This window comes from Salvelinus alpinus, chromosome 16 (genome assembly GCF_045679555.1).
Source record: "Salvelinus alpinus chromosome 16, SLU_Salpinus.1, whole genome shotgun sequence".
Classification (NCBI taxonomy): Eukaryota; Metazoa; Chordata; class Actinopteri; order Salmoniformes; family Salmonidae; genus Salvelinus; species Salvelinus alpinus.
Genome location: NC_092101.1, coordinates 51,267,219 through 51,328,166, shown reverse-complemented (window position 1 = coordinate 51,328,166; position 60,948 = coordinate 51,267,219). Strand labels below are relative to the sequence as shown.

Here is a 60,948-nt window from a genome sequence, read left to right as displayed (position 1 = left end):
CAACTAACTAGACGAACAATGGTTGTTGAAAAATGGTTGTATATACAGTACCAGTCAAAGATTTGGACACACCTACTCACTCAAGGGTTTTTCTTTATTTTTACTATTTTCTACATTGTAGAATAATAGTGAATTCATCAAAACTATGAAATAACACATATGGAATCATGTAGTAACCAAAAAAGTGTTAAAAAAATCTAAATATATTTGAGATTTTAGATTCTTCAAAGTTGCCACCTTTTGTCTTGATGACAGCTTTGCACACTTGGCATTCTCTCAACCAGCTTCACCTGGAATGCTTTTCCAACAGTCTTGAAGGAGTTCCCACATATGCTGAACAGTTGTTGGCTGCTTTTCCTTCACTCTGTGTTCCAACTAATCCCAAACCATCTCAATTGGGTTGAGGTCGGGTGATTGTGGAGGCCAGGTAATCTGATGCAGCACCATCACTCTCCTTCTTGGTCAAATAGCCCTTACACAGCCTGGAGGTGTGTTTTGGGTTATTGTCCTGTTGAAAAACAAATGATAGTCCCACTAAGAGCAAACCAGATGGGATGGTTACTCTGCGTCTTACAAAGACACGGTTGGAACCAAAAATCTCAAATTTGGACTCATCCGACCAAAGGACAGATTTCCACCGGTCTAATGTTCATTGCTCGTGTTTTTTTGGCCCAAGTAAGTCTCTTCTTCCCTGACCTCCTGGTTGCCCCCAACTGAAGTGTTTATATGCTATCAGGGGGGCACTGATCTCCAGGGTGCCCCCAACTGAAGTGTTTATATGCTATCAGGGGGGCCCTGACCTCCTGGGTGCCCCCAACTGAAGTGTTTATATGCTATCAGGGGGGCCCTGACCTCCTGGGTGCCCCCAACTGAAGTGTTTATATGTTATCAGGGGGGCACTGATCTCCAGGGTGCCCCCAACTGAAGTGTTTATATGCTATCAGGGGGGCCCTGACCTCCTGGGTGCCCCCAACTGAAGTGTTTATATGCTATCAGGGGGGCCCTGACCTCCTGGGTGCCCCCAACTGAAGTGTTTATATGCTATCAGGGGGGCCCTGATCTCCAGGGTGCCCCCAACTGAAGTGTTTATATGTTATCAGGGGGGCCCTGACCTCCTGGGTGCCCCCAACTGAAGTGTTTATATGTTATCAGGGGGGCCCTGATCTCCTGGGTGCCCCCAACTGAAGTGTTTATATGTTATCAGGGGGGGCCCTGACCTACTGGGTGCCCCCAACTGAAGTGTTGATATGCTATCAGGGGGGCCCTGACCTCCTGGGTGCCCCCAACTGAAACTATGCTATCATGGGGGCCCTGACCTCCAGGGTGCCCCCAACTACGACCAACTCTATCAGACTTGATGATGAGACATAGGTGATTGACTGGAATTAATGATTTGGAAATGTTAGATATGATAAAGGCAGGGCCGGTCCTGACCGTTTTGCCTCCCTAGGCAAGACAAAAAATTGCAGTGTTGCCTGAAATTGAATTTAAGGAATGCCCATCTATGTGGTAGGCCTGCCGTTTTGTAAGACACCAAAACAAAAAAAAGATGTCCAAAAGACATTGGCGTCGGTCCCCGTTTACTGGTGTGTAGCCTAGCATGTCGGGCCCGCAATGGAATTTTATGAATGTCCATCCATGTCGTAGGTCCACTGTTTGTAAAACATTGGCTTTATTCCTGTGAACAATCAATTTGGCTATTTAACTTTATCTTCTGTGCTATTTTCTGCCCCCAGTGCCCTGTTGATTAAAATATAAACCAAAATACCAATAGTTATCTTAAAGTCTATCAGGAGCAAATAGTGGTCAGTGGTCACCTGTGATGTGATCTAACTACTCTCTCTGAGTGATTTTCTAAACCTCGGCTGGATCAGGGTCTTGAGGTCAGTTGTCAACATGGACGCCTGACTGTCTGAAAGTAGAGATGTAAAAGCTTGGCAGCAGGGGTCTGGACTTTTTTTAATGCCATTTTTTGAAGCACTGTCACTATGATTTATTTTAAAATTAATTTGTCTCAGCAGCATACATATTTAATGCAAAGAGGGTAGAAATGGCTTATTTGATCGATATTACTTACCAAGCCAAGCAGACAGACCCGGCGCCAGGATAATGTGACTAAAGGGAGCAGTTGAAATCATTGAGGGGGCACAATTTTGAGGGGTTCTACATTGCAATTATATTATATTCTGCTTATATAATGCTATACCACAATAAATCAGCACAATGGAAGGCACCCTAAACACTAAAGCAAGGCCGTTTCGGTAATGAATTGTCACGAACGTTGTTGTAAGAATCGGACCAAAATGCAGCGTCGTTTGGGTTCCTCATCTTTATTACGTGAACCGGCAAAAAAAACAATAAAGAACAAAACTAACGTGAAGCTATGCAGTGCTCAAGGCAACTGTACACAAACAAGATCCCACAACAAACAGGTGGGAAAAGGCTGCCTAAATATGATCCCCAATCAGAGACAACGATAGACAGCTGCCTCTGATTGGGAACCATACCAAGCCAACCTAGAAATAAAGAAACTAGAATGCCCACCCTAGTCACACCCCGACCTAACCAAAATAGAGAATAAAGGATCTCTAAGGTCAGGGCGTGACAGTACCCCCCCCCCCCCCCCCAAAGGTGCGGACTCCGGCCGCAAAACCTGACTCTATGGGGGAGGGTCCGGGTGGGCATCTAGCCTCGGTGGCGGCTCCGGTGCGGGACGTAGACCCCGCGCCGCCCTCTTCAGTGGCGACTCTGGTGCGGGGATCGTTGCCGGAAGCTCCGGACCGTGGATCGTTGCCGGAGGAACCGGACCATGGATCGTTGCCGGGGACTCCGGACCGTGGATCGTCGCCGGAGGAACCAGGCCGTGGATCGTCGCCGGAAGCTCCGGCCCGTAGATCGTCGCCGGAGGCTCCGGACCGTGGATCGTCGCCGGAGGCTCCGGACTGGAAACCCTCGCTGGAGGCTCCGGACTGGGAACCCTCGCAGAAGGGTTCAACAGGACAATGACCCAACACACCTCCAGGCTGTGTAAGGGCTATTTGACCAAGAAGGAGAGTGATGGAGTGCTGCATCAGATGACCTGGCCTCCACAATCACCCTACCACAACACAATTGAGATGGTTTGGGATGAGTTGGACCGTAGAGTGAAGGAAAAGCAGCCAACAAGTGCTTAGCATATGTGGGAACTCCTTCAAGACTGTTGGAAAAGCATTCCAGCCGTAACTGGTTGAGAGAATGGCAAGTGTGCAAAGCTTTGAAGAATCTAAAATCTAAAATATATTTTGAATTTTTTAACTGTTTTTTGGTTACTACATGATTCCATATGTGTGAACTTGTTTTATTCCAATGTTTGTGAACATTATCAATGTAAACAAACACTGTATAGCCTCATAACACGGTCAAAAAAATAATTTTTATATCATGGATGGTCAGTCCTTGCATCCATAGCTCTGTCTACTAATCTGAGAGTGGTTACATTTCTCCAGGCCCATCCCTCAGCTTTTTACCAAAACAGAGGAGGGGTGTCCCTTTTTGTTATTGTTTCATCTGTGGATTTGCCCTTTAAAAAGCTGCATATTATCAAGATATCAAAGTGTAACCAACAAAAAGGTAAACAATAGGCCTATAGCAAATGCAGCATGCGGCATTTATTTTTCCCATGTAAATGAGAATCAATGAGCCCAATCAGTCCTCCATGACAACAAAATCATAAACAACAGAGTAGGGCTGGCTAATAAGTCCTTAGTTTTGGGGTCATGCTCAGGTAAAACAATTTGGCTAATCTATACTTCTGTCACGCCCTGGCCTTAGTTATCTTTGTTTTCTGTATTATTTTAGTGAGGTCAGGGTGTGACATGGGGGATGTTTGTGTGTATTTGTCTCGTCTTGGGTGGTTGTATTGTATAGGGGGTTTTGTAGAGTGTATGGGGTTATGTTCAGTGTAGGTGTTTAGGAAAGTCTATGGTTGCCTGGTTTGGTTCTCAATCAGAGACAGCTGTTTATTGTTGTCTCTGATTGGGAGCCATATTTAAGGCAGCCATAGGCATTAGGCTATTGTGGGTAATTGTCTATGTGATGTTGCATGTTTGCACGCAGTGTTATAGCAGTCACGTTATTTTGTATTGTTTGTTACGTGTTCTTCATTATTAAAAGGAAGAATGTATTCTAATCACGCTGCGCCTTGGTCCTCTCTTTCACCTATAGACGATCGTGACAACTTCCATATCTCCAAGTCCTGTTCTTGAAGATCAAGGGGTATAACATTTATTGGAATGACTGGAATTCTGATAGACTTTAGTTTTTAATGTAAAGATATAGAGTTGAAGTCGGAAGTTTACATACACATAGGTTGGAGTCATTCAAATTTGTTTTTCAACCACTCCACAAATTTCTTGTTTATAAACTATAGTTTTGGTAAGTCGGTTAGGACATCTACTTTGTGCATGACACAAGTAATTTTTCCAACAATTGTTTACAGATGGATTATTTCACTTATATTTCACTGTATCACAATTCCAATGGGTCAGAAGTTTACATACACTAAGTTGACTGTGCCTTTAAACAGCTTGGAAAATTCCAGAAAATGATGTCATTGCTTTAGAAGCTTCTGATAGGCTAATTGACATAATTTGAGTAAATTGGAGGTGTCTGGTTCATCCTTGGGAGCAATTTCCATACGCCTGAAGGTACCATGTTCATCTTTACAAACAGATGTACAGATGAATGTGGATGTTTTTCAAGGCCTACCTTCAAACTCAGTGCCTCTTTGCTTGACATCATGGGAAAATCAAAAGAAATCAGCCAAGACCTCCGAAAAAGATTGTAGACCACAAGTCTGGTTCATCATTGGGAGCAATTTCCAAACGCCTGAAGGTGCCACGTTTATCTGTATAAACAATAGTAGGCAAGTACAAACACCATGGAACCACGCAGCTGTCATTCCGCTCAGGAAGGAGACGCATTCTGTCTCCTAGAGATGAACGTACTTTGGTGCGAAAAGTGCAAATCAATCCCAGAACAACATCAAAGGACTTACTTTTATTTTTATTTCACCTTTATTTAACCAGGTAGGCAAGTTGAGAACAAGTTCTCATCTACAATTGTGACCTGGCCAAGATAAAGCAAAGCAGTTCGACACGTACAACAACACAGAGTTACACATGGAGTAAAACAAACATACAGTCAATAATACAGTAGAAAAAGAAGTCTATATACAATGTGAGCAAGTGAGGTGAGATAAGGGAGGTGAAGGCAAAAAAAAGGCCATGGTGGCAAAGTAAATACAATATAGCAAGTAAAACACTGAAATGGATTGATTTGCAGTGGAAGAATGTGCAAAGTAGAGATAGAAATAATGGGGTGCAAAGGAGCAAAATAAATAAATAAATACAGTAGGGGAAGTGGTAGTTGTTAGGGCTAAATTATAGATGGGCTATGTACAGGTGCAGTAATCTGTGAGCTGCTCTGACAGCTGGTGCTTAAAGCTGGTGAGGGAGATAAGTGTCTCCAGTTTCAGAGATTTCTGTAGTTCGTTCCAGTCATTGGCAGCAGAGAACTGGAAGGAGAGGCGGCCAAAGGAAGAATTGATTTTGGGGGTGACCAGAGAGATATACCTGCTGCAGCGCGTGCTACAGGTGGGTGCTGCTATGGTGACCAGCGAGCTGAGATAAGGGGGGGCTTTACCTAGCAGGGTCTTGTAGATGACCTGGAGCCAGTGGGTTTGGCGACGAGTATGAAGCGAGGGCCAGCCAACGAGAGCGTACAGGTCGCAGTGGTGGGTAGTGAAGATTGTGAAGATGATGGAGGAAACAGGTACAAAAGTATCTATAACCACAGTAAAACGAGTCCTATATCGACATAACCTGAAAGGCTGCTCAGCAAGAAAGAAGCCACTGCTCCAAAACCACCATAAAAAAGCCAGACTATGGTTTGCAACTGCATATGGGGACAAAGACTTTTTGAGAAATGTCCTCTGGTCTGATGAAACAAAAATAGAACTGTTTGGCCATAATGACCATCATTATGTTTGGAGGAAAAAGGGGGAGGCTTGCAAGCCGAAGAACACCATCCCAACCATGAAGCACGGGGGTGGCAGCATCATGTTTTGGGAGTGCTTTGCTGCAGGAGGTACTGGTGCACTTCACAAAATCGATGGCATCATCAGGAAAGAAAATTATGTGGATATATTGAAGCAACATCTCAAGACATCAAATCAAATCAAATCAAATCAAATTTTATTAGTCACATACACATGGTTAGCAGATGTTAATGCGAGTGTAGCGAAATGCTTGTGCTTCTAGTTCCGACAATGCAGTAATAACCAACAAGTAATCTAACCTAACAATTCCACAACTACTACCTTATACACACACACAAGTGTAAAGGGATAAAGAATATGTACATAAAGATATATGAATGAGTGGTGGTACAGAACGGCATGGCAAGATGCAGTAGATGGTATAGAGTACGGTATATACATATGAGATGAGTACTGTAGGGTATGTAAACATAAAGTGGCATAGTTTAAAGTGGCTAGTGGTACATGTATTACATAAAGATGGCAAGATGCAGTAGATGATATAGAGTACAGTATATACATATGAGATGGGTAATGTAGGGTATGTAAACATTATATTAAGTGGCATTGTTTAAAGTGGCTAGTGGTACATTTTTACATAATTTCCATCAATTCCCATTTTTAAAGTGGCTGGAGTTGAGTCAGTATGTTGGCAGCGGCCGCTAAATGTTAGTGGTGGCTGTTTAACAGTCTGATGGCCTTGAGATAGAAGCTGTTTTTCAGTCTCTCGGTCCCTGCTTTGATGCACCTGTACTGACCTCGCCTTCTGGATGATAGCGGGGTGAACAGGCAGTGGCTTGGGTGGTTGTTGTCCTTGATGATCTTTATGGCCTTCCTGTGACATCGGGTGGTGTAGGTGTCCTGGAGGGCAGGTAGTTTGCCCCCGGTGGTGCGTTCTGCAGACCTCACTACCCTCTGGAGAGCCTTACGGTTGTGGGCGGAGCAGTTGCCGTACCAGGCGGTGATACAGCCCGACAGGATGCTCTCGATTGTGCATCTGTAGAAGTTTGTGAGTGCTTTTGGTGACAAGCCGAATTTCTTCAGCCTCCTGAGGTTGAAGAGGCGCTGCTGCGCCTTCTTCACAACGCTGTCTGTGTGGGTGGACCAATTCAGTTTGTCCGTGATGTGTACACCGAGGAACTTAAAACTTTCCACCTTCTCCACTACTGACCCGTCGATGTGGATAGGGGGGTGCTCCCTCTGCTGTTTCCTGAAGTCCACAATCATCTCCTTTGTTTTGTTGACGTTGAGTGTGAGGTTATTTTCCTGACACCACACTCCGAGGGCCCTCACCTCCTCCCTGTAGGCCGTCTCGTCGTTGTTGGTAATCAAGCCTACCACTGTAGTGTCATCCGCAAACTTGATGATTGAGTTGGAGGCGTGCATGGCCACGCAGTCGTGGGTGAACAGGGAGTACAGGAGAGGGCTCAGAACGCACCCTTGTGGGGCCCCAGTGTTGAGGATCAGCGGGGTGGAGATGTTGTTACCTACCCTCACCACCTGGGGGCGGCCCGTCAGGAAGTCCAGGACCCAGTTGCACAGGGCGGGGTCGAGACCCAGGGTCTCGAGCTTGATGACGAGTTTGGAGGGTACTATGGTGTTAAATGCTGAGCTGTAATCGATGAACAGCATTCTCACATGGGTATTCCTCTTGTCCAGATGGGTTAGGGCAGTGTGCAGTGTGGTTGCGATTGCGTCGTCTGTGGACCTATTGGGTCGGTAAGCAAATTGGAGTGGGTCTAGGGTGTCCGGTAGGGTGGAGGTGATATGGTCCTTGACTAGTCTCTCAAAGCACTTCATGATGACGGAAGTGAGTGCTACGGGGCGGTAGTCGTTTAGCTCAGTTACCTTAGCTTTCTTGGGAACAGGAACAATGGTGGCCCTCTTGAAGCATGTGGGAACAGCAGACTGGGATAAGGATTGATTGAATATGTCCGTAAACACACCAGCCAGCTGGTCTGCGCATGCTCTGAGGACGCGGCTGGGAATGCCGTCTGGGCCTGCAGCCTTGCGAGGGTTAACACGTTTAAATGTTTTACTCACCTCGGCTGCAGTGAAGGAGAGCCCGCAGGTTTTGGTAGGGGGCCGTGTCAGTGGCACTGTATTGTCCTCAAAGCGGGCAAAAAAGTTGTTTAGCCTGTCTGGGAGCAAGACATCCTGGTCCGCGACGGGGCTGGTTTTCTTTTTGTAATCCGTGATTGACTGTAGACCCTGCCACATACCTCTTGTGTCTGAGCTGTTGAATTGCGACTCGATTTTGTCTCTGTACTGGGACTTAGCCTGTTTGATTGCCTTGCGGAGAGAATAGCTACACTGTTTGTATTCGGTCATGCTTCCGGTCACCTTGCCCTGGTTAAAAGCAGTGGTTCGCGCTTTCAGTTTCACGCGAATGCTGCCGTCAATCCACGGTTTCTGGTTTGGGAATGTTTTAATCGTTGCTGTGGGTACGACATCGTCAATGCACTTCCTAATGAACTCGCTCACCGAATCAGCATATTCGTCAATATTGTTGTTGGACGCAATGCGGAACATATTCCAATCCGCGTGATCGAAGCAGTCTTGAAGCGTGGATTCAGATTGGTCGGACCAGCGTTGAACAGACCTGAGCGCGGGAGCTTGTTGTTTTAGTTTCTGTTTGTAGGCTGGAATCAACAAAATGGAGTCGTGGTCAGCTTTTCCGAAAGGGGGGCGGGGGAGGGCCTTATATGCGTCGCGGAAATTAGTATAACAATGATCTAGGGTTTTTCCAGCCCTGGTAGCACAATCGATATGCTGATAGAATTTAGGGAGTTTTGTTTTTAGATTAGCCTTGTTAAAATCCCCAGCTACGATGAATGCAGCCTCAGGGTGTGTGGTTTCCAGTTTACAAAGAGTCAGATAAAGTTCGTTCAGGGCCATCGATGTGTCTGCTTGGGGGGGAATATATACGGCTGTGATTATGATTGAAGAGAATTCCCTTGGTAGATAATGCGGTCGACATTTGATTGTGAGGAGTTCTAGATCAGGTTAACAGAATGACTTGAGTTCCTGTGTGTTGTTATGATGATCACACCACGTCTCGTTAATCATAAGGCATACCCCCCCGCCCCTCTTCTTACCAGAAAGATGTTTGTTTCTGTCGGCGCGATGCATGAAGAAACCAGCTGGCTGCACCGACTCCGTTAGCGTCTCTTGAGTTAGCCATGTTTCCGTGAAGCAGAGCACGTTGCAATCCCTGATGTCTCTCTGGAATGCTACCCGTGCTCGGATTTCATCAACCTTATTGTCAAGAGACTGGACATTGGCAAGTAGTATGCTAGGGAGTGGAGCGCGATGTGCCCGTCTCCGAAGCCTGACCACGAGACCGCCTCGTTTGCCCCTTTTACGGCGTCGCACAGGGTCGCCGGCTGGGATCAGATCCATTGTATTGGGTGGAAGGCAAAACACTGGATCCGTTTCGGGAAAGTCATATTCCTGGTAGGAACGATGATGAGTTGACGTTAATCGTATATTCAGTAGTTCCTCCCGACTGTATGTAATGAAACCTAAGATTACCTGGGGTACCGATGTAAGAAATAACACATAAAAAAACAAAATACTGCATATTTTCCAAGGAACGCGAAGCGAGACGGCCATCTCTTTTCGGCGCCGGAAGTTCCAATCAGTCAGGAAGTTAAAGCTTGGTCGCAAATGGGTCTCCCAAATGGACAATGACCCCAAGCATACTTCCAAAGTTGTGGCAAAATGGCTTAAGGACAACAAAGTCAAGGTATTGTGGCCATCACAAAGCCCTGACCTCAATCCTATAAAAAAAATTGTGGGCAGAACTGAAAAAGCGTGTGCGAGCAAGGAGGCCAACAAACCTGACTCAGTTACACCAGCTCTGTCAGGAGGAATGGGCCAAAATTCACCCAACTTATTGTGGGAAGCTAGTGGAAGGCTACCTGAAACGTTTGCCTTCAAATTTTTTAACTTGGGTCAATGTTACCAAATACTAATTGAGTGTATGTAAACTTCTGACCCACTGGGAATGTGATGAAATAAATAAAAGCTGAAATAAATAATTCTCTCTACTATTATTCTGACATTTCACATTCTTCAAATAAAGTGGTGATCCTAACTGACCTAAGATAGTAAAAAGTCCCTATGATTAAATGTCAGGAATTGTGAAAATCTGAGTTTAAATGTATTTGGCTAAGGTGTATGTAAACTTCCGACTTCAACTGTAATTTAATCGTATTATTATATGTAGTAGAACGCGATGGGTTAGAAGAAGCCTACATAACCAACCCATAAAGTAACATGTTACATCCATATATGACCAGCTATGTAAACGTTAACATTGATTTATCCTGTAATAGATGTCATTCAATTGGTAACATACATTTATGTCTTCTTCTAATGCCTCTTAAGGGGAAAGTAATCTAAAAGTAACGGAATGTAATTAGATTACGTTACTGATTACTTGAACAGGTAACAGATTACATTCAGAAAGTAGCCTACCCAACCCTGCATATAAAATGGACATATCTTATTTTAATACAGACTAGCTCAAATCATTACCTGTCATTGAAAATGGCAAACTACCAAATGGATCATCATTTTCTGGGAAAAAAGTGGTTCTGCAAAAACATACGTTTGCACCCCTATTTTGAAAGTGGGATGCAGCTGCTCCGTTTGCTCCATTGCTAAGGCGCCTATAATTGTCAATACTTATTTATCAGAAAGTATCTGTCCAAAGGTTTGTTAGTCATTCATTCATTTATTCATTCATCCTTCATTTATAATGGCGTATGGCGTATTGATAAGGAAATGTGAATGAGTGGACTATCAAAAATAGATATCCGTGTAAAGCACAGATATGTAAAAGAGAAAAAGTAAATGCATACGTGTACATTTGATTATACTAAAGGCGTCATCGACTTCTTCATGGATCCTATAGCCACATCATCGCCCGAGAACTGGGGTTAACTATCTGGGACAGCGCAACAACGATGTAACAACTGGTTTATAACGACATTGTTGGCTGCAATTTTGCAAAACAGACGAAATGTCAGCTGAGAATACTTGTAACAGTCACTCATCGAATTTTCGGCTACAGTTACAGCATCAGAAATACCGACAAAACCTGTACTGGAGATACTCGGGTTTATGAAACGTCATCTTTCGTCAGAGTTTAATGCGTGTTGATTTCTCAAGCTGTAGCATTTTTTTGGGTATAAAACTGAAACATATCAGATATACACACGATCAAATCATAATCAAATGTAGTCATAGTGAAAGTGTTACATGAAAATATACTTTTTTCACTGTATGAAAAATCTGTGATTTGTAATCAGAGGCTCTTGGCGTGACGTTAGAGAATACGATTGGAGGGTGGTGCTAGTATATAGCTATCCTTCGGCCTACAGTTCCACCTTCTCGCCAGTGGAGTTTCATCACAGCTTCTGCACCACCCAGGGCAGACGAGAACATAAACACAAGTAAGTAGCTAAGAAATTGTTTCACAATGTAACATGTACGGGGAACAATAAAGATGGTGTGCTTATTATACCGTCGACATTTAGCCAGTGGGGGCTAATAGTTATCGAGGATGCAGTGAAATATTATCACTGTCAAAATGTGCTCTGGCCTGAGTCGACTCCATGTCATTTCTCCCCTTGTTCGGCTGCCTTATGCCTACGTGGACTTTGTAGATTATTATGGAGCTAACGTTCCGTATTAAAATGGGAGAATATGTAGCTATCATGTTTTGATCAACTACGTGTGTAAAATGTAAGACCTAACCACCGTTCTCGATTTCATGTTTAATTACATTTTTATAATGAGTTTCCATGGGGAGTTTCAATTTAAACTGGTTGTTAGCCGCCAGAGCTAGCTAGCGCTAGCACTGCAGCTACGTGTCATTATCGCGCACGGTCAAAGTTTATACGAGTTTATTAGCTAGCTAGCAAGCTAATGCGTCTACATAAAGTTTTCAATAGAAGTGGCGTCTCGCAACCCTAAAACGCAATAGGGCGTTTACATTGTTTTACTGGAATGCACGATTAATGTTTCATTTAAAATCCTTCGCAAGGAACGTTAGCTAACGTTAGCTATTTATTGTAATCGTCCATTTCAATAATTCCTCGGACATTCTTGCATGTCGACGTAGTACTAGCCGGGGGAAACCAGGGAATATTGGCTATCTATTTAACATTCTGTCTTGGTCAGTTAGCTAGCTACCTATATTCATCTGATGCTGTCGTGGCCTTGGGATAGTCTGTCAATTTTCACGTCACATCGTTTGATTTTTAGCTAGGTAATTATTATTTTATTTTTTTCCAACGCCAGCTAACTAGCTATTTTGCTAGCTAGCTTGTAAATTAGGCAGAAGTAGGCCAGTGTTCTAGCTAACGTTAGCTAGCAATCTCTTTGAGCTTTTCAGCTGCAACCCCACGTTGATCTATCACAGTTAATTAACTAGGTTGAAAGTTCAGTAAATGAATAAGGCTAATTTAGCATCAGATTTAAAGGCCACATTAATTGAGTCTGTGGTCTCACTGGAAGAGGCGTCAACGTACACCTCATTAGGCTCTATGACACAGCTGGCCAAGTCTAGTAGAATATTATACTTCCCACTGGTCTAATATCAAACAAGAATATGTTTTGTTTCTTAACTTTTTCTAAACTACCTTTTACCTTCACGCAAGTAGGCCCAGATTTGTATGCTAGCTACTTCTATAGGGGGATCCCTCCAGCCATTAATTAGTTGTCAAAGCTTGGGATAATGTTTTATCCCCCCCCCCCCCCCCCCCCACACACACACAAATCCTCACATTTGAATATACCACTTAATCTATTAATTGAATGTCCAGTATTTTATCACCCGACTGTCTGTTGTGAAACCAATATGTATTTTTTGGATTGTGCTTTTCAGGCAAAAGCTGGCAGGCTGACACGAACAGGCAGCTTTACAGGACGGATTATCTGGTAACTGACCATTTAGCTGGTAAGAAGTGACACTACTCTAAGCTCCTAATTATAGCCATGCTGCAGTCCCTTCTAACCTGCACTTTTCAAATGGAAGGCAGTGGAAAAGATGGCCTTACTGGCTCAGTAATTAAAGATCGACGGCTGACATTTTACTTTTTTGAATACTAGATGGGGGTGGCAGGCTATATATTTAGTATATTATTGGGTCAATCACAAACCAGATGCTTGTCAGATTTATCTGGATTTCATTGCAATACTTTGAATCAGTGTATACAGAACCAGTCAAAAGTTTGGACACCTACTCATTCAAGTTTTTTTTATTTATTTTTTTACTATTTTCTACATTGTAGGATGATATCAAAACTATGAAATCACACATATGGAATCATGTAGTGACCAAAATAGTGTTAAACAAAACAAAATATATTTGAGATTCTTCTAAGTAGCCACCCTTTGCCATGATGACAGCTTTGCACACTTTTGGTATTCTCTCAATCAGCTTCATGAGGTAGTCACCTGGAATGCATTTCAATTAACAGGTGTACCTTGTAAAGTTACTTTGTGGAATTTCTTTCCTTAATAATGCATTTGTGCGAATCAGTTGTGTTGTGACAAGGTAGGGGTGGTATACAGAATATAGCCCTATTTGTTAAAAGACCAAGTCCATATTGTGGCAAGAACAGCTCAAATAAGCAAAGAGAAACGACAGTCCATCGTTACTTTAAGACATGGAGGTCGGTCAATCTGGAAAATCTCAAGAACTTTGAAAGTTTCTTGAAGTGCAGTTGCAAAAACCATCAAGCGCTATGATGAAACTGACTCTCATGAGGACCGCCACAGGAAAGGAAGACCCAGAATTACCTCTGCTGCAGAGGATAAGGTAATTAGTTACCAGCCTCAGAAATTGCAGCCCAAATAAATGCTTCACAGAGTTCAAGTAACAGACACATCTCAACATCAACTGTTCAGAGAAGACTGTGTGAATCAGGCCATCATGGTCGAATTGCTGCAAAGAAACTACTAAAGGACACCAATAATAAGAAGAGACTTGCTTGGGCCAAGAAACACGAGCAATGGACATTAGACTGGTGGACATCTGACCTTTTGGTCTGAGTTCAAATTTGAGCTTTTTGGTTCCAACCGCTGTGTCTTTGTGAGATGCAGAATCGGTGAATGGATGATCTCCGTATGTGTGGTTCCTACCGTGAAGCATGGAGGAGGAAGTGTGGGTGCTTTGCTGGTGACACTCAGTGATTTTATTTAGAATTCAAGGTATGCTTAACCAGCATGTCTACCATAGCATTCTGCAGCGATACACCATCCCATCTGGTTTGCGCTTAGTGGGACTATCATTTTTTTTTTTCTCAACAGGACAATAACACAAAACACACCTCCAGGCTGTGTAAGGGTTATTTGACCAAGGCGAGTGATGGAGTGCTGCATCAGATTACCTGGCCTCCAGTCACCTGACCTCAACCCAATTGAAATGGTTTGGGATGAGTTGGACCGCAGAGTGAAGGAAAAGCAGCCAACAAGTGCTCAGCATATGTTGGGAACTTCAAGACTGTTGGAAAAGCATTCCTCATGAAGCTGTTTGAGAGAATGCCAAGTGTTCAAAGCTGTCATCAAGACAAAAGGGTGGCTACTTTGAAGAATCTAAAATATATTTTGATTTAACACTTTCTTTTGGGGGGGGTTGTAAATGATTCCATTTGTTATTTCATAGCATTGTCTTCACTATTATTCTACAATGTAAAAAAATAAAGAAACCCTTCAATGAGTACGTGTCCAAACTTTTGACTGGTACTGTATATAACATTCTCAAATAATCTTTCTAGAGAAGGCTTGAAGCACTTCAGTAGTCTACTTTGTGAAATCTTTTCAACGTTTTCCATTTTGTGTGCAAGGCTGTTTCCTTGCTCCGTGTTAAACCAATGAGACGCCAGTAGTATGGCTTTCCCGGGCTGGCCTGTATGTAGCTCACTGTGCTAACTAATGCACCACTGATTTGGCCTGCTCAGCCTTAAAGATGCCTAGCCTAGACGGAAGAGGCCCCTTAAAGGGTGCTGCTCTGGAAATCATGTGAAAACAGCTGTACTAACGCCATGCCAAGGATCCCAGGCACCATCTCCACTGACTGTGCTGTGTGCCAGTACACACAGTACAAAATAGAATTACTAGATTGGACCTTCCCTTTCAAGTAGATGTTCTGTGATTGGTTTGATTTATATTTTGATGGTATAAAGTCCCCCCTCCCTCCACTGCTTCTCATTCATTTGAAGCAAAACAATTTTGCCGTTTGTAGAGGAATAGCCTAGTAAATGTTCACCGGGGTTACCCCCCCCCCCCCCTCGCCAAATCCTAACCTTAACCATTAGTGGGAAAAGTACAACACTGACCCAAGATCAGTGTCTAGGGACAACTTCACCCTACACCTAGCGCATGTGCTCAGTGTCTAGTCTGATCTACTTGGTTAGGCCTGGGGGTGGGGGGAAGCTGATCCTAGATCTGTACCTAGGGGAAGCTTCAGTGGGTGGATGAACTGAACGGGGTCAGTGGGGAAATCCTCTTAACCTTGGAAAGCTCATTCACCCAGCTTAGAAAAGGCCTAGGTCAACAACTAAACTTAGTTGTTCAAAATCAATGTATTTGTCAAGTGCTCGAATACAAGTGTAGACCTTACTGTCAAATGCTTACTTTACAAGCACTTAACCAACAGTGCAGTTCATGAAGTGTTAAGAAAATATTTACAAAATAAACTAAAGTAACACAATAAAATAAGAGGTTATATACAGGGGTTACCGGTACCTAGTCAATGTGCGGGGGTACAGGTTAGTCGAGGTCATTTGTACATGTAGGTAGTGGTGAAGTTTACCCTAGGTACAGATCTAGGATCCACTTCCCCCTAGCCCAAAGGCAGGAAGATGTCAATTTTGATTCGTTTCCATCTTACTGTCCAGATGGATTGTATGCAGCCGGCAATACACTCGTATCTCACGTAGACTTTTTAAAAAACGGGGAAAACATGCAATCTTTCTGTAAAACACCATTTTCCACCACCATGATAAAGTGGCTAATGCCTAGGAATGCTAGTTCCGAATGTTGTGTATCGCGGTCAGCCAATCAGGTTGCAGCAGTCTGTTTACCTCTTGCTGAACGTAGGGCGCGACATCAGGAAGTAGCATTAGCTACTAACATGGTGGCGGAAATGGTGTTTCGTTAAAAACGTACACATTTTCAAACATTTATTTTCCTTCTCGCCATTAAATCTAGTTAAGGAGGATATCGACACTTTTGCAACCTGAATGGAGAATGTTTTTTAGGTACAAACTGGTCCATTGGATACGAGTGTGTTGCTTGCTGCGTACAATGCGTTTTGGACAGTAAAATGAAACCATCCACACCAGATTAATATCGCCATCAGCTGGCCTTTGGGCTTACCCCCCCCCCCCCCACCACCCCAAATCCTAACCTTAACATTTAGTGTGGAAAATGCTGAACTGAACAGAAATCAATGTCTAGTGCCAACGTCACATGTAGCTACTGCAATGAATCAGTTTGTCCTCTTGGTTATGCTTAATTTGCCTAATCTGTTCACTAAGGCTATTTGTCAGATATTCAAAGAAAGTGTTGACGTGTGAAATGGGTAATAGCTAGAACATAGATTATCCCTCCTGGAAAGGAATGGCTTTTGATAACGGTAGATAAGACAACGGGGTCAAACATCAAAGTCCATTCAAGCTGATAAATGTATTTTGTACTACTATGTATTTAACCCTAACTATAAAAGTGGTTTATTTTGTATTTTCTAGCTATGAGACGAGGCCTTTATAAAGACATCAAAATGATTTTAATAATCTTGTCCTTTTTTGAGTCTGTCATGTCTTTAGCTATGTAGGCTATTTTGTTTCTTTAACCCTGATAATGATGTCCTCTTTTCCTTTTACTAGTGACACACTCGTACTCCGTGTAAACGTGGGATTTCGACCATGAGCTCAGTCGCTGTACTTACGCAGGAAAGCTTCAACGAGCACCGCTCTGGGCTCGTTGCAGAGCAAGCAGGCGGTGAGTTTCTGTTTCATTTGTTCCTCTGGGTAGAGTTGCTGAATCTTAATGTTTACTGAGCCATCAGAACAACTAAGAGTAGTCTGGCCTTAAAAAAAAAAAAAAGAACCATCAGTTATCAATGACTATCTCAACAAATATGCTACCTAAAACCTAAAGTAACAACAAGACATGAGTTGTATTAACTGCCGTTGAATTGATCATGTACCTGCCGTTTTAGTCATTTATCAGACGCTCGTAGTCGGTGAGGTTTTTATATATGGTGGCTTGTTTCTAATGGTTCTGACACAGGGTCTAGTTCTGCTGGAGATGAGGAGGCCCCAGCCTACAAGGATGCCTTCCCCCCGCTGCCTGAGAAGGCTGCTTCACCTGAGGGGACCCAGGAACCAGTCAACGCCTGGACCTCCAAGATCCGGCCCCTCAAATCCTCTGTCATCACCCAGGTAGCTACACTCCTCTGTCATCACCCAGGTAGCTACACTCCTCTGTCATCACCCAGGTAGCTACACTCCTCTGTCATCACCCAGGTAGCTACACTCCTCTGTCATCACCCAGGTAGCTACACTCCTCTGTCATCACCCAGATAGCTACAGCAGCAGCGTTCACGCAACACTTTGTTGCATTGGAGGAGTAAGAAACTGTTTGTTGTAGCAAATGGTATCCCTATTCTATATAGTGCACTACTATTGACCAGAGCCCATAGAGCTATGGACTAAAGTAGTGCACTATGTAGGGAATATAGGGATGCCATTTGGGACACGACCCATGTTTGTTGTAGCGAAGATCTCTTCCTTCTGCCTTTGGCAAACCTGGGTGTGTAGACTTAAAAAGTCCTATTGTTCAAACATGTGATGTTTGCTCTCTCTAACTTATGACCCTGCTAGGTTTTCCACGTCCCTCTGGAAGAGCGCAAGTACAAGGACATCAACCAGTTCGGTGAAGGAGATCAGGCAAAGGTCTGTGTGGACATCATGCATAAGACTGGAGCCCACCTGGAACTCTCCATGGCTAAAGACCAGGGTCTGTCCATCATGGTGTCTGGGAAACTGGACGCGGTGATGAAGGCCCGCAAGGAGATTGTGTCCCGACTGCAGACTCAGGTCAGTGTAGATAGATGGGTTCACATTTAGCCCTTTTATTTGGCTGTTGTATTCATTATAACCACGTAGGTTTACAGCGTATATCAGAGCTACATTTAGGCCGATCCTTTGTGATTTCCCAAATGTTGTACTGTCAGTGTGTTGTTTTGAGGCCCCCACCTCAGGTCTTCCTGGGGGGGGGAAAAAGTGGCAGTTCTTACTGAGTGAACTATCATGGCTAAATAAATAAAACCAAATGAGTCATCCCATTTTCAATATGAACTCATGCACGGTTATTAAAGTTAATCAAAAGGTGACTACTTTGTGATTTATTTATTTACCTATGTGGTAATATTAACTTAGTTTATAAACCTATTTTCTTTCATGTTGATTTTTTATTTTTTTATTTTTACACCAGGCTTCAGCTACCGTGGCCATCCCCAAAGAACATCATCGCTTTGTCATCGGCAAGAATGGGGAGAAACTGCAGGAGTTGGAGCTCAAGACTGCCACCAAGATCCAGATTCCAAGACCAGATGACCCCAGCAACCATATCAAGATCTCTGGCACCAAGGAGGGCCTGGAGAAGGCCAAGCACGAGATTCTGCTCATCTCTGCCGAGCAGGTAGCCAACCTGATGCCGTATCGGTTACCTAGCTCTCGCGCTCTAGTGTCATCCTCTAACTTCTCTCCACTCGCTAAGTTAACTACCACATAATGACCTCTTAACTCACTATGGAAACCTTTGCGGCACAACCTTTTTCTACTTCTGTCATATCTGTTTTAGATAAAAAGTTATATTTTTATAATTTCTGCCATTTTAAGTTAACCACTCTACTTAATGAATTAATGAACATGCCCCTATAGCACTAACGCTAGCCTTGCTGTTATTACACTGCCATGAACACGGTTCGGAAGCGAGCTAGTTCAGTTTGTGACATGTTATATCAGTCCGAGTGTTGGACAACCTAACTGATGACCGTCCGCTCTCTGTCCTCCCCTTCCAGGACAAGCGTGCTGTGGAGAGGGTGAACATCGACAAGGTTTTCCACCCCTTCATCACTGGTGCCTACAACAAGCTGGTGGCAGATATGATGCAGGAGACGGGAGCCCGCATCAATGTCCCTCCACCCAGCGTCAATAAGACGGAGATCGTCATTACTGGGGAGAAAGAGCAGGTGGCCCTTGCTGTGGCTATGATCAAGAAGATTTATGAGGGGAAGGTGTGTAGGTCTATGTTCTGTCCTCTTTTTAACAGCATGTTAATATGAACTGTTATGGTCCTTTAGAACTTTGTGTCAAATATTACTGTTGCTATGATGATGATGATGATTGAGGGGGAAGGTGCAGTTGAAGTCAGAAGTTTACGTACACTTAGGTTGGAGTCATTAGAACGAATTTTTCAACCACCACACATTTCTTGTTAACAAACTATAGTTTTGGCAAGTCGGTTAGGACTTTGCATGACACAAGTCATTTTTCCAACAATTGTTTACAGATGGATTATTTCACTTATAATTCACTGTATCACAATTCCAGTGGGTCAGAAGTTTACATGCACTAAGTTGACTGTGCCTTTTAAACAGCTTGGAAAATTCCAGAAAATTATTTCATGGCTTTAGAATATTCTGATAGGCTAATTGACATCATTTGAGTCAATTGGAGGTGTCTGGTTCATCCTTGGGAGCAATTTCCAAACGCCTGAAGGTACCACGTTCATCTGTACGAACAATAGTACGCAAGTATTAACACCATGGGACCACGCAGCCGTCATACCGCTCCGGAAACGCGTTCGTTGGAGACGAGTTCTGTCTCCTGGAGATGAATGTACTTTGGTGCGAAAAGTGCAAATCAATCCCAGAACAACAGCAAAGGACCCTGTGAAGATGCTGGAGGAAACGGGTACAAAAGTATCTATAATCACAGTAAAACGAGTCCTGTATCGACATAACCTGAAAGACCGCTCAGCAAGGATGAAGCCACTGCTCCAAAACCGTCATAAGAAAGCCAGACTACGGTTTCCTACTTTTTGGAGAAAAAATTACTGAAAAATATAACTGTTTGGCCATAATGACCATCGTTTTGTTTGGAGGAAAAAGGGGGAGGCTTGCAAGCCGAAGAACACCATCCCAACCGTGAAACGGGGGTGGCAGCATCATGTTGTAGGGGTGCTTTGCTGCAGGAGGGACTGGTGCACTTCACAAAATCGATGGCATCATCAGGAAAGAAAATTATGTGGATATATTGAAGCAACATCTCAAGACATCAGTCAGGAAGTTAAAGCTTGGTCGCAAATGGGTCTTCCAAATGGACAATGACCCCCCCCCCCCCACCCCCCCCCCAAGCACTGAAAAAGCGTGTGCGAGCAAGGAGGCCTACAAACCTGACTCAGTTACACCAGCTCTGTCAGGAGGAATGGGCCAAAATTCCCCAACTTATTGTGGGAAGCTTGTGGAAGGCTACCTGACACATTTGACCCAAGTTAAACAATTTAAAGGCAATACTACCAAATACTAATTGAGTGTATGTAAACTTCTGACCCACTGGGAATGTGATGAAAGAAATAAAAGCTGAAATAAATCATTCTCTTTACTATTATTCTGACATTTAACATTATTAAAATAGTGGTGATCCTAACTGACCTAAGACGGGGAATTTTTACAAGGATTAAATGTCAGGAATTGTGAAACTGAGTTTAAATATATTTGGCTAAGGTGTATGTAAACTTCAACTGTATGTCCTGCTAGCTAAACTGTGCTAAATAGGAATGATTTGAGTGTCTGCGTTTAACATTGTATGGAATGTTGTCATGTAGCCTCCGGGTACCAGGGCATGACTTCAGTTGTCTCAATAATCTGAGAGGGGCCTTACAGAGGTTCCTACTAGCCTCAGTGGCCCGACTGAAAAGAAAGAGACACACAGTCTAAGACTGCAGTCTTAACACTTTATTCGAATTGGGACCAATACAATTATAATTTTTTTTTAATATGCAACAGTTAAATCCACCAAGTTAACCAATTTTATCTTTACACTCATTTCCAGTGCTCTGTTTACCCTTTTCTCCCGGCAGAAAAATGCCACCACCATCGCGGTAGAGGTGAAGAAATCTCAGCACAAGTACGTGATCGGCCCCAAGGGAAACACCCTGCAGGAGATCCTGGAGAAAACTGGCGTCTCGGTCGAAATCCCACCCTCAGACAGCAACTCTGAGACCGTCATCCTGCGCGGGGAGCCAGACCGGCTGGGTCAGGCTCTCACTGAAGTTTACGCCAAGGTAGATATGTTACACATTCCAACAGAAACACTACTACACAGTACGTACTATACAGGTCTCACTGAAGTTTACGCTAAGGTAGATATGTTACACATTCCAACAAACACTACTACACAGTACGTACTATACAGGTCTCACTGAAGTTTACGCTAAGGTAGATATGTTACACATTCCAACAAACACTACTACACAGTACGTACTATACAGGTCTCACTGAAGTTTACGCCAAGGTAGATATGTTACACATTCCAACAGAAACACTACTACACAGTACGTACTATACAGGTCTCACTGAAGTTTGGGCCAAGGTAGATATGTTACACATTCCAACAGAAACACTACTACACAGTACGTACTATACAGGTCTCACTGAAGTTTGGGCCAAGGTAGATATACATTACATAAGACATATACGCAGCACCTTTCACACCGGCCTGGCTGGGTCTGGTATTCGCTGACGTTTAGTCCAAGGTAGATGCGTTATTTTTTTTTGAATGTTTTACTTGCAATGCGAATAAATGTTTTTTTTTTTTTTTTTTTTACCTTCCTTCGTTGAATGTACTGATTTGTAAGTAGCTCTCTATAAGGCTGCTTGCTAAATGACTATATATATAGCACTTTATTCAGGGCCTCTGGTTCAAGAGGATGTCCCATGACAGTGGTTCTCGGTTTCTAAATGTGAACCTGTTTGTGTTTCCCAGGCCAACAGCTATACTGTATCCTCAGTCGAAGCTCCTTCCTGGCTTCACCGCTTCATCATTGGCAAGAAGGGGCAGAACCTGGCCAAGATTACCCAGCAAATGCCCAAGGTGTGTGTGTGTGGCGTGTGTTTTGTTCCAGAGGGGGATGCAGCTCAAGGCCTGACTTGGTGTTTCTCTCTCTCTCTCTGTGTGTATTGCAGGTGCACATTGAGTTCACTGAAGGCGAAGATAAGATCACCTTGGAAGGCCCCACCAAAGACATGCAGATGGTGCAGAGTCAGATGGAAGCCATCGTCACTGACCTGGTAAAGACCCTCCGAACACTGTGGACCAGGCTAGCCTCGTCCACTCCCAAGCAGAAGCCCGTTTACCAAAACCCAGATTAAGCCTATTAGATTAATGGGCTAAAGCGCATTCAATGGAGAGTGTCCCTTGAGCATGCTTTGTAGTTAGAGTAGGCTTAATCTGAGTCTAAGGCTTAATCTGAGTCTAAGGCTTAATCTGAGTCTAAGGCTTAATCTGAGTCTAAGGCTTAATCTGAGTCTAAGGCTTAATCTGAGTCTAAGGCTTAATCTGAGTCTAAGGCTTAATCTGAGTCTAAGGCTTAATCTGAGTCTAAGGCTTAATCTGAGTCTAAGGCTTAATCTGAGTCTAAGGCTTAATCTGAGTCTAAGGCTTAATCTGAGTCTAAGGCTTAATCTGAGTCTAAGGCTTAATCTGAGTCTAAGGCTTAATCTGAGTCTAAGGCTTAATCTAAGGCTTAATCTGAGTCTAAGGCTTAATCTGAGTCTAGGCCTAGTTTGTTGTCCTTGTCCCAAGGACCGACTGTGTAAACCACACTGGTTTCCTTGGTTTTAGGACTTGGTAGTTACAATCATTCATTTGATGCCATGTTTATTTCCTTTTCCCTTCTAGGTGAGCCGCATGGATTTTAGGGAGATCAGTGTGGACCCCAGATTCCACAGACACCTGATTGGGAAGGGCGGTGCCAACAGTAAATATTATGTTTTTCTTTAAGCAAAGCGGAGGTTGGGTTTGAGAAGTGGGGGCCGAGTAAGATGTTACACAAGTGTATTTTGAAGATATTTAGCGTGTTACTAAATGGTGGTTTTAAAAAAAAAACTGTTTCTTCTCCTGCCCTGTTCAGTAAACCGCATCAAAGATCTGCACAAGGTGTCTGTGCGTATCCCCCCTGACAACGAGAAGAGCCACCTGATCCGCATCGAGGGGGATCCCCAGGGGGTTCAGGAAGCCAGTAAGGAGCTGCTTGAGCTAGCGTCGCGCATGGTGAGGATCACAATACATTCGCTCTCTCTCACACACGTCACCATAACGTCCCCGTGGGAGTTGTCCCTCAACCTTTTCGTCTCTCTCTTGCAGGAGAACGAGCGTACAAAGGACCTGATCATCGAACAGCGTTTTCACAGAGCCATCATTGGCCAAAAAGGGGAGAAGATTAAGGACGTTCGTGACAAGTTCCCTGAGGTGAGTCGCAAACCGTGTTGCCGTGGGAACACACCTGATGACGCCAGAGACCGTGGCTAAGTAAGACTTCAGTCAGCAAGGCTGTATTTACACAGGCAGCACCATTCTGCTCTTTGACCCAATTATTAACAAAAGAGCAGTTTTTTTTTTTTTATGGCTCAAAAGACCATTTTAGTGGGGGGGGGGGGGGGAAAGCTCAGAATTGGGCTGCCTGATTTTAAACGCAGCCTTAGAAACCATGACGATCGTGTGCCAGATCCATATATTTAGAATAGCTGTACATGTATGGCTCTGGTAAATACACTTAAAATGCTTAAGCGTCTACAGCTATAACATTTTGCTGTATAGTTACAGTAAACAACTATGTTAATTCTAGTTAGGACGGGCACTTAAAAAAAGTGTTGTATGAGGAAAGGAAAATATTTAACGTTTTCCAAGCTGTACATAAAGTAGTAATGTGTCGATTTTGCAGGTCATCATCAACTTCCCAGACCCGGCAGCGAAGAGTGACATCGTTCAGCTGCGCGGTCCAAGAAATGAGGTGGAGAAATGCTCCAAGTTCATGGCTAAGATGGTTGCTGACATGGTATGTAAGATCATCAAACAAAACGTCTAAATGATTTACTCTGTGACAACTAGGTTGAACTTTTTTTTTTATACATTGCATGAGGTTAGTGTAAGGTGTTAAGTACATTTGGCTTTCAAGACATTGTGCCGGTAAAGCACGTCATCATTTCAGTTGGTATGATTGATAGCTCTTCCCTTAAGTATATTGAACATGTCAAATCTTGCTTTGCAGGTTTTGAAAAACTGTTTTTATCTATGATTGATTTTGTCTTTTTCAGGTGGAGAATGGCTTCTTTCTCTCAGTTCCCATCTTCAAACAATTCCACAAGAACATCATTGGGAAAGGTGGCGCTAACATCAAGAAGGTATATTCTCATTAATAGGATATGGAATTTAAACTTGGTTTGGGACACAGTTCTTTCACAATTTCAGGCTTTTTAAAATATGAAGAAAAAAATTATATTTGTATTACCTGACAAAGTAATTCCTTCATTTCCAGATTCGTGAGGAAACTAACACCAGGATTGACCTGCCTGCCGAGAACAGCAACTCTGAGATGATCGTCATCACCGGCAAGAAGGAAAACTGTGAGGCCGCAAGAATCCGCATCCTGGCTATCCAGAAAGAACTGGTAACTTAACTGGCTTTTCTCAGGGAGATTGTCTTTCTTAAGATGGCCTGTGTTCTTCTATGTCAATGCAGATAAGGATAGAATGTTCGTACGTTCCTAATTTGTCTCTCTCTATATGAAACCATGTTTCCGTTCTGTGCCCAATGAACTACATATGCCACTTGTGTCCCTCCCAGGCAAACATTACAGAGATGGAGGTGTCCATTCCCTCGAAGCTGCACAACTCCCTGATTGGCTCGAAGGGCCGTTTTGTCCGCTCCATCATGGAAGAGTGTGGCGGCGTCCATATCCACTTCCCCACCGAGGGCTCCGGCATCGACACGGTCACCATCAGGGGTCCTGCTGAGGAGGTGGAGAAGGCGAAGAAACAGCTGCTCTCTCTGGCCCAGGATAAGGTTTGATCCTGCTCTTATCTTATTTAGGCTTTACTTATCAGTAGGTTGAGGAACAGGTTGGTTTTTCTTTGTTTGTTTTGGCTGTGGTTGTCATGAGGGTTGGTTTCAATTTCAGGATGTCAACTAAAATTCCCAATTTTTCCTTCACTAAAAAGCAATTGAAATAGAATTCATTCCAAATTAGGGTGATCACATTTTTAAAATGGCCAAATATGGGATAATTTTGAAGTGCAAAATTTGGTGATGCAGAAATGAGAGACTGGCTGTTTTATAAAAATGTGGGAATATTTAGCCACGGTAACAATTCTGGTTGGTCTGAAAGAATGTAAAACTGGTAGGATTATTTTTTTTTTTACGGGTTTGAGTAGCAAGTATGTTGAATAAGCAACTAATGTGCATTGAGAGCCTACCAAGTGTGGAGAAATGACCTTCTCTTTGTCTAATAGGCTACAGCTACTTAGGCCTACTTACTATTGTATTCTTCGTTAGAAGCACACTTTTTGTAAGTAGTTAGCGGTCCTCTCCAAGTTTAGCTGGAATTTAGCCCAAAAAAAGGATTAGACACGTGATTGGTTGACGATATGACATTGGCCTGGGTTATCTTGCGCTGCTTAGAATATCAGATCTCAACAACGATTGGAAAAGTGTTAAACATCACCAGCACCACGTCCTTATGATATATCTGGTCATAAGCGCAACGTGACAGCATACGACACCGGTTGGAATGTCTGAATAAAATACGGGACAAATGGACTTGTTAAAAACCCTCTGTGGCCCTGGGAGACACAGCCACAAACTTTAGAGAAACTCTCCAGCCCAGCAGAGGCTAACATCCCCTGGTTTCGGACCTCTGGCATTGTTAGGCGGTTGCCAAGGGCCCTTCTAGAACACTCCCCTGCCTGTGATTGGCTGACCTGGTCAGTCAATCACAGGCTGTACCTGGTGGGGGGGGGGGGTCTCATACCCCGAATAGTCTGTTTAGTTGGACACAGAGGTCCAGAGAGACAACGGGTCAGAACTCTGCATCAACACAACTCAGTACTGGACCCTTCCTGAACAACCTTCCTAACTGTGTTAGTGGTTGGATGACCATAAACCACTATATACTACCTCACTTACCCTACTGCTAGTCTCCTCTTTGTGTTATGATAATTATCAGTCCTCCAACAGGAACTCTGGGACAGTTGCACCTATAATCGAAACTGACACCTGAGTACTATTTTGAGTACTACCTCTGAGTACTATTTGTTGGTAAAATACAGCACATGACTGTTTGGTAGGGGGGTCAAGGGCCAAAATGCGGGACTGTCCCGGTACAATCTGGGACGTGGTCACCCTAATCCCAAACCGAGTTGTCAGTAGTCCCATGTACACTCTTTTTAAAGGAAGTAAACTGAACCAATCACCATTCTGTTGCAGCACATTCCAATAAAATAAATAAAATAAAATAAAATATTCTAAAATATCTCTTCCCCCCTTTCTCTTTCCCTAGCAAACCAAGAGTCACACAGCTGAGCTGAAGGCCAAGCCAGAGTACCATAAGTTCCTGATCGGTAAAGGAGGCGGTAACATCCGTAAAGTACGTGACAGTACTGGAGCCAGGATTATCTTCCCGACACCTGACGACGAGGACCAGGAGCTGATCACCGTGGTGGGGACAGAGGAGGCTGTCAGGGAGGCCCAGAAGGAACTTGAGGAACTCATCAAGAGCTTGGTAAAAACATTTTTTTTTTTAAATCTATATATTTAGTTTTTTTGATTAGGGAAAAAACAGGAGAAACTGACTCCATCAAAAGATTCTCCTGACGCCATTGTTTTGTATTAATGTTTCGTACTTGTTGTTTACAACAGAATCAAACTCTCCTGTGTATTTCAGTCATTTTTAGAGAGTAAGGAAACTGTTGTCATTTTGATACTGACTCCAACCTTTTAGATTATACCCTGTGTTTTTGTTTTGACACATTTTGAATATTAAACCCCATGCTTGCTTTGTCATCCCTCAGGACAACGTGGTGGAGGATGTAATGAATGTGGACCCCAAACACCACCGGTACTTTGTGGCTCGCCGTGGGCAGGTGCTGAGGGACATCGCTGATGAGTACGGCGGTGTGATGGTGAGCTTCCCCAGGAGCGGTGCCAACAGCGACAAGGTCACTCTGAAGGGAGCCAAAGACTGTGTGGAGGCAGCCAAGAAACGCATGCTGGAGATCATCGAGGACCTGGTGAGTTCACAGGGTTTTACTAACTTATTTATGACCTATTTTCCACTGGAGACTTAGCCCAGTGTTTTACCCAAAAGGCTGTCTTTTGATTCCTCTCCCACAGCCCAGCTCCAGTGTCTCACTAGGCCATGGCCTCAATGGACCTGCTCTTAATTGGGGTCAAAGCCTGACCACTGGTACTTTTCAGCTGCCATTTACACTGAAATTGTTGGATTTAGATTTTTGTTCAAAGAGTTACAGTTCATATAAAGGAAATGGAAATAAATTAATTAGGCCCTAATCTATGGATTTCACATGACTGAGAATACAGATATACATCTGTATACTGTACCTTAAACATAAAGTAGGAGTGTGGATCAGAACCAGTCAGTTTCTGGTGTGACCACCATTTACCTCCATGCAGCGCCACACATCTCCTTCATCAGGCTGTTGAATGTTGTTCCACTCCTCTTCAATGGCTGTGAGAAGTTGCTGGATATTGGCCCGGAACACGCTGTCGTACACGTCGATCCAGAGCATCCTAAACATGCTCAATGGCTGTGTGAAGTTGCTGGACATTGTCAGGAACTGGAACACGCTGTCGATCCAGCATCCCAAAGGTGCTCAGTGGGAGGGGACATGTCTGGTGAGTATGCAGGCCATGGAAGAACTGGGACAATTACAGCTCCCAGGAATTGTGTACAGATCCTTCGGGGGGGGGGGGGGGGGGGTGCATTATTATGCTGAAACATGAGGTGATAGCAGAGGATGAATGGCACGACAATGGACCTCAGGATCTCGTCACCGTATCTCTGCGCATTGTGTTGGTTGTCTGTAGCTTATGCCTGCCCATACCATAACCCCACTGCAACCACGGGACACTATTCACAACGTTGGGACACTGTTCACAAACTGCTCGCCCACACGACGCCATAAATGTGGTCTGCGGTTGTGAGGCCGGTTGGACGTACTGCCAAATTCTCTGAAACGACGGAGGCGGTTTATGGTAGAGAAATAAACATGTAAAATTATCTGATAACAGCTCTGGTGGACATTCCTGCAGTCAGCATGGCAATTGCTCGCACCCTCAACTTGACATCTGTGGCGTTGTGATAAAACTGCACATTTTAGTGGCCTTTTATTGTCCACAGCACAAGGTGCACCTGTGTAATGATCATGCTGTTTAATCAGCTGCTTGATATGCCACACCTGTCAGGTGCCTGGATTATCTTGGCAAAGGAGAAATGCTTACTAACAGGGATGTGCACTAATTTCTTTACAAAATTTGAGAAGCTTTTTGTGCGTAAGAAAAACATGTGTTTTTTAAAATATTTTTTGTTATGTGTGTGTGTGTATATATATATATATATAAAATAAAAACCTGTGGCGAACAATCAACAACCTCTGCATCAAGACAGTTGCTTTGAGGTGTTAACCCATGTATATATCTTAACATGGGTTAACACCTCATAGCAACTGTCTTGATGCAGAGGTTGTTGATTGTTCGCCAAAGGTCTTTGTCACTCCTGATGGGAACACGGTCACACTAGAGCTGACATTAACATAGAACGCTGACCCCACTGGTGAGGGGATAGTCTCAGGTGGGAGTGCCTCATACTCGTCTCCTGGGACGTAAGGATGCAATAATCTTCTAGTCTCGTTCACCCCAGTACCATGATGCCCATGTCATAACTAGCCTGTCCTCTCTGATTGGCTAACGGTCCTCTCCTCTGTCTCCAGGATGCCCAGGTAACCATGGAGTGTGTGATTCCTCAGAAGTTCCATCGTTCCATCATGGGGCCCAAGGGTTCCCGTATCCAGGGTATCACCAGGGACCACAACGTGCAGATCAAATTCCCTGAGCGAGTGGACGGTCCGGGGAAAGAAGGTCCGGCGAAAGGAGGCCCAGCGGGTAAAAGCACCCTGTCGTTCTCAGGCAGTATTCAGTCAGAGGAGTGCTGATATGGGATCAGTTTTGACTAGTTTAAGATCAGCACTCAGACTTTACAGGCAATGACTGATGTGGTTTTATCTACCTTTTATTGTTTACTTGAATGTACTGAGTGTTAGACATTCTGGATAAGAGCACCTGCTAAATGACCTAAATGTAATGATCCTAGATTGTTAAGAGATGTCTCTTTAAGGTTGTTTGACGCAAGTCTTTCAGATTTCTGCTGTTCAACTGCCTGGTTCATTCTCTCTAATCAACCTTTTGTTTTTTCCCTCTGTTCTTCCCCAGCTCCCCTGGCCGAGGCTGTAGTGCAGGAGAACGGAGAGGCTAACGGGGAGATGGTTGAAGAGCCTGCAGCACCTGTGGATCCCACTGCACCTAAGAAGTGTGACATCATCGTGCTTTCTGGCCGCAAGGAGCGATGTGAAGCCGCTGTGGAGGCACTCAAGGTCAGTCCTCTTCTTGAACATTGAAATAATCTGACTGTCTGTCTGAACTCTTTTTAAGGAGGTTATTTGTGACTCGTATAGAGACGTTTGTTTGTTTTTTTTTGTCACTTTTTTGTTCTCCATATATAGTTCAACTTATGTTTCACTACCTCCTTTTTCCTTAGGCTTTGGTCCCCGTCACCACTGAAGTGGAAGTGCCCTTTGAGCTTCACCGTTACATCATTGGGCAGAAGGGAAGTGGAATTCGGAAGATGATGGATGAGTTTGAGGTACGTCAGAGTAGTTTCATTGTCACTTTTTTTTTTTTTTTTTTTACATCAGGGGAGAAGCTGAAATGGGACTCAATTCAGGATACAGAGTCTCTTGTGTCTGGATGTTTTATTCAACGTTGTAATGTTTTACTATTTCCTCCACCGCCAGGTTAATATTCAAGTGCCTGCTCCTGAGCTGCAGTCCGATATAATCTCCATTACTGGCCTGGCCAATCACCTGGACCGCGCTAAGGAGGGTCTCCTGGAGCGTGTTAAAGAGCTGACTGCTGAGCAGGAGGATCGGGTACGTGTTACTCTCTCTACTGCGCTTTACATCTCAGAACCACAGTATTTAAAAGTGTCGACTGCAAGTCAATCACAAGTTACATAGTCTGATCTCAGATCTGTTTGTTGCCTAGTCATTGTTATGCCATCTGGCATCCAGCCCAAACGGCTGTAAGACCAGGCGAAGAGTGACATGGTTCTGACTGGGGATGTTGTTTTTGTACTTGTTATTCATTGCAGTCCCTCAGGAGCTTCAAGTTGACCATCACTGTGGACCCTAAGTATCACCCCAAGATCATTGGCCGTAAGGGGGCCATAATAACCAACATCCGCACAGAGCACGACGTCAACATCCAGTTCCCAGACAAGAACGACGACAACCAGGTACAGGGTTACACCTTCTGTTGTCAATTCTTCTGCCGTCTGTCCGCAAGCCCTTGTCCTTTGCATAAAGCGTTGGTGAAAGTTAGAGGAGCGTGTTCTTGGATCTTCTCCAATGTGCTGGGGGGGGGGGAGTTATGCAAGGAATTGAGGAAATACTCATTGAGAAATCCTTCAACTTGAGGTTTCCCTCATGTAAGTTCTATAGTCCTGACTTACACCCCCCCCCACCCCCCACCCTCCCAGGACCAGATCACCATCACTGGGTATGAGCACAAGGCTACAGCTGCCAAGGATGCCATCCAGGCCATCGTGGACGAGCTGGAGGAGATGGTCTCTGAGGATATCACTCTGGACGCCCGTGTCCACGCCCGCATCATCGGGGCCCGTGGCAAGGGCATCCGCAAGATCATGGATGAGTTCAAGGTGAGGGGGGGGGGCTTTATTAGTGGGCCAGTTTCCCTGATACATAAAGCAAGGTCTTGGACTTAACAAGCATGCTCAATGAAATGTCTCTATTGAAATAGGATTTTAGTCCAGGGCAAGCTTATCTGTGTCTCGGACAAGGCTTCATTTTTTTTCTTTTTTTCTGGTCTTGGATAAAGTTGTGAGAACAAAACATCTTACAGGATAGTCTTGCCTTGTCCCTTTGAATTCTGGGAATCCATCCAACGTATTCCGTCTGTACGTACTGTTGGCTGCGTTTAATATATAATGGATTCCCATCATTTGAAATGGACAAAAGACAAGAATTTATCCACTTAAAAAAAAAAAAATGTATTTACTAAATGTTCTTTTTGGTTTCTGGAGCAACACCATAGGACCTTTTAAATGTCCAGATGAACTGATCGTGTTTCTGTGTTTAGGTTGATCTGCGATTCCCCCAGCCCGGCGCTGCTGACCCCAATCAGGTGTTTGTTACTGGACGTCCTGAGCTGGTGGACGAAGCCATCGACCACCTCCTCAACTTGGAAGAGGAATACGTAAGTACTCCTTTCAAAGTGGTGCAGGGTGAATTTGCCCCTAAATGTAAGTACTCCTTTCAAAGTGGTGCAGGGTGAATTTGCCCCTAAATGTAAGTACTCCTTTCAAAGTGGTGCAGGGTGAATTTGCCCCTAAATGTAAGTACTCCTTTCAAAGTGGTGCAGGGTGAATTTGCCCCTAAATGTAAGTACTCCTTTCAAAGTGGTGCAGGGTGAATTTGCCCCTAAATGTAAGTACTCCTTTCAAAGTGGTGCAGGGTGAATTTGCCCCTAAATGTAAGTACTCCTTTCAAAGTGGTGCAGGGTGAATTTGCCCCTAAATGTAAGTACTCCTTTCAAAGTGGTGCAGGGTGAATTTGCCCCTAAATGCTGAGCTTGGGTCAGTTCGATTTTTTTTTTGTGTTGCATTTTCCCCCCCCCCAGTAATGGTTAAGGTTAGGATTTCAGGAAGGGAAGCTGATCCTCAATCTGTACTTAGGGGAAACTTCACCCTTGGCTTTCAAAGCCATTTTGTCCACCATGGCTCTCCATGTCCTCTGTGACGCTTTGTATTTTACTGTTATTTTTTCTTTCTGTGTCTGGTCAACGTTTAGTCTTTATTGGTCAGTTTATTGATTGATCTGTATCATTGACGAAGCGTTTAACTAGTTAATTTCTTCTCCGGTAATCTTTGGCTCTTCATTTGACTGTTGTACACACTTTCTGGTTCCCTTGAATGATGAGTACCTTCAACTTCCCCCCCCCATTTTCATATAGCTTTTTAAAAATCTAACTTGGTTTCCTGTTTTCAGATGGCTGACGTGAATGAGAATGAATCTAAGATGACGTACATGAAGCCCACTGGTGACCGCGGTGCGTCCTCGATGGATGAGGGAGGACGAGAGCGAGGCTCCTCCAAAGGCTTCGTGGTGAGGGAGGCACCGTGGCAGACCGGCAGTGAGAAGGTGAGAGAGGTGACGGATCTTTGAATTTTTTTTTCTTCTCCTTTGACAAATCTGAACCATTACCATTTTGTGCTAGCCTGGTCTCATATCTGTTTGTACTGTCTTGCCATACTTTTTCCTGTGGTCATTGTATTTAGCACAGATCTGGGACCACCCAGGCTACTTTTTTGTGTATTGTCCCTTTTTTTTAAAGAGATTTTTTTTTTGTTTTTTTTTTTGAATGCAGTCATTTGTAGTTCAATGATCACTGACATGTACTTGTTTTCCCCCCCTCTGTCTCCAGGCCCCAGACATGAGCAGCTCAGAGGACTTCCCCAGCTTCGGTGCTCCTGTGGCGGCCGCCAACAAGGCTTCTCCCTGGGGACCCAAACGCTTCTGAGCAGAGCTGTGCTGCTACGAAGGAGACAAGACGGCCCTCACCTCCACCTGACGACACAATCTTCCCCGCCATCGCCTGCCCCAACCCTATGGACCTGGACTGACCGCTGACCCCCCACCCCCCACAGAAGTCTCTGCAGTCCTGGAAATGTTTCATGCTTCTCTCTTCTGTCTACATAACTTGGTTTGCCTTTTGTAGATTTTATGGTGTAGTCTGAAATGCTTTCAACCAAACTGTATTTGGACCTGTAACTTCAGCTTTGTATCTTCTTGCATTCAGTAATGCGTCTTTCTGCAACAAAAAAAATTATACTTATTATAAGAAACATTGCTGGGTTGTTGGGTTATGTCTATATTCAGGTAGACGTTCAGTGTTTTCCGAGACTTGACATTTCATAATGATTTGAAATGTGTTACCAAATCCAAAGCTGTTAAGGGAACCGAGCAACGCTTCTTAGGTTTACTGAGCTGCCCCTTAGTTGCCTTCGCAGGGTGTGTGGGGCTGGGGGGGATAGAGTTGACTTACCTCTGGCGACATGTTAGCACATGTCTGTCCATTTTCAGCTTTTGATTTGAAGTGAAGAAGCTTGACCATCATGGTGGCCAGCTGTCCGTTTCAACTACTCTCCTCCGCTCCTCATGGAACTGTGTACGTCATCTCATTCAGTTCTCAGTCTTATTGCTGCATCTGAGTGGTTCTGTCCTCAGTCTTTTCATTCTGTCTGCTTGTTACTGTGCTTGTATGGCCAGGTAGTGATGTGTTGTATCATTCAGCCTTATTCATTTGTTCAACTTTGTTTTTGTTTTTGGAGGGGTAATTCACTACAGATATACTATTTCACACACTCTCTCTCAAACTGCCAGATGCTTTTGGAGATTGTACTGTATCATCCCACTGCAACACTAGAGCTCCAGAAGGTTAAATGCCCCACACACACTAACTGTTAAAGTACCATACTTGTTCCATACTGTCTTTCTGTTGTTTTTTTTGTGACATGAAAATGAAGTTTTAACTCTCCTCATGGCTTTTGGAAGCAAAAAGAGCAGACCATTCTGTGCCAATGAACTGTCTTCTGTCTAGTGATGTGTGTTACTCATCTTGCTACCTACCGGGGTCAGTGTCCAGTCCCTTTTTGTCTTCCAGTTGCTATGCAGATTGTTCTGTAACCATAGCAATGGCCCTCTTATCAGCCTTAGCTCTAGAGTGATATAAACCAGACCCCAGAGTTGATGTCACAGTCCTGAGGAGATCAGGAGGCGTACAGTACGATGCAGTGGATAAATGTTCAATCGTCTCATTCAGTTCCTGGCAGTGGGTGGTTAATTTTTCTCCCGGTGGTGCAGATACATTTCCTGAAAGATATGACATCATTGTCTAATCCTGGTCTATATCATTCTAGCCTTATATGAAAGATTATGCAAAAACCATACAAGAAGAAGTGAAACAATTATGGATGACACTGGAAATGAAATTGTCCAAAAAGTCAATAAAAATTGAAAATTGTATTTTTTTGAGTTGGAACATGTAGCTAGCTACCTTTACTAGAGTTGAGGCTGCATGAGAACCTGACCCCCCCCCCCCCCCCCCCCCCCATATAACTCAGAGGAGTCTTCTTCCATAGGACATTCAGAACAAGCACCGTGATTAGTAGGGGTTGCAAGATGAGGATGACTACTACTGGTAATTGTACATGTTTTGAGCTGCATTTAAAGTGCACCAGAGCAGGGGAAACCCACATGGAGAGCAAAGAGCAGGAGAACCACATGGAGAAGGAGATTAAGGCAGAGGATCTGACATGGCAACACCTGGAGCAGAGGGCACAAGACCGAAAGGGATGGAGGTGCTTCATCGATGGCTTATGTTCTGTAAGGAAAACAAAGGCCTAGCTAAGTAGGCTATGGGTGTGAGTATGAGTACTGTACATTTACAATACATTTTTGTCATTTAGCAGACGCTCTTAGCCAGAGCGGCGACTTATATTCATCTTAAGATAGCTTGGTGGCAAACAGACTACATGGCCAAAAGTATGTGGACACCCCTTGAAATTAGTGGACTTGTCTTTCAGCTACACCCATTGCTGACAGGTGTATAAACTCGAGCATGCATTCTCCATAGACAAACATTGGCAGTAGAAGGGGCTGTACTGACGTTCAATGTGGCACCGTCATAAGATGCCACCTTTCCGACAAGTCAGTTCATCAAATATCTGTCCTGCTAGAGCTGCCCTGGTCAACTGTAAGTGCTGTTATTGTGAAGTGGAAACTTCTAGGAGCGGCTCAGCTGAGAATTGGTAGGCCACACAAGCTCAGAACAGGACCGTCGAGTGCTGAAAAATCGTCTGCAACACACTACTGCGTTCCAAACTGCCTCTGGAAGCTATGTCGGCACAAGAAATGTTTGCCTGGAGCTTCATGAAATGGGTTTCCATGGCCGAGCAGCCACACACAAGCCTAAGATCACCATGTGCAATACCAAGCCTTGGCTGAAGTGGTGTAAAGCTTGCCGCCATTGGACTCTGGAGCAGTGGGAACACGTTCTATGGAGTGATGAATCACACTTCACCATCTGGCAGTCCGACAGAAGAATCTTGTTTGGCGGATGCCAGGAAAACGCTACCTACCCAAATGCATAGTGCTAACTGTAAAGTTTGGTGGAGGAGGAATAATGGTGAGGGGTTGTTTTTCATGGTTCGGCCCCTTGGTTCCAGTGAAGGGGAATCTTAATGCTACAGCATACAATGACATTGTTGATGATTCTGTGCTTCTAACTTTGTGGCAACAGTTTGGGGAAGGCCGTTTCCTGTTTATTTCCTATTTCCTGTTACCAACATTGAAGTGATTGGATTGCTGTATTCGGCGCATGTGACCAATACAATTTGATTTGAGGTGAACGTCCAGCGTACTTACACTACCTGCACCGGAAGCTGACAGAAGTAAAACTGTCTGCCTGGAGTCACAGACATGAAATGGTAGGCGAATGTGTATCACATGGTATATCATCATAATAATGTTATATTAATTGTAGTGTAACCCCCGAGTGAATATTTCAGAAGACAACAGTTGATAACGAGCCAGCCAAGTTAGCGCTAGCAAGCAAACGGCTAACTCAGTGGAGTGCAGTTTAGTCCACTAACAAACGGCTAACAATCTAACAGCCAGCTAACCAATCACAAACTGTTAGTTACTAGCTAACTAAAGAGTAAAAACAACCTGTTCTTATACTGTAATGCATGTAGCTAGCTAGCCGAAGACAACTGTATTTAGCCACCAGAGAGCCGTGAATCACAACGCAGTCATCTTATCTTGATAGCTAGTTATCAAGATAGCCTCGGCTCCCATTTCACGTTGAAACAAATATACGCGATGAAAACCTGTGACAGAGGCTACTAGCAAGTAGCTATAAATATAATCAAAAAGCACAACTCGGTCACTTCAAAGCTAGCAGAGAACAAAGCCAAATGTAATTATATAATGTACCGAACATAGACAGTAGCCAGCAGTTTTCTTATCCGCTATATTTGGTCAGGATCACATTGGCTCGTTGGTCGATCAAAAAGCGCAATCCAATCACTTCAAAGCTAGTAGAACGAAGCCAAATGTTATGTAATTAATTATATAATGTATCAAGACACAGAACAATGACACAGATATTTCACTGAATGTATAAATGTGAAACATCCGGTTGTTGTTTCCACTCACTACCAAATATGGTGGTGAGAGGAAGCCCAGTGACCGGCAGTGGGAGAAGATGGAGCGAGATTGATTTTGGACGACTTTTTGGCAGATTTTCTCATCGATTAAACATTTTTGATATCAATACAGTTTTCTGTTTCCAAAACTAAAATCTGTTACGAACTGAGTGAACTTGCGTTGTTTAGAAAGATGGCGAATTGAGTCATTGCACACGCCCACTTCACAGAGTAGGCGTTCCCTAACGGAAATGTGCCAATAGGCTCCTCTCTGCCCACTAGGAGTAATTTGCTTCCATTAAAAACTACAGGCTGTTGTCTATCTTCGATTAGTTATAAGTATCTCTAGTAGTAATGTGTTCTTAACCTTTTTATCCTGCTAAGATTGTGTTGGCTCGTTGGTCTAGGGGTATGATTCTCGCTTTGGGTGCGAGAGGTCCCGGGTTCAAATCCCGGACGAGCCCAACATTTTTGAAGAGATCAAACTATTTAGCTAGCTATTATGCTAAGGGACTCCCTAAAAACACGCCATTTTGATACAGCTGTGACCGAAAGTGACTTATTTGTAGCAGGTTAGGAGAGCATTTTCCATAATCAATCAAAAGTATTTCTAAAGCCCATTTTACATCAGCCGATGTCTCAAAGTGCTGTACAGAAACCCAGCGTAAAACCCCAAACAGCAAGCAATGCAGATGTGGAAGCACTGTGGCTAGGAAAAACTCCCTAGAAAGGCAGGAACGTAGGAAGAAACATAGAGAGGAACCAGGCTATGAGGAGTGGCCAGTCCTCTTCTGGCTGTGCCGGGCAAAGATTATAACAGAACATGGCCAAGATGTTCAAATGTTCATAAATGACCATAAATGACCAGCAGGGTCAAATAATAATAATCACAGTGGTTGTAGAGGGTGCAACAGGTCAGCACCTCAGGAGTAAATGTCAGTTGGCTTTTCATCGCCCTTTTCCTAACCTTAACCTAATTCTCCTAACCTGCTACGTTAATTTTCCTAACCTGCTGCGTAAGTTCTCCTAACCTGTCACTTCCGGTCGTAGCTGTATCAAAATGATGTGTTTTTATGGAATCTCATGATACTAAGATCATGCAAATTACTATCTGCACACATACCTCTGCACACATTCAACTAGGAACATTCTCAACAGATCTCATGCGTTGGTGGTCAGCACCGCAGCCAGACATATATAGCCGTAACAGACAATTTGGTGACCTTATTTTGACCTTTTCTGCTGCTTTTTGAGACGCGGTTCGATCCCACGCGAACCCGCAGCAGCAGTGGTCGTTGACCCGGGTTTCAATGCAATGCATCTTTTAAATGAGTTGCTAGGGAGGCTGCAGTGCATCTTTTAAATGAGTTGCTAGGGAGGCTGCAGTGCATCTTTTAAATGAGTTGCTAGGGAGGCTGCAGTGCATCTTTTAAATGAGTTGCTAGGGAGGCTGCAGTGCATCTTTTAAATGATGTTGTCTTTGTGATTGCCATAATAGATCAGCAATATGTCATTGAGCTGTTATAGTTGGAGCGATTGATTCACGTCTGACATTGTAGCAAATAGCAATGCTTGCATTTAGCTATAGATTTTACTTTCATTTTGACTTTCCGTTTCATATCATTTTCTTCTACTCAAATACAATATTCTGAGAAAAATACAAAGTGTGTCAGTGTCACAACTAGGCGTAATCCCTCCTCTTTTCAGGAGTGACCTTGTAGTCGTATGGAGGTTAGACACTGACTTTACGTCTCAAATGGCACCCTATTCCCCATAGGGCTCTGGTCTAAAGTAGTGCACTATATAGGGAATAGGGTGCCATTTGGGACGCTGCCGTGCTAAGGGGATCTGTCAAAGCTGATGCCTGGATGGGAGTAGCCAGGAGACAGACACTGACTGCTAAACACCCACCCCACCCTCCCTCCCCGCCGCAGGGGCCCAGCACACTAGCGGAAAACTGAGAGGCTTCAAAACCTCCTGGCTTTAAGGTAAACCTTAACCGCATCACATCACTAGCCCGCCATCTTGATTTTCCATCACAAGACCTTTTGTTAAGTCCCCTCAGTACAAGGCCTTTTGTTAAGTCCCCTCAGTACAAGGCCTTTTCTGGTCTTTAAGTACACAGATACAGCATGCCTCACCGTTCCTTTCTATGCCAATCTAATTCATAACCAAACAGCTGCACAAAATACACTGGTGAAATTGAAAATATCTTGTTCCAAATGATGTAAGGTAAGATTGCAAATGCAAGTGGTTTTGCATTTTATATCATTTTAAATGCATTGCAATTTTTTATGAAAATGAAAGTTAGTTCCCACAGAAAGGAACTAGAACTCAACAGCAGTATGTGGACACCCCTTCAAATGAGTGGATTTGGCTATTTCATCCACACGCGTTGCTGACGGGTGTTTAAAATCGAGTACACAGCATTGCAATCTCCATCAGCCTTACTGAAGAGCTGAGTGACTTTCAAAGTGGCACCACCATAGGATGCCACCTTACCAAAAAGTCAGTTTGTGAAATTTCTGCCCTGCTAGAGCTGCCCCGGTCAACTGTAAGTGCTGTTATTGTGAAGTGGAAACTTGTAGGAGTGGCTCGGCTGAGAATTGGTAAGCCACACAAACTCACAGAACAGGACCGCCGAGTGCTGAAGTCTGTAAAAATAGTCTGTCCTCAGTTGCAACACTCACTACCGAGTTCCAAACTGCCTCTGGAAGCAACATCAGCACAATAACTGTTTGTCGGGAGCTTCATGAAATGGGTTTCCATGGCCGAGCAGCCGCACACAAGCCTAAGTTCACCTAACTGTAAAGTTTGGTGGAGGAGGAATAATGGTCTGTGGCTGTTTTTCATGGTTTGGGCCCCTTGGTTCCAGTGAAGGGAGATCTTAACACTACAGTGTACAATGATATTCTAGACGGTTCTGTGCTTCCAACTTTGTGGCAACAGTTTGGGGAAGGCCCTTTCCTGTTTCAGCATGACAATGCCCCCGTGCACAGAACTTGACTGGCCTGCACACAGCCCTGACCTCAACCCCATCGAACACCTTTGGGATGAATTGGAACGCCGACTGTGAGCCAGGCCTAATCGCCCAACATAAGTGGCCGACCTCACTAATGCTCTTGTGGCTGAATGGAAGCAAGTCCCCGCAGCAATGTTCCAACATCTAGTGGAATGCCTTCCCAGAAGAGTGGAGGCTGTTATTGCAGCAATGTTCCACCATCTAATGGAAAGCCTTCCCAGAAGAGTGGAGGCTGTTATAGCAGCAAAGGGGGGACCAACTCCATATTAATGCCCATGATTTTGTAATGAGATGTTCGACAAGCAGGTGTCCACATACTTTTGGTAATGTAGTGTAGGTCCTACAGAGTACACATTCAGTTCTTGATTAAAATGTAATGTAATATTAATGTGATCACAATCCACAGTAGGAAGATCACAGCACCAGGGGTAACGTGTCTACTTTTAAAGTTGACTTGACCACCTAGTCCAAGTTAGGATTGGGAATGGCCATGGACCTCACAATACAATATTAGCAACTTAACGCAGAACCTCACAATACAATATTATCACGATATTTAGGTGCCGATACGATATATGTATTGCTATTCTATATGTATCACGATTTATCACTATTCTACATGTACTGCGACTCAATGTGATTTTTATTTTTATTCGATGTTTCAAACATATTGCTCACCACGACTGGTACAGAGGGACACGAGCCATGAGAACATCAGTTTTGATCATTCATGGAAATTAAAGTGCTGAAAACATGGAAGATGGAAGGGAGACACGCTCAGTCACTTCACCCCTACCTATATGTACAAATTACCTCTAGCCTGTACCCCCGCACACTGAGCTGGTACCGGTACCCCCTGTATATAACCTCAGATTTTTGGCGCAGGTAGAGCAGCTGACTAGCTCCAGCTAACTTTAACTGCTTAGCAAAAAAAGCTATTTTGGGGGGCAGAATTGATACTTGGAGTCATACAATCAATATTATATATTCAAAAATAATATTGCGATACTCTACTGTATGTAGGATCCCCCCAATCCTACTCCATGTCATATGTGCTTCAGTAGGCTTTGAATGTTGGACTACTGTTGTTAGGGCATGATGGACTACTGTGGTTAGGGCATGATGGACTACTGTTGTTAGAGCATGATGGACTACTGTGGTTAGGGCATGATGGACTACTGTTGTTAGGGCATGATGGACGACTGTTGTTAGGGCATGATTGACTACTGTTGTTAGGGCATGGTGGACTACTGTTGTTAGAGCATGATGGACTACTGTTGTTAGGGCATGATGGACTACTGTTGTTAGAGCATGATGGACTACTGTTGTTTGGGCATGATGGACTACTGTTGTTAGGGCATGATGGACTACTGTTGTTAGGGCATGATGGACTACTGTTGTTAGGGCATGATGGACTACTGTTGTTAGAGCATGATGGACTACTGTTGTTAGAGCATGATGGACTACTGTTGTTAGAGCATGATGGACTACTGTTGTTTGGGCATGATGGACTACTGTTGTTAGAGCATGATGGACTACTGTTGTTAGGGCATGGTGGACTACTGTTGTTAGGGCATGATGGACTACTGTTGTTAGGGCATGATGGACTACTGTTGTTAGAGCATGATGGACTACTGTTGTTAGGGCATGGTGGACTACTGTTGTTAGGGCATGATGGACTACTGTTGTTAGGGCATGGTGGACTACTGTTGTTAGGGCATGATGGACTACTGTTGTTAGGGCATGATGGACTACTGTTGTTAGGGCATGGTGGACTACTGTTGTTAGGGCATGATGGACTACTGTTGTTAGGGCATGATGGACTACTGTTGTTAGGGCATGATGGACTACTGTTGTTAGGGCATGATGGACTACTGTTGTTAGGGCATGATGGACTACTGTTGTTAGGGCATGAAGGACTACTGTTGTTAGGGCATGGTGGACTACTGTTGTTAGGGCATGATGGACTACTGTTGTTAGGGCATGATGGACTACTGTTGTTAGGGCATGATGGACTACTGTTGTTAGGGCATGATGGACTACTGTTGTTAGGGCATGATGGACTACTGCTGTTAGAGCATGGTGGACTACTGTTGTTAGGGCATGATGGACTACTGTTGTTAGGGCATGATGGACTACTGTTGTTAGGGCATGATGGACTACTGCTGTTAGAGCATGGTGGACTACTGTTGTTAGGGCATGATGGACTACTGTTGTTAGGGCATGGTGGACTACTGTTGTTAGAGCATGGTGGACTACTGCTGTTAGAGCATGATGGACTACTGTTGTTAGGGCATGAAGGACTACTGTTGTTAGGGCATGGTGGACTACTGTTGTTAGGGCATGATGGACTACTGTTGTTAGGGCATGATGGACTACTGTTGTTAGGGCATGAAGGACTACTGTTGTTAGGGCATGGTGGACTACTGTTGTTAGGGCATGATGGACTACTGTTGTTAGGGCATGATGGACTACTGTTGTTAGAGCATGGTGGACTACTGTTGTTAGGGCATGGTGGACTACTGTTGTTAGGGCATGATGGACTACTGTTGTTAGGGCATGATGGACTACTGTTGTTAGGGCATGGTGGACTACTCTTGTTAGGGCATGGTGGACTACTGTTGTTAGGGCATGATGGACTACTGTTGTTAGGGCATGATGGACTACTGTTGTTAGGGCATGGTGGACTACTGCTGTTAGAGCATGGTGGACTACTGCTGTTAGAGCATGGTGGACTACTGTTGTTAGAGCATGATGAACTACTGTTGTTAGGGCATGGTGGACTACTGTTGTTAGGGCATGATGGACTACTGTTGTTAGGGCATGATGGACTACTGTTGTTAGGGCATGATGGACTACTGTTGTTAGGGCATGATGGACTACTGTTGTTAGGGCATGATGGACTACTGTTGTTAGGGCATGATGGACTACTGTTGTTAGGGCATGATGGACTACTGTTGTTAGGGCATGATGGACTACTGTTGTTAGGGCATGGTGGACTACTGTTGTTAGGGCATGATGGACTACTGTTGTTAGGGCATGATGGACTACTGTTGTTAGGGCATGATGGACTACTGTTGTTAGGGCATGATGGACTACTGTTGTTAGGGCATGATGGACTACTGTTGTTAGGGCATGATGGACTACTGTTGTTAGGGCATGATGGACTACTGTTGTTAGGGCATGATGGACTACTGTTGTTAGGGCATGATGGACTACTGTTGTTAGGGCATGATGGACTACTGTTGTTAGGGCATGGTGGACTACTGTTGTTAGGGCATGATGGACTACTGTTGTTAGGGCATGGTGGACTACTGTTGTTAGAGCATGATGGAGTACTGTTGTTAGGGCATGATGGAGTACTGTTGTTTGGGCATGATGGACTACTGTTGTTAGGGCATGATGGACTACTGTTGTTAGGGCATGATGGACTACTGTTGTTAGGGCATGATGGACTACTGTTGTTAGGGCATGGTGGACTACTGTTGTTAGAGCATGATGGAGTACTGTTGTTAGGGCATGATGGAGTACTGTTGTTAGGGCATGGTGGACTACTGTTGTTAGGGCATGATGGACTACTGTTGTTTGGGCATGGTGGACTACTGTTGTTTGGGCATGATGGACTACTGTTGTTAGGGCATGATGGACTACTGTTGTTAGAGCATGATGGACTACTGTTGTGGCTAGGTCAAGCATAATAAATTATGTAGCAGTCTGTGGCACTGAAGTCCTTTTTCCACTGCAGTAAGTCCTGGCCTTTTTTCCACTGGAGTAAGGCCTGGCCTTTTTCCCACTGCAGTGAGGCCTGGCTTTTTTCCACTGCAGTAAGTCATGGCCTTTTTCCCACTGGAGTAAGTCCTGGCCTTTTTCCACTGCAGTAAGGCCTGGCCTTTTCCCACTGCAATAAATCCTGGCCTTTTCCACTGCAGTAAGACCTGGCCTTTTTCCACTGCAGTAAGGTCTGGCCTTTTTTCCACTGGAGTAAGTCCTTGCCTTTTTCCCACTGCAGTAAGTCCTGGCCCTTTTCCACTGCAGTAAGGCCTGGCCTTTTCTACTGCAGTAAGTCCTGGCTTTTTTTCCACTGCAGTAAGTCCTGGCCTTTTTTCCACTGCAGTAAGGCCTGGTCTTTTTTCCACTGCAGTAAGTCCTGGCCTTTTTCCACTGCAATAAGTCCTGGCCTTTTTCCACTGCAGTAAGGCCTGATCTTTTTTCCACTGCAGTAAGGCCTGGCCTTTTTCTACTGCAGTAAGGCCTGGCCTTTTTCCACTGCAGTAAGGCCTGGCCTTTCTTCCACTGCAGTAAGTCCTGGCCTTTTTTCCACTGCAGTACGTTGTGGACTTTTTTCCACAGCAGTAAGGCCTGTCCTTTTTTCCAATGGAGTAAGGCCTGTCCTTTTTTCCAATGGAGTAAGGCCTGGCCTTTTTTCCACTGCAGTAAGTCCTGGCCTTTTTCCACTGGAGTAAGTCCTGGCCTTTTTCCACTGCAGTAAATCCTGGTCTTTTTTTCCACTGCAGTAAGTCCGGTCCTTTTTTCCACTGCAGTAAGTCCTGGCCTTTTTTCCACTGCAGTAAGTCCTGGCCTTTTTCCACTGCAATAAGTCCTGGCCTTTTTCCACTGCAGTAAGGCCTGGTCTTTTTTCCACTGGAGTAAGGCCTGCTCTTTTTTCCACTGCAGTAAGACCTGGCCTTTTTCCACTGCAGTAAGACCTGGCCTTTTCTACTGCAGTAATGCCTGGCCTTTTTCCACTGGAGTAAGTCCTGGCCTTTTCCCACTGCAGTAAGGCCTGGCCTTTTTCCACTGCAGTAAGTCCTGGCCTTTTCCCACTGCAGTAAGTCCTGATCTTTTTTTCCACTGCAGTAAGTCCTGGCCTTTTTTCCACTGCAGTAAGGCCTGGCCTTTTTTCCACTGCAATAAGTCCTGGCCTTTTTCCACTGTAGTAAGGCCTGCTCTTTTTTCCACTGCAGTAAGTCCTGGCCTTTTTTCCACTGCAGTAAGGCCTGGCCTTTTTTCCACTGCAATAAGTCCTGGCCTTTTTCCACTGTAGTAAGGCCTGCTCTTTTTTCCACTGCAGTAAGACCTGGCCTTTTTCCACTGCAGTAAGTCCTGGCCTTTTTTCCACTGCAGTAATGCCTGTCCTTTTTTCACTGGAGTAAGTCCTGGCCTTTTCCCACTGCAGTAAGGTCTGGCCTTTTTCCACTGGAGTAAAGCCTGGCCTTTTTCCACTGCAGTAAGTCCTGGCCTTTTTCCACTGCAGTAAGACCTGGCCTTTTCTACTGCAGTAAGTCCTGGCCTTTTTCCACTGCAGTAAGACCTGGCCTTTTTCCACTGCAGTAAGTCCTGGCCTTTGTCAGTGACAGGCTGATGGCTTTGATCTCTTTTTTCACTGTCATAACTGACAGAAGCAAAACTCTTATGTCTCCTGTCACACCCCATGTCTTCTGGGTGGTTGAAGTTGCTCAGGTGATCCTTAGTAGTTGGCCTGTTTCTACCAGATTGACTTATGGGAGAGTGTGTGTGTATGTGTGTGGATATGTGTGTGCTTGTGTTCTCGTATTTACAGAGCAGTAATCTAAACCAAACCAGATTTGGGGTCAATTTGAATTGAAGTCAGTCAATCCAGGAAGTAAACTGACATTCCAATTTAGTAATTGAAAAAAGGGCATCTATTTTCAATGACTTCTTAATAAGCTGAAAAGTAGGAGGTATTTATTTCAGAAGTAGTACCTCCCCCCCCCCCCCCCCCCACCCATTTTAAATTCAAATCACTTCCTGAATTGATTGGCTTCAATTTGAATTGACCCCACCCCCTGCCACATACGTTAGAAAGTACTCCATCCCTTCTGTGCCCCTTTTTTAAAAAGGAGCAATGTACAGTAGGTACGGTATACCTACCTCTCACCAAAGCTTAGAGGCATAATCATGGCACAATTAAGATAATTTCTCGACGACAGCTGGTGGGTAGAGAAGTAATTTCCACGCCTCCTAATCGAGTCTGGCTGTCAGATTAAGATAGAGAGGTGATTGGAGGGAAATTGTCTTGGCGAGTGCTACGTCCCAAATTACACTCTATTCCCTATATAGTGCACTACTTTTGACCCAAATGGCACTCTATTCCCTATATAGTGCACTACTTTTGACCAGAGCCCTATGGGGCATTGGTCAAAAGTAGAGTGCTACGTATATAGGGAATAGAGTGTCATTTGGGACGCATGTTTTTTTGAAAGTATTTGGCGTCAGACCCAGGTGGCCCTAGGTATCTCTGTCTCTCTCTGCCTCGTTGATGGCTGCCTGGAAGGAAGGAAGGGAATTTGGTTTCGATTTGCTACACTGGAAAGATCATTCGAGTGGCGGGCAACCGGGCGCTCTCTGTCTGTCTGTCTGTCTTTCCATGAACCTGTCATCTTATTACCAGCCTCTCTGCTGCCGAACGTCTGCTTCGGTCTGACACTTATAACTAAAATAAGTCTACTGGGCTATGTCTCCTCATTAATCTCTCTCTCTCTCTCTCTCTCTCTCTCTCTCTCTCTCTCTCTCTCTCTCTCTCTCTCTCTGTGTCTCTGTGTCTCTGTGTCTCTGTGTCTCTGTGTCTCTGTGTCTCTGTGTCTCTGTGTCTCTGTGTCTCTGTGTCTCTGTCTCTGTCTCTGTCTCTCTTTCTCACGCTCTGTCTGTCTGTCTTTCTCTCTCTCTCTCTCTCTCGCTCTCTCTCAAATTCAAATTCAAGCTGCTTTATTGGCATGAAAAACATTGTGTCAATATTGCCAAAGCAACAATGTATACAATATACATTGAAATAAAATTATAAACAATGACAAATAATAACATAGAATGGCAGTAAATAATAATACAAAATTAAATATAAAAATAGTAACAATAAAATGGTAACAGTCAATAATCGAATGTAATGTAATAAAAAAATGAAACTATAACTAACTTATAACTAAATAACGGTCATCTTCACCATTACATCGGTACTACAACTACTATCATCATTACCACTACTATCACCACCACCATCATTAAACTGCTATCATTACCATTACCACCCATACCATTACTACTTGGAATGATAAACAATAATAATAATAGTAATAACAATAACAGTAATAACAATAATAGTAATAATAAGTAAGTTACTGCTTACTATGCAGATGTTATTATTCAGTGTCTCTCAGGCTATGGCAGGCAAATACATATTTGGCTGCAAGAGGAGCCATTGCTCCTTCGCCCATGAGTATTTTTAGTTTTTCCTCTGGGTTTAATAAGTTAAAATTTGGAATAAATGTAGTCATTTCTGTGAATAATGAATCTCTTGGTGAGGAATATTTATCACAGTAAAGGAGAAAGTGCATCTCTGTTTCTACCTCCCCTGTCGTGCAGTGACCACATACACGCTCCTCTTTGGGTAGCCATGTCTTTTTATGTCTGCCGGTTTCTATTGCCAATCGGTGGTCACTCAGCCTGTACTTGGTAAGGATCTGTCTCTGCTTCGAATCTCTGACAGAGTAGAGATATTCAGCCAATTCATATTCTCTGTTTAGGGTCAGATAGCAATTTAGTCGGCTTTGGGATTTTGTTTCGTTTTTCCAATGTTGTAAATATGAGTCCTTTGATTGGTTCATGATTTTGTTTATTGGAATTCTTTCTTTTGAAGCAGTGCCGGTGTCGGCTTGGTTTGTTAGGTCCAACACCAGCTGACTGAGAGGGCTCGTTTCTGGGCTCAGTTCTTGGGTTTGAAGTGCTTTAAATTGCAGACTCGAATTTGGACTTGAATTTAGATGTAGCCAAAATTTTAATGATCTTTTCTGTATTTTCATTATTACTGGAAAGCGGCCCAATTCTGCCCTACATGCATTAGTTGGTGTATTTCTCTGGACTTGTAGGATTATCCGACAGAATTCTGCATGTAGGGTTTCAATTGGATGTTTGTCCCACATTTTAAAGTCCAGTTTATTGAGTGGCCCCCAAACCTCACTTCCGTAAAGAGCTATTGGTAGGATTACACTGTCAAATATTTTGGTCCAAATTCTAATTGGGATGTTGATTTTGAATAATTTCATTTTTATTGCATACAATGCTCTGCGGGCTTTTTCTTTGAGTGCATTCACTGCCATATTAAAGTTTCCCGATGCAGATATGGTCAGACCAAGGTAGGTGTAATTTTTTGTGTGTTCAATTATGGTGTTGTTCAGGGTGAATTTATATTTGTGTTTCTGACATCTGTTTGGTTTTTGGAAAATCATGATTTTAGTTTTTGGGAAATTTACTGCCAGGGCCCAATTATGGCAATATTGCTCTAGAATATTAATGTTCTGTTGAAGACCTTCTTTGGTTGGTGATAGAAGTACCAAGTCATCAGCATATAGCAGGTATTTCACCTCTGTGTCAAATAGTGTGAGTCCTGGGGCTGGAGAATGGTCCAACATGTCTGCTAATTCATTGATATAAATGTTGAAAAGATTTGGACTCAAACTACAGCCTTGTCTCACACCTCGACATTGTGAAAAGAATTCTGTTCTTTGGTTTTTGATTTTTATTCCACACTTATTTTCTGTGTACATACATTTTATTAAGTCATACACCTTACCACCAAGCCCACTTTGTAGAATTTTGTAGAATAGCCCTTCGTGCCAAATAGAATCAAATGCTTTTTTAAAGTCAATAAAGCAAGCAAAGATTTTGCCCTCTTTTTTTTGGTGGACGTGTTTATTAATTAGTGTGTGTAAGGTGTATATATGGTCAGTAGTGCGATGGTTAGGGAGAAAGCCAATTTGACATTTAGTTATTACATTTTTTTCTTGAAGAAAGGTTTGGATTCTTGAATTCAAAATGCTACAGAAAACCTTTCCCAAGTTACTGTTTACACAAATTCCCCTGTAATTATTGGGGTCTGATTTGTCTCCACTTTTGTGGATAGGGGAGATGAGCCCCTGGTTCCAGACATCAGGGAAGCAGCCAGAAGTTAAAACCATGTTGAACAATTTAAGCACAGCATTTTGCAACTCAGGTGTGCTGTTTTTCAGCATTTCATTTCTGATGTTGTCTAGACCACAAGCCTTCTTTGATTTAATAGATTTGAGCTTTTCATTTAGTTCTTGTTGGGTTATTGGGTAATCTAATGGATTTTGGTTATTTTTAATGACTGATTCAAGGATGTTAAATTTTTCTTTAATTTCTAATTGGTTCTGTTTTAAGTCTTTTTGTGGGATGTTTTTGTATAGATTATCAAAATAAGTTTTCCAAATTCCTACATCTTGTATGGCTAATTCTTGTGGCTTTGTTGTGCTTAAATTGTTCCACATGTCCCAGAACTGATTTTGGTCAATTGCGTTTTCAATTTCATCAAGTGTCTTGTTGGTATAATTCAGTTTCTTGCGTTTCAGTGTATGTTTATACTGTTTCAGAGTTTCAAAGTATTCATATCGTAGCTCTGGGTTGTTTTGCTGCTTATGTTTTTTGTTTGACATTTGTCTTAGGTGTTTTCTAATTGTTTTACATTCATTATCAAACCATTTGTCAGAAACATTTTGTTTTTTGTTTCTGATGTTGCATTTCTTTGGTTTTCTCAAATTTGCTTTCGATGCTGCTTTTTGGAATATGCAGTTGATGTTTAGAGTAGCCGAATTGACACCATCTTTATTGTTTTGGTATTGTGAGTTATTGAAAAACTGTATAGAGTTCATCATTTCTTTTGAGTTCAATGTTTCAATGAATCCCTCTGCACTGTTTGGAGCCCATCTGTATGATTGGTTTATGTTGAAGAGTTTATTGGGCAGTTTTTTTTAATGAATATTGCCGGTTAATTTCTTCAAAAACACGTTGATCTGACTGTGATCTGACAATGGTGTCTGTTGTCTGACAGTGAATGCACTAATGGAGGAGGGGTCAATGTCCGTGATGGCATAATCGACTACACTTGTCCCAAGAGCTGAGCAGTAAGTAAACTGACCTAAAGAGTCCCCTCTGATTCTACCATTAAGCATGTACAGGCCTAAGGCTCGACAGAGATGCACTAACTCCTTCCCATTTTTGTTCAGTATTTGGTCAGGACTGTTTCTATTATTTATAATAGGGCTGCTGTACAAGGAGGGGTGACCAAATATGTGGTGGTTACCTCCCGCATCAGTGTAGTCAGGCTCAGAACCTGTTTTTGCATTGAAATCTCCACAAAGAAGCACTTTACCCTCTGCCTGAAATATAATGATTTCTGTATGGAGATTGTCAAAAAACTGATCATCATAATATGGTGAATCTGAAGGAGGAGCATAAGCTGCACATATGTACACATCATTGTCACAATAGATTGTACCTTTGTTAAGTTTTAGCCAAATGTGACTGGTACCTTTTTTCATTTCATTCAGTGCCAAGTCCTGCTTATGCCAAATGATGATTCCACCTGAGTCTCGGCCCCGTTTAACATTTTTATGTTTGATTGATGGTAGTAAACTTTCCCTATAGCCTGAGGGACACTGAGTATCTATGTCTCCACGACACCATGTTTCCAGTAGGATTATGATGTCCTGTCCTTTGATGTTTTTAATCAATTCTGGATTTGTTGTTTTATAACCAAAATGTGAAGAGTAAAGTCCCTGGATATTCCAAGAGCTGATAGTTAATGATCTCATTTATAATAAGTGATATTCACTGGTTTGAGTAAAGTACATTGAAAACAATACAAAATAATATATATATATATATATATATATATATATATATATATATATATATATATACACACATACATACACACACACACACACACACACACACACACACATACACACACACACACACACACACACACACACACACACACACACACACACACACACACACACACACACACACACACACACACACACACACACACACACACACACACACACACACACACACACACACACACACACACACACACACACACACATACATACATACATACATACATACATACATACATACATACATATATAGTCTCTCTCTCTGTCTCTCTCTCTCTCTCTCTCTCTCTCTCTCTGTGTCTGTGTCTCTGTCTCTGTCTCTGTCTGTGTCTCTGTCTCTGTCTCTGTGTCTCTCTCTCGCTGCCTCTCTCTCTCTCTCTCTCTCTCTCTCTCTCTCTCTCTCTCTGTCTCTGTCTCTGTCTCTGTCTCTGTCTCTGTCTCTGTCTCTGTCTCTGTCTGTCTCTGTCTCTGTCTCTCTCTCGCTGCCTCTCTCTCTCTCTCGCTGCCCCTCTCTCTCTCTCTCGCTGCTTCTCTCTCTCTCTCGCGCTGCCTCTCTCTCGCTGCCTCTCTCTCTCTCTCTCGCTGCCCCTCTCTCACTCTCTCGCTGCTTCTCTCTCTCTCTCTCTGCCTCTCTCTCTCTCTCTCTCTCTCGCTGCCTCTCTCTCTCGCTGCCTCTCTCTCTCGCTGCCCCTCTCTCACTCTCTCGCTGCTTCTCTCTCTCTCTCGCTGCCTCTCTCTCTCTCTCTCTCTCTCTCTCTCTCTCTCTCTCTCTCTCTCGCTGCCTCTCTCTCTCTCTCTCTCTCTCTCTCTCTCTCTCTCTCTCTCTCTCTCTCTCTCTCTCTCTCTCTCTCTCTCTCTCTCTCTCTCTCTCTCTCTCTCTCTCTCCCTCCCTCTCTCTCTCGCTGCCTCTCTCTCTCTCACTGCCTCTCTCTCTGCCTCTCTCTCGCTGCCTCTCTCTCTCTCTCGCTGCCTCTCTCTCTCTCTCTCTCTCTCTCTCTCTCACTGCCTCTCTCTCTCTCTCTCTCTCTCTCGCTGCCTCTCTCTCTCGCTGCCTCTCTCTCTCTCTCTCTCGCTGCCCCTCTCACTCTCTCGCTGCTTCTCTCTCTCTCTCTCTCTCTCGCTGCCTCTCTCTTTCTCTCTCTCGCTGCCCCCCTCTCTCTCTGCCTCTCTCTCTCTCTGCCTCTCTCTCTCGCTGCCTCTCTCTCTCTCTCGCTGCCTCTCTCTCGCTGCCTCTCTCTCTCTCTCTCGCTGCCTCTCTCTCTTGCTGCCTCTCTCTCTCTCGCTGCCTCTCTCTCTCGCTGCCTCTCTCTCTCTCTCGCTGCCTCTCTCTCTCTCGCTGCCCCTCTCTCTCGCTGCCTCTCTCTCTCTCTCTCTCTCACTGCCTCTCTCTCTCTCTCTCTCTCGCTGCCTCTCTCTCTGCCTCTCTCTCTCGCTGCCTCTCTCTCTCTCGCTGCCTCTCTCTCTCTCTCTGTGTCTCTCTCTCGCTCTGTGTCTCTCTCGCTCTGTCTCTCTCTCTCTCTCTCTCTCTCTCTCTCTCTCTCTCTCTCAATTCAATTCAATTCAAGGGGCTTTATTGGCATGGGAAACATGTGTTAACATTGCCAAAGCAAGTGAGGTAGATAATATACAAAAGTGAAATAAACAATAAAAATTAACAGTAAACATTACACATACAGAAGTTTCAAAACAATAAAGACATGACAAATGTCATATTATATATATACAGTGTTGTAACAATGTACAAATGGTTAAAGCACACAAGTTAAAATAAATAAACATAAATATGGGTTGTATTTACAATGGTGTTTGTTCTTCACTGGTTGCCCTTTTCTTGTGGCAACAGGTCACAAATCTTGCTGCTGTGATGGCACACTGTGGAATTTCACCCAGTAGATATGGGAGTTTATCAAAATTGGATTTGTTTTCGAATTATTTGTGGATCTGTGTAATCTGAGGGAAATATGTCTCTCTAATATGGTCATACATTGGGCAGGAGGTTAGGAAGTGCAGCTCAGTTTCCACCTCATTTTGTGGGCAGTGTGCACATAGCCTGTCTTCTCTTGAGAGCCATGTCTGCCTACGGCGGCCTTTCTCAATAGCAAGGCTATGCTCACTGAGTCTGTACATAGTCAAAGCTTTCCTTAAGTTTGGGTCAGTCACAGTGGTCAGGTATTCTGCCACTGTGTACTCTCTGTTTAGGGCCAAATAGCATTCTAGTTTGCTCTGTTTTTTTGTTAATTCTTTCCAATGTGTCAAGTAATTATCTTTTTGTTTTCTCATGATTTGGTTGGGTCTAATTGTGCTGTTGTCCTGGGGCTCTGTGGGGTGTGTTTGTGTTTGTGAACAGAGCCCTAGGACCAGCTTGCTTAGGGGACTCTTCTCCAGGTTCATCTCTCTGTAGGTGATGGCTTTGTTATGGAAGGTTTGGGAATCGCTTCCTTTTAGGTGGTTGTAGAATTTAACGGCTCTTTTCTGGATTTTGATAATTAGTGGGTATCGGCCTAATTCTGCTCTGCATGCATTATTTGGTGTTCTACGTTGTACACGGAGGATATTTTTGCAGAATTCTGCATGCAGAGTCTCAATTTGGTGTTTGTCCCATTTTGTGAAATCTTGGTTGGTGAGCGGACCCCAGACCTCACAACCATAAAGGGCAATGGGCTCTATGACTGATTCAAGTATTTTTAGCCAGATCCTAATTGGTATGTTGAAATTTATGTTCCTTTTGATGGCATAGAAGGCCCTTCTTGCCTTGTCTCTCTCTCTCTGTGTCTCTCTCTCTTTCTCTCTGTGTCTCTCTCGCTGCCTCTCTCTCTCTCTTGCTGCCTCTGTCTCCATCACTCTCTCATCACCATCTTACTTACTTTGTCATTGTCTCTCTCCTTCTCACTCTTTCTCTCTCTCTCTTTCATCACTGTCTTTCTCACTCAAGCTCTTGAATACTAATTAAAATGTCCGTCCATGATAACAATGTGACCAATATTTCCTTTGTATCACACCTAATTGCCTTAGTAAATTTGATAACATTTGTTGTAGAAATGTATTTCATGATGTTAATCTACTAACACTATGCAACCACACGTCACATCCCTGTGGTACATTTTAACTTATTAAAAATAATAATAATACAAATTTAAAAAATGTGCACAAATTGCATCTTTAAAAAAATACTATTTTTTTTAAACGAATGCTTTGACAAGAAACCAAACCAAATGTAAGCCATGGCCTTACCATGCCATAACCTAACTTTACCTCAGGAGAGCGCACTTTCCCCACGTTTACTGAAAGCAGTCTCCTTACTTGTTCACTAGATGGCAATAATTTACTTCCAAAATGGAATGTCTTTTTCTCTCTGACATCAGTTTGGTTAATGTTTCCCGGATACAGGGCATGTTTCTACACTGAGGCCTGGCACCTAGAACGGTAGCCTACACGTTGTAACATGTTTACTATGTATGTTGATACATGGCATTTATCAGCTTTGATCATATTTCCTGATCTGTGATTTGGCGACAAGTATTGGACATGACATTGAGACTGTGAATAAATATGAATGCCAAACTAACAGTAATCTGTGTAAAAGGCATTTTATGACAGTGTCAGCGTAAATGACGTTTTATAATCATGAGTATGCTTTTAGATTGGCTTGATTCATTTGCTACATTTGTTGTCAGTGATGTATTGAATGTCTTGTGTTTTAGTTGTACTTGGATGTGCCTGTTATACAATCTGGTGATCAAGATGATATATTCTGTATTATGGAACAGCCGTTAGTTTGTGTCTCCAGGTCATTGTGGATTTTTTGTTATTTCTAATGGGCTGGCCAGTAAATGGTAGATAGACACAGGACACAGGTGTGTATCCCAAATTCCCTATATAGTGCACTACTTTTGACTAGGAAGCCGTGGGGCTGTGGGAAATAAAGTTCCGTTTGGGACGCATCAGACTGCGGACTCCTCAGTCAGTGTTTTCCATTAGCACCGGTTGTCGGCTAATCAGCCGTTTGCAGATCCATTTTCAGCCGGCTACATTTTCCACTTCATATTAACTAGGCTACTTTTCATTTAAAAGTTTCAGTTCACTAGTAGGTCAAACCCTGTACCACTGGAATTAACAATATGCACCTTCTGGCGATCTACTAGTAGGATAGGCGCCTGTCAGTCACAAAGCAAGCCGTGACAGGGTAACGCTGCAGAGAGGAAGAGGCGAAGCGAGAGGTTTCACTCTCGCCAAAATCTGTCCAAATTATCTCAATGCATTTCTATGGGCTTATTTTGGACCTAAGCTTGTCGCCTGCCTTCCCGCCTTTGGGAAAACGACTCCCATTGTTAGGGCGGAGACAGGAACATCTCGTCATTATATGTGGTTAGTCACATTTCTTTACACGGAGGCAGAGAGCGCGATGCTCGTGAATTTGCACCTCCCATGTAATGTCGTAACGATCAGGCAAAATCAACAACTTAGCCTAATCACTATTTTCTGACATTCATTTATTTTCTTTCTCGTGTTTCACATAGCCAGCCACACGGAGTCCTGGTGGGTAGTATACTATTTACTGTGCGTTGATTGACAACTGAACAGCAAGTGTTGACTAGTTTATAAAAAGGTGTCAAATTGACTGAAATAAAGTCGATCTATATCCCTTTGCCATCCATAAATCATGCAACGTGGTTATATGTCCATTGTATTGCATCGGGAAAAGGAAACCCAAGGATTTTCTTGGTTTCTTCTCCTAGGATGTCGGGGCTTGCCATACAGTGATGTTAAAGTGAGTGACTCTCATCTCGTCAGTCGGTGTAGCTTTCCGAATCGCATCGGTGAAGAGGCCGTTCATTTGGCTCCCTAATTTGCATAGGTTACTGGTAGGCCTAGGCTTTTTTTGTCGATTATCTGCAGATAAATTACTAAAACAATTATGATGAAGATGGTGAACCATCTCTGCAGGAACAATAGGTCGTGGAGAGCCTCATCCTGGTCCAATGATAATTGGGGCCCTCACGGAATCCAGGCATTAAAACAGAATTCAACACTATTAAACCATTTATTGACCTTAGTAGAGAATAAACTAAATGTATTGAACATTTTATTAATTTACCCAAGTTTATCATAAGACGTGAACAGAATGCATCAATGTCTCGTATTTCCTGCAACTTTCTGAAGAGGCAACGAGAATGCCCCTGTTCTGTGTGTGTGTGTGTGTGTGTGTGTGTGTGTGTGTGTGTGTGTGTGTGTGTGTGTGTGTGTGTGTGTGTGTGTGTGTGTGTGTGTGTGTGTGTGTGTGTGTGTGTGTGTGTGTGTGTGTGTGTGTGTGTGTGGTGCAAGCGTCTGCCACTTTGTGTAGTCGTTAGCGATGATGCTAATGAAAACAGTCTTCTGGTAGATGGGAAAGGCCATTCCCCAAAAACCTCCTCAATTAAATGTTAACTAGAAAGTAGCCTATGTTTACCTGGCAGAATGATACCATTGTAATTTTCATTAATCCAGTTGGTATTTGTTTTGCAAACTCTACCATCACATGCGCTACAAAAACACAGCAAACAGCCTCTTGCTAGGTGTGCACTTGAATTAAGGGTAACTACACACCAACATCTACATTTCTCAGATTTTTCCGAGACCTCAAAAGTGTTCTCCTGATGTGATGTTAAGCATTGTTGTGGACTTAAAACATCAAATTTAGTTGTTTTTCTATAACATTTTTGACAACAAAATCTTACATTTATTTTTCAAGATAATGTGGGCTATTTACTTCATTTATCTGTTTTTAATAAAATAAATAATTTTAAGAACAAACATCATTGTGGCAATTCATATCTTGCTGTACAACTGTAAATAACTATTTTTTTTTATCTCAAGAGAAGACAGATTCAATGTTTTAAAAAGTTATCTTATTTAGAAATAGTCCTGATCATATAGACCTAGACAATATCCAAAACAATTAATAATATATTTGAATTCATACATTTTCCAGTCATTTTAAGTTGTAAAGTCATGTCTTTCTACTCAATACAAAAGAAAATCCAATCTGGGAGGTAAACTACAAAGTATTCCATCATTTCGCTGTGTATTTCAGATCAAGGCATTAGAATGTACCAGAGGCCAATGAAATATAAATATAAATAAATAAATATATATTTATATATATATATAAATAATATATATAAATAAATAGAAAGAATGAGGACACAATGTGCCCTGACAGAAAAAGGCTAAATTATTTAAAAATGCCATCAAATGACAGTAAATATTCTGGGTCATTTTTTAAAACTCTCTTTATGATTTAGGCTTGGTTGTGTTGGGCCAAGTTGTGCGTAACCATTTTGCCAACAATATTAATGGATTGTTGAATCGCAATAATTGACATTCTGAAATTCATAATAGAAGATTATAAAAGTCTTCCTACAAGGCAACATGACTATGACAGTCATGACATCATTGCCATTCAGTTAAATTTGGTTACTGTGAATTATTTTAAAATATTAATTTGAGGCCCTGGGTGGTCTGAGGAGCTTACAATAAAACTTTACTTTATCTACATATTAAAATCATGACATTTCTCTGAGGAATCTCTGAGGAGTTGAGTCCCATAAAGAGAGTGATAAGCAAATGTGTTTATAGTGAGCTAATCACCTGGCTGGGTTTGAAGCAGAGCTGTTTCTCTTTGATATCTACAGAGGTGTAAAACAGCGATAACGACACGCTCTTGCATATTCTGACCTGTGGCCGTCGGGATCTGGGGCTGGGGTTTTCTTCTGTTTTTACTATTGGCCATGACTGGCTTTTGTTCTTCCACTCATGGGGCCTGATTCAGACTTAGAATATCTGTTTTGTGTTTTTTTTTTTTGGGGGGGGGGGGGGGGGTCTGCAGATCTATTTGCATGGTTTTTAATATTTAGACTTGACATATGCAGAATCGTACAATACTTGTCATGACAATTGTCCCTGACAATACGCCCACAGGGAATGCTGTTAGTTCTTGGGTTGCTCTCGCATTCAAGTGATGGCACACATTGGCTATTATCTCACAAAAGGTATGGCTTGATGTTAGGGTCTGACATCAGTCACCGACTTCATTAATAATAAGTGCATCGATGATGTCGTCGCCACAGTGACCGTACGTACATATTCTAACCAGAAGCCATGGATTACAGGCAACATCCGCACGGAGCTAAAGGCTAGATCTGCCTCTTTCAAGGAGCGGGACTCTAACCGGGATGCTTATAAGAAATCCTGCTACGGCCTCAGACGAACCATCAAACAGGCAAAGCGTCAGTACAGGACTAAGATCGAATCCTAATACACGGGCTCGTCAGATGTGGCGGGACTTGCAAACTAAGTTTCAAAGGGAAACCCAGCCGCGAGCTGCCCAGTGATGCAAGCCTATCAGACAAGCAAAATGCTTTTCTATGCTCGCTTCGAGGCAAGCAACATTGAACCATGCTCGAGAGCACCAGTTGTTCTGGACAACTGTGTGATCATGAGCTCTGTAGCCGATGTGAGTAAGACCTTTAAACAGTTAATATTCACAAGACCAGGCGAAAACCTACATGTTTCAAGCAGACCACCACAGTCCCTGTGCCCAAGAACACCAAGGTGACCAGTCTAAATGACTTTCGCCCCAAAGCACTCACATCTGTAGCCATGAAATGCTACACATCAACGCCATCATCCCAGACACCCTGGACCCACTCCAATTTGCATACCGCCCCAACAGATCCACAGATGACACAATCTCTATTGCACACCAAACTGCCCTTTCCTACCTGGAGAAGAGAGACACCTATGTAAGAATGCTGTTCATTGACTACAGCTCAGCATTCAACACCATCACTAAGCTAACGACCCTGGGACTGTATTTAAAAAAAAGTTTATTATTTAACCTTTAACTAGGCAAGTCAGTTAAGAACAAATTCTTATTTACAATGATGGACAAACCCAGCCAAACCTGGACAACGCTGGGCCAATTGTGCACCGCCCTATGGGACTCCCAATCACGGCCAGATGTGATGCAGCCTGGATTCGAACCATGAACTACAGTGACGCCTCTTGCACCACGACTCCAACACCATCGACACGATGTTGGTAGGTCTGATCACTGACGACGATGAGACGGCTTATAGGGAGGTGGTCGGAGACCTGGTAGTGTGGTGCCAGGACAACAACCTCTCCCCCAATGTCAGCAAGACCAAGGATCTGATCATGGAGAACAGGAAAACAGAGGGCCGAGTACGCCCCCATCCACATCGACAGGGCTGAGGTGGAGCGGGTTAAAAGTTTCAAGTTCCTCGGTGACCACTTAACTAAAGTTATATTATGGTCAAAACACACCAACACAGTCGTTAGTTAGTTAACCAATAGCTTACCATGACTGTGCACCCTTGAGTGGCCCAGCCAGAGCCCGGACTTGAACCCGATCGAACATCTCTGGACAGACCTGAACATAGCTGTGCAGCGACACTCCCCATTCAACCTGACAAAGCTGTACTGGTACCCTGTGTATATATCCATGTTATTACCTGGTACCCTGTGTATATATCCATGTTATTACCTGGTACCCTGTGTATATATCCATGTTATTACCTGGTACCCCTGCACATGGACTCAGTACTGATACCCTGTGTATATATATCCATGTTATTACCTGGTACCCTGTGTATATATCCATGTTATTACCTGGTACCCTGTGTATATATCCATGTTATTACCTGGTACCCTGTATATATATATCCATGTTATCACCTGGTACCCTGTATATATATATATCCATGTTATTACCTGGTACCCTGTGTATATATCCATGTTATCACCTGATACCCTGTGTATAGATCCATGTTATTACCTGGTACCCTGTGTATAGATCCATGTTATTACCTGGTACCCCTGCACATGGACTCAGTACTGATACCATGTGTATATATCCATGTTATCACCTGGTACCCTGTGTATATATCCATGTTATCACCTGGTACCCTGTGTATATATCCATGTTATTACCTGGTACCCTGTGTATATATCCATGTTATTACCTGGTACCCTGTGTATATATCCATGTTATTACCTGGTACCCTGTATATATATATATCCATGTTATTACCTGGTACCCTGTATATATATATCCATGTTATTACCTGGTACCCTGTGTATATATCCATGTTATCACCTGATACCCTGTGTATATAGCCATGTTATTACCTGGTACCCCTGCACATGGACTCGGTACTGGTACCCTGTGTATATATCCATGTTATTACCTGGTACCCTGTGTGTATATCCATGTTATTACCTGGTACCCTGTATATATATCCATGTTTTCACCTGATTCCCTGTGTATAGATCCATTACTCATTGTGTATCTATTACTTTCATTATTAAATGTTCGACTTCTCTATTGTCTTTCTCTCTGTATTGTTGGGGAAGGTCCGTAAGTCAGCATTTCACTGTTAGTCTACACCTGTTGTTTACAAAGCATTTCACTGATAGTCCACACCTGTTGTTTACAAAGCATTTCACTGATAGTCCACACCTGTTGTTTACCAAGCATTTCACTGATAGTCCACACCTGTTGTTTACAAAGCATTTCACTGTTAGTCTACACCTGTTGTTTACCAAGCATTTCACTGTTAGTCCCCACCTGTTGTTTACAAAGCATTTCACTGATAGTCCACACCTGTTGTTTACAAAGCATTTCACTGTTAGTCTACACCTGTTGTTTACCAAGCATTTCACTGTTAGTCTACACCTGTTGTTTACCAAGCATTTCACTGTTAGTCTACACCTGTTGTTTACCAAGCATTTCACTGTTAGTCTACACCTGTTGTTTACCAAGCATTTCACTGTTAGTCTACACCTGTTGTTTACCAAGCATTTCACTGTTAGTCTACACCTGTTGTTTACCAAGCATTTCACTGTTAGTCTACACCTGTTGTTTACCAAGCATTTCACTGTTAGTCTACACCTGTTGTTTACCAAGCATTTCACTGTTAGTCTACACCTGTTGTTTACCAAGCATTTCACTGTTAGTCTACACCTGTTGTTTACCAAGCATTTCACTGTTAGTCCACACCTGTTGTTTACCAAACATGTAGTACATGCAGTACATGATATAAATACCAATGTTTATATCAATTATGAATGTGTCTCTTAGTAATGAGTATAGTCTCTTAGTAACGAGTATAGTATCTTAGTAATGTGTATAGTCTCTTGGTAATGTGTATAGTCTCTTGGTAATGTGTATAGTCTCTTGGTAGTGAGTATAGTATCTTAGTAATGAGTATAGTCTCTTGGTAATGAGTATAGTCTCTTGGTAGTGAGTATAGTCTCTTGGTAGTGAGTATAGTCTCTTGGTAGTGAGTATAGTCTCTTGGTAATGAGTATAGTCTCTTGGTAGTGAGTATAGTCTCTTAGTAATGAGTATAGACTCTTAGTAACGAGTATAGTCTCTTGGTAGTGAGTATAGTCTCTTAGTAATGAGT

General features: G+C 43.3%; 1 protein-coding gene and 1 non-coding gene across 3 annotated transcripts; both read left to right on the top strand.

Annotated features, from left to right (window-relative positions):
- The first annotated feature begins 11,400 nt into the window (after nucleotides 1-11,400).
- On the top strand, nucleotides 11,401-34,556 carry hdlbpa (high density lipoprotein binding protein a). 2 transcript variants are annotated; one of them, XM_071346529.1, is made up of 28 exons: nucleotides 11,401-11,538; nucleotides 12,975-13,046; nucleotides 16,981-17,095; nucleotides 17,387-17,538; nucleotides 17,980-18,195; nucleotides 18,593-18,799; nucleotides 19,182-19,397; nucleotides 21,245-21,448; nucleotides 22,150-22,257; nucleotides 22,350-22,454; nucleotides 23,065-23,143; nucleotides 23,297-23,436; nucleotides 23,530-23,634; nucleotides 24,107-24,220; nucleotides 24,480-24,566; nucleotides 24,701-24,832; nucleotides 25,009-25,227; nucleotides 26,720-26,941; nucleotides 27,231-27,449; nucleotides 29,169-29,340; nucleotides 29,668-29,828; nucleotides 29,993-30,097; nucleotides 30,249-30,383; nucleotides 30,605-30,748; nucleotides 30,992-31,171; nucleotides 31,612-31,728; nucleotides 32,520-32,672; nucleotides 32,956-34,556. In XM_071346529.1, the coding sequence occupies exons 3-28, from the start codon at nucleotides 17,020-17,022 to the stop codon at nucleotides 33,049-33,051; spliced, it is 3,864 nt and encodes a 1,287-aa protein (XP_071202630.1). In that variant the 5' UTR covers nucleotides 11,401-11,538; nucleotides 12,975-13,046; nucleotides 16,981-17,019; the 3' UTR covers nucleotides 33,052-34,556. The 2 variants fall into 2 exon arrangements, with proteins under 2 accessions (XP_071202630.1, XP_071202629.1); XM_071346528.1 differs by having other exon boundaries at nucleotides 32,520-32,681.
- A 2,575-nt stretch (nucleotides 34,557-37,131) lies between these two features.
- trnap-ugg (transfer RNA proline (anticodon UGG)) lies at nucleotides 37,132-37,203 on the top strand. The gene has a single exon. It is a non-coding gene; the product is annotated as a tRNA-Pro (tRNA).
- Nucleotides 37,204-60,948: the final 23,745 nt, after the last annotated feature.

Bases quoted from the DNA above. Each gene is read 5' to 3' on its own strand.
- hdlbpa (XM_071346528.1), top strand. From the start codon at position 17,020: ATGAGCTCAGTCGCTGTACTTACGCAGGAAAGCTTCAACGAGCACCGC. The intron at 23,144-23,296 runs GTAAATATTATG...TGCCCTGTTCAG, and splicing joins TGGGAAGGGCGGTGCCAACA to TAAACCGCATCAAAGATCTG. The intron at 30,749-30,991 runs GTACAGGGTTAC...CCACCCTCCCAG, and splicing joins ACAAGAACGACGACAACCAG to GACCAGATCACCATCACTGG.